At 53.9% G+C, this 69,909-nt stretch overlaps 2 protein-coding genes across 5 annotated transcripts; both read right to left on the bottom strand.

Moving 5' to 3' along the window:
- Window positions 1-512: 512 nt before the first annotated feature.
- Window positions 513-14,175, bottom strand: MYOZ3 (myozenin 3). The gene is made up of 6 exons (XM_058549909.1): window positions 14,115-14,175; window positions 8,398-8,552; window positions 7,412-7,465; window positions 7,176-7,311; window positions 6,600-6,762; window positions 513-3,116 (listed from the first exon to the last, which is right to left on the bottom strand). Exons 1-6 carry the CDS (start codon window positions 14,173-14,175, stop codon window positions 2,948-2,950), a joined length of 738 nt encoding a protein of 245 aa, XP_058405892.1. The 3' UTR covers window positions 513-2,947.
- A 4,284-nt stretch (window positions 14,176-18,459) lies between these two features.
- Window positions 18,460-55,490, bottom strand: SYNPO (synaptopodin). 4 transcript variants are annotated; one of them, XM_058544231.1, is made up of 3 exons: window positions 49,164-49,202; window positions 25,608-27,985; window positions 18,460-20,588 (listed from the first exon to the last, which is right to left on the bottom strand). In XM_058544231.1, the coding sequence occupies exons 2-3, from the start codon at window positions 27,651-27,653 to the stop codon at window positions 19,920-19,922; spliced, it is 2,715 nt and encodes a 904-aa protein (XP_058400214.1). In that variant the 5' UTR covers window positions 27,654-27,985; window positions 49,164-49,202; the 3' UTR covers window positions 18,460-19,919. The 4 variants fall into 4 exon arrangements, with proteins under 4 accessions (XP_058400214.1, XP_058400205.1, XP_058400194.1 ...); XM_058544222.1 differs by lacking the exon at window positions 49,164-49,202 and adding an exon at window positions 34,483-34,563; XM_058544211.1 differs by lacking the exon at window positions 49,164-49,202 and having other exon boundaries at window positions 25,728-27,725.
- Window positions 55,491-69,909: the final 14,419 nt, after the last annotated feature.

Genomic DNA, 69,909 nt, shown 5'->3' with positions numbered 1-69,909 from the left:
TCAAGTTTCCCAATGTCTTAGCTATTCTCAGTCTTCTTCATTTCCATGTCACTGTATTTGATTTATATAAAGAACGAAAACAGGCAAAAGTATAGATTTTTACATGAAGGGCTTGTTAGGCCCCCAAATTACATGAAAGGTTAATGCCCTGCTTTTTCAGGACCCAAATTTTACTTGTTGAATAAAGAAGCAAAATACAGAATAATACATATAGTATGATCCCATTAAAACAAAGACATATCTTTATACCCATGCATCTATACACATGTACATATTTATATATTCAAATAATTCTAGAATTCTAGAAGGACCAAACTGTTACCAGTGGTTACCTCAGGTATGTGGGAATGGGGCAGAATGCAGGAGGGTGGGAAGGTCTATGTATGTGCATGGGAGGAGCTATGTAGGCAGATACTTTCACATTTTGTCTTCCTTTATTTATTTAATTTTTTGTTTATTTATGTATTTTTACAATAAGCAATCTTTTTTTTTTTTTTTTACAACATCAGCAAAAGTCACATTATCAGAAGAAAGGAAGAGGATTTGCTTTGGGGTGCAGCAGGCTCCCCAGCAGGCTCTCTTCATCTGTACCTGGCAGCTGCCATGACCCTCCAGAGCACAGCAGAGCCAACCCAAGGCAGACCGAGTCCTCTCTTCTATGTTTCAGACAGTTTCATGGTTGGTTTTCAGCTCATGAAAGCATGGCTTTAAACAGCAGCTCCCAAATTCAAGACAATACATTGATCGCAAGCAATTTTAAGCTGCTGGCCCCTTGAGGCTGTGTGGGGCACAGTGAAACCCCAGAGCAAAAGGAAAATGCAACTACTATCCCATGCACCCTGGGAACCAGCTAGATTCCTCACCTTCTCATCTTCCCAAGAGAAGGAGTCAGGCAGGAGGCAGAGGGAGGCAGGGGAAGGAGGTAATTCGTATCCAAAGGGAGCCCTCCAGTGATCAGAGGCTTTTCTTCGTGTTTCAGCTTGACTGACCCCCAGTGACATCCTGGCGGCCTGATTCTCAGGCTGCATCCACTGCAAGAACATCTTTTCCAGTCAAGAGTAGCAGTTGCATGAACTCTAACAGTGACTGAGCGCTTACTATGCATGTGTCCGTCCCTGTGCTCACAACTCTATACAGGGCTTCCACTGTTGTTCTCATCTCACAGGTGGAGAAACAGGCCCACCGACAAGAAACAACTTGCTCAAGTTCACACGGCTAGCAGTTAGAACCCATCCCATCCATTCTGACTCCCCAGCCTGCACTCTTAACATCTAAACTCTAAGGCAGGGCACCATGGCAAGGAGATTCCAGAGTGAGTGGGCACCGGTGTGGCCAGTCAGTAAAGTGAAAAGAGACATCCACTGGAATCGGGCAGATTCCCATTTGGCTCTGTCCCTGGACAAGTCACTTTCCCCTTTTGAGCCTGGATATCCACATCTGTAAAATGGGACAACACTTTTTTCTCAGGTTTGCACTGAAAATTAGAAATAGGATATGTAGAGAACCTACTACCAGCCCTAGCACTGAGGCACCCAATAAAAAGCAGCCATCATCACCATCATCGTCATCGTCATCACCATCACCATCACCATCATCACCATCACCATCATCATCATCATCATCATCATCACCATCACCATCACCATCATCATCATCACCATCACCATCACCATCACCATCACTATCACCACCATCACCATCACCACCACCATCACCATCACTTGAACTAAGAGGCATTCCTTTCTCTCCTCTTCCTAGTGAGCCGGAGTAGAGCCCCGAGCTACTCCTGCAGGGACCAGGACAAGATCTACCCTGGGGCCTGCTCAGAATGGTGAGCGGAAGGAGGTGAAAAGAAGGAGTCCTTAGAAGCGCCCCACTTTGCACCTGTCCTGTAAGGTGCCCACAGGGGTGCCCCTTCTTCCCATGCCCATGGCCACCTCCCTAGTCCAGGCCTTGTTCCTTGAAGGCTTCCTGGCTCCTGGCCTTATTCCTTTCCAATCTGTGCCTCACATGGCAACCTCCCTCCCCAGCTGAAGAACCTCCCCCATTTCCTTAGTACAGCCCCGCCCCACTTGTGCCCTCTGAGGAGTCGCTGGCTCCTCTAACATTGCCCTCTCCCTTCTCCAGAACACCCTGCACCTATGACAGTTCTGCACCTTTGCATGGGCTGGTCCGCTCGCCAGCAATGCCCTCCCCATCACACCCTCTTCCCTTGATGGACTCACTCCTCCCCTGAGGTCCCACTCAAGTCCTCTGGGAAGCTTCCCAGAATCCCACCCCACACCCAGGGTGAGAGGCCCCCTCCTCTGCCTCATGGGGCTTTGTTCAATTGTCAGTTAGCATGCTTTAGGGAAAAATTAAGATCTCCTGCTTTACAAATCTGTCTTCTCCTCCTCTAGGCCAGGGCCTGGGCTTATTCACCACACACTCTTCCTGGGGCTGGCACAGCATCTAGCACACAGTAGGTGCTTTGTAAATGTTTACAGCATGAGTAGATAAAGACCAACTGCATCTCAGAAAAACGAAAAACTTTCTCATTATCAGAGTTATTCACAGGCAAATGGGCAGCTAGTGAGCTCGCAGTCACTGGGGATTGTAAGCTGGAGCACAGGAGCAGGGAGGAGTGGAGGCAGGATGTGAATTCAGCAGTGGTTGGGCTTCCTAAAGACACAGACCAGGACACTGGAATCACCTGGGAGTACTGGTGCTCCTCAGAGCCTCCCCAGCTCAGGGCTTTCTGACACTGCATGTCTGGGGCGGGACAGAGATTTGTGTTAAAAATAACATCCCCAGGTAATTTTGAAGCACACCACATTTGGGGACTACTGAACTTTGCGGCCTTTGAGGCCATTTGCAGTGGGTTTTGTATGTGAAGTGCTGTCCGTAAGTCTTGCCTCCAGATGTTACCCGAACTCTGAGACTGGGGAATTGAAGATTCAGGCTGGGGCTACAGCTCCTCGGACTCCGGGAGGTTGCGGACCCAGCCCCGGGCCACTCTGTTGAAGCTGGGTCTCAGGCTGAGGAGTTCCAGGCCACTGGCGAGCTCCGGGATGAAGGGGGTGCCCGCCCTGGGAACGGCCTCCCCCACCAGGGGCCCTCCGAAGGGCACCGGGGTCCTGGGGAAAGAAGAGCAGCAGGAGAGGTGGGCTGTGTGGGAAAGGGGTTACAGAACACTGACATGCAGGTCACCATGCAGGGCCCCCTCCCTGCCTCTCTCTGGGCCTCAGTTTCCCCTTCTATACAGCAAGGTTTTGTACTATCTTGGGCAGTTTTATGCAGTCTGCCCATTCCCAAGTCTGCCCCTAGTTGGGGTGGCGTGTTGCTGGGGAATAGGAGTGAAGTTTTCAGAGTTAGACGTGGCTTGTCATAGGCGAAACTCTAGGCTCCCCTTAAGTAAGCTCCAGAAGGGAGTAGAGCTGGGATAGGGTTTTCATCCCCCTTTTTATCTCCCCTTAGAACAATATGCTCACAAACTGGGGAGAGAAAGGAGGATTAGAAAGAGCACTGAGAATCAGGGAAATGCAGATTACAACAGAGACACACCATTTCTCACCCATAAGACTGGCAAGAAGAAATAATTTGATAATGGGGCAAAGTTGGTGAGGTGGTAGGGGCAAATTTCACTCATATACTGCTGTTTGGAGGGTAAGTTGGTGCTGCTACCTCGGAGGACAATTTGGCAAGATCTTTTCAACTTAAAAATGTGCAAACTCTGTCAACCAGCAACTCCACCTTAAGCATATGGCTTAGGGAAACAAGTGCATGGGTGACGAGGGAGTAGAGAGAAGCAGTGAGTAGTGACAAACCAGAAGCAACCCATCTGCCCATCGGCAGAGGATTGGACAAGACAAACATAGTGTCTTCACATGATGGAATAGTATACAGCAACTTAAAAGGAATGACAGGGTCTATACGTATAAAGTAGGGTAGATTTCAAAAGCATAATGTTGAGTGAAAAGAGAAAACAAGTTACATAATGAAATACAAAGTACTAAAGTGCACACACACACACACTAAACAATGCCACATGTGCTCTAGGTATGTAGCTGCCTGTCGACAATGTTCTGAGAACATACACACCAGCCGGACAACCGTGTCATCTTTGGAAAGGGAACCAGGATTGGAGGATGGTGAACGAAGGAGCCCTACTTTATTTGCAGTTGCCTAGTTTTTTTAAAAAAAGAGACTATAGGGATGTGATTTTTTTTCTTTTTGGTGAGGAAGATTAGCCCCGAGCTAACATTTGTGCCCATCTTCCTCTACTTTATATGTGGGACGCCTGCCACAGCATGGCTTGATAAGTGGTGCATAGGTCTGCACCCAGGATCCAAACCCACAAACCCCGGGCCACCGAAACGGAGCATGTGAACTTAACCACTATGCCACGGGACTGGCCCAGGGATGTGATTTGTAAAGTATTTTTTAATTTTAAAAAAATAAAAAGGGGCCAGCCCCGTGGCATAGCGGTTAAGTGCGTGTGCTCCACTGCTGGCGGCCCAGGTTCAGATCCCCGTCCCGCACCGACGCACCGCTTGGCAGGCCATGCTGTGGCGGCGTCCCATATACAGTAGAGGAAGATGGGCACAGATTTTAGCCCAGGGCCAGTCTTCTTCAGCAAAAAGAGGAGGATTGGCATGGATGTTAGCTCAGGGCTGATCTTCCTCACAAAAAAAAAAAAAAAAGAAAGAAAGAAAAATAAAAAGCATTGCTCCTGTTGTGTTTTCCCCGCAGCCAGGGACCAATGGGAGGAGGGGAGTGCTTGCCCCCGGGGGTGGAAAGGCAGACCTTGGGCCAGGGCCTGGGTTCCAGCCAGAACAGCGTTTCTGCCTGGACCACCCCAGCTGTGGCGGCAACAGCCAGGCCTCACGGGAAGAGGCTGGGCGGTTTCCACGCTGAGGAGGCCTCACAGTCGGGCCTGACTGAGAGCCCGGAGCCCTGGATTCTGAGCAGTTTGGCCACCTCACTGCTGCTCCTCCTCGCTATGCCTCATTTGGCCCTTCTGTCCCGGAAGGGGTCTGGGCTCAGGGCTCCCCAGGACCCTCCTTCTGCTGGTGGGAATGCGCCTCGGCCTGTCCTACCTGCGGCATGACATGGATGGGGCTGCGACCTGAGCTGCCCAGCCTGGAAGCTGGCTGCCAGGACTGAATGTCTGCTGAGGGTTTTAAATAGCTGGGCAGGCAGGGGCTGAGGGCCCCAGGAGGAGAGCGAGGACAGTCCTGCCTGGCGGGAAACCCCAAAACGGCTGCCAACGGCTCGTGGCTCACACAGTGCCTGCTGGGCCCAACCTTCCTGTCCTGGCCCTCCCTGACTGTTCAGCTGTTCGAGGGCAGACACATCCCTCCTGAGCGGTCTCTTCTCAAGGCCGATCACCCCCAGTTCCCTCAGCCCTTCCTCACAGGCCTGGTCTCCAGGCCCTGGTGACCATTCATCTGTCTCTGTCAGACACAGTCTCCACGTGTGGTCTGAGCAGGTGCCAGACGAGCTGGACTGTGGCCTCCTCTCTGCGGACCCTCCTCTCTCTCAGTTAATGAAGCCCAGGCCAGAGGAGCATTCTTCAGAAATAGCATCAGACTGAGGAAGCCAACTGCAGCTGAAACGCATCCCTCAGCCCAAGACTTCCTCCAGTGCCAAGCTCCTGTCTTGACTCCTGTGATTTGTTTTCAGGTTGTGTTTCAGGCCCCCAGGGCAGAATGTTCAATTTATCCCTTTCAACTTCTCCCCTGTTAGCTTTTCCAACCACCATGTCAGCCTGTAAATAATAATAATAACAATCATAATAATAATGTTTATTGAGAGCTTATTACTTGCCAGAAACTTTGCCTACGGCTTCTCAGGCCATCCTCACAATAATCTTATGAAGTAGGTACTGTAATAATCTCATTTGACAGATGGAGACATGGAGGCTCAGCGAGGTTAATTCACCTGCCCAAGGTCACAGAGCCAGGTGTCTGTATTTAAGCCCACATTGAGGCTCTAAACAGTACAAGCCACTCCTCTGTGGCTCTCATCTCCACATCTAACGTTTCACCGCCACTCCCCACTGTGGTAAAGCCTCAAAGCCACTTTCCAGGCCTCTTCCAGACCATCCCTGAAAGCGAGGGAAAGGCTGAGCTGGTCTAGGACTGGTGAGATCTGGGGCCCTCTCCCAGGGAAGAACACGCACCTGGATGTCCATCAAAGAGGTGGCACACAGCAGTGATGGAGAACAAGAAACTGGGCTCCAGAGACAAACCCAGACCTGGACCCCAGACCTGCCGCTGCGTCCTTGCTTTGTGCCTTTGGGCACGTTGTTGATAGTCCTGAGCCAGTCTCTTCACTGGCAGGATAGGAAACATTGTAGCACCTGCCCGACCCAGTTGTGGGGAGGATCCAACAAGATGTGCGACAGGTTCACCCACTCATGCCCTGTACATTTAGTGAGCGCCTACCCCGTGCTGAGGCAGAAGGTCTACTGAGTTCTAGCAAGAGCTCCGTCAATGTACGTGAGGTGTTAGACAGAGCCCGTGTGCAGAAAGTGCTCAGGAAATCAGTTCCCGCTGTGGTTGTGATTGGGTCCCGCGCACCCTCCAGGTCCCTCCCCAAGCTGCCCGCCGCCTTACTTGTTGAAATTCCGATACTCGGCCGGGCTGGGGGTGTGACGTGGGCCGTCGCTCTGGTAGTCCCGGTAGCTGATGAACTCCTGCCACGGGCAGCGGTAGCCCTTGGGGATGGCCGTGCGGTTGAACTTCTCCGGCGGGACGCCCTTCAGTGGCTCCGCGTAGCCTGGGGGTGGAGCAGGGCGCGGGGAAGGCGGGCGGGAGTGGACCTTGGGTTCCTTCCTCCCTCGGCCCCCACTCCCACTCTGCGGATACAGTTAGGGGAGGGAAGACCCGAGCTGGGGAAGGGTTGTGGGGGGATGTGACGCTAAAGTTGCCCCAGAAAAGGGGACCCTTCCCCATCCCTGGAAACAGGACTGGAGCAGGGGAATCTCGAGTTGGGGCGCAGATGCTAGTCTTGGCTCTGACTCTAGCTCGCTGTGTGAACTTGGGCTCTTTGCTGCGCTTCTCTGGGCTTGTGTTGGGTCTGTGGAGGGTGTGTGTGTGTCGGGAAGCAGATGGACTAGACGCTCTTCCTACCCTACGGCGGAGCACGCTCCTGTCTCGCAGCCCTGGTCCCGGGACCCGGGAGCCACTCACCTGGCGCCAGGGCGCTGGGGCTGCGGGCGGTCTCCGCCCGGGAGGCTGCGGGCTGGGCGTCCTCGGGACCCCCGGACGAGGCCGGGAGGATGTGGAGCTCCGAGCGGTAGTTCTGCCCTTCGGGGCCGTTGGCAACCTGGGCACAGGGACGGGCGCTCAGAGGCGGCGAGCCGCGGCGTCCCAGCTGGGCCCCTGCCCGCGAGCCTCCCGTCCTGTGGGGTCCCCTCCACGCTCACCGTCCCGGGCTCTGCCGCTCCAGTCACCTTCCCCTTAGCGCTTCCAGCCACGATCTGTGGGGGCAAATAAAGCCAGGGAGGCTCAGCGGGGCAAGGGGGCCGGGGATCTCCCTCCACCTACAAAAGGGAGGGGGAGGAGGGGCACAATCCAAGTGCCCACCTCCCGGGGACGGTGGGGGGATGGGTTAACAGCGCAGAGCGCTAAACCCAGGGCCTGGGACAGAGAAATGCTCTACATGTTAGTTGCTGTCGTAATACTGACCCTGGACCTCAGTTTCCTTCTCTGTAAAATGGAGATGATGACGATAGTGTCACTCTGTGAGCATTAAATGAGATGACACTGTAAAGGCTGTAGCAAGCACTGTCTTGCTCACATAGAGAAGGTAGGTGTTTTGTCATCTTTATTATTCAGCCACATCACTCCCTCTCACTGGCTTCCTGTCTAGCCCAGAAACTGAGTGGCTGTTGGGGGAATGCCCCTGAGTTTATGAGAAGTACCTGAAACTGCCTGCCGCCTTTTTGAAGGCTGAGGATAAACAGCTCTTGCCTCCTTTCTCGACCAGCAGACTGTTCTGTGGCCTTTTCCTTCTCCCAGCGGGAAGCAGAGAAAAAGGCATTCTGTGTTTTTCATCTTAGATCAAGCTCAAGTCTAATCTAAATTCCGCTCGCTGCAAATTCAGCCCAGAGCATGTGACTATTCTTCAGCACTTTTTGTGGAGCCAGAGTGCCTTCACTCCACAGCTCCTCCTGCTGGATCCACTTCATGCTTTATATCTGGGGAGAGATGCCTAAAGGGGTAACCCTTCTACGATCACACAGCAAGGCGGGGCTCGGTGTGATGGGAACGTCACAGCCTCCCCCAGCTGGAGTGTGAGGGACTCCCCAGAGGCCAGAGGTCCTCACCTGGCCCACTGTTGGGCTTTAGGCTAACCACTGGCCCTCTCTGGGCCTCAGGTTCTGTGTAAACACAAGGGGGGCTTACTCACCGCCCGCTGGCCGGCTGCAAACTCAAAGGTGAACTTCTGCACACGGCGCTGCCTCTTCTGGAAGAGGAGGGACCCTCGGTTGTTGCGGAGCGAGAGCTCCTCCATCATCAGGTCCTGGGGCACGCTCAGCTTCTTGCCCAGGTCCAGCAGAGGGACTGCCGGGAGAGGCCAAAGGGAGCTTACTGCCAAACCCTCAGGGCACCTAGGCTGCCACCTTTAGGGGGCCTCCTCACCACACTGTCCGTTGTGTATGAGAATGCTGGTTTCTCCCCACACTTGCTGACACTGGGTATCATCATTCTGTGGAATCTTTGCCCATCTGATGGGCAGAAATAACACCTCAGAGTTTAATTTGCATGTGTTTGACACTCAGTGAAATTGAGCACCATTTCAGATGTTCTTTAGCCGTTTGTATTTATTCCATGAATTTCCTGTGCAGCTCTTTGCCCGTAGTGGTGGAAGTTGTGAGAAATGATCAGATCCTAGATATCTTTTAAAGGGCAGCCATGGGTATGGGCTAGGAGAGAGAGAGGCGTGGAGGACAACTGAAGGTTTCTGGCCTGAGCCACTGGAAGGATGGAACAGCCACTCCCTGAGATGAGGAAGGCTGGAGAAGGAGGTGTGGGAAAGATCAGGAGTTCAGTTTTAGACTTGTGTTCCTTTCATTTCAAAATAGCCTTTTATTATTATAAAAATAGAACATGTGCATTGAAGAAAGTTAGAAAATACAGATATCAGAGAAAAAGAAAAGAATTGTCTACCACCCAGAGATTGCCACTATTAACACCTTAGTGTATATCCTTTCATATCTTTTTCAATGACCATATATTCATATATGAGTTTTTTTTTAATTTTATTTATTTATTTATTTTTCCCCCAAAGCCCCAGTAGATAGTTGTATGTCATAGCTGCACATCTTTCTAGTTGCTGTATGTGGGATGCGGCCTCAGCATGGCCGGAGAAGCGGTGCATCAGTGCGCGCCCAGGATCCGAACCCGGGTCGCCAGCAGCAGAGCGCGAGCACTTAACCGCTAAGCCACGGGGCCAGCCCCATATATGAGTTTTTAACCAAAATGAAATCATGGTATACATGCTTTGTAACTTGCTTTTATCCATGAAAGATCTCCACTCTTCCAAATGAACAAATTTTTGTTTTATATAATGCCTAGTCCATATTCAACTCCCCTGATTGTCTCCAAAATTGGGCATATAAGCTTTGAAGAGCCTTCAAAAGAGCCTTGTAGACATCCAGGTAGAGAGGCGAGGAGGGAGCTGGACGTGCGAGTCTAGTGTTTGTGGGAGAAAACTGACCTGGGGATAAAAATTGGGGCAGTGTGAGCTTACAAATGGTATTTGTTGTTGCTGTTTTTCAGTAAAGACCATTACGTTTATTTCTTTTCTCATAGTTAGGACTAGTCATCACAGCCATATAGAGGGTTTCCAGGGCTGATGGCTGACCTTCGTAGGTTCGAGGCCCATCCATATCCTTTTTGCTTTCCCCGCTGGCAAAATGCACACATCTGCCCAAAAAGGGAAGCCTTTTGGAGGAAAGGAGTGACAGAATGGTGAGGAGGTTGGTAGGAAAGGGATATGTAGGGACAGCACAACCAGAGTGGTCCATATCTAAAGTCAGATATATGTAGGTTCATGTTCCAGCTCTAAAAATGGTGTTTTGAGCGGGAGGCTGGATGAGATCACCAAGGATACAAGAATGGATAAGGAGATCCGAAGACTGAGTCCTGGGGCCTCTAACATTTAGATGAGGAGCCAGCCCTGGAGCCTGGGGAGGGGCATACAGTGAGTCAGGAGGAAATCTAGAGGCTGGTGTCCTAGAAACCAAATGCTGAAAGCAGTTCAGGGAGGATGGAGTGATGAGCGAGTCAACTGCGCTGATACGTCAAGTAAGATGAGGGCTGAAAATTGGCCATGATATTTAGTAACATGGGGTTACTATCGGTAATCTCACAAAGGCAGTTTCTGTGGAGTATTTGGGTGTGAAAGCCTTGCTGGAAAGGGCTCAAGAGAAATGGACAGAGGAACAGTTTAACCACACCATGAGGAAGCAATGAGCCAAATCCAGGATATGGGACATTCTACAGGCCAACTGACCTGGGTCCTTCAAAGGAGTGAATGACATGGAGAAAAAAGGGGGAGGGGGCATGTTTAGATTAGAGGAGATTTAAGAGACACAGCCACCAAAAAAAGACCAATGGCCCTTTTTTGGATCCTCATTAAAACAAACTAGAAAATTGAAGAAGGTTGACTATGGGACTAGTTATTAGACAGTAATAAATCAATATTGCTAATTTCATTCAGCATGCTAATATCTTTGTGGCATGTAGGACATGTCCTTTTTATTATTTTTGATGCATTCTGAAATATTTGGGGGATGAAATGACATGCTCTTTGGGGTTTGCTTTGGACTCCAAGAATAAAAGGGGGGGCCATGGAGATTTGCACTCTCTACTCTTGTGTGGGTTTGGGAATTGGTTTAATAAAATGTTAAAAAGAAAGAGAGAGAGAGGAAGAAAGTATAGACAACTGCTTTGAGGAGTTATGCTCTAAAGGACCATGGCTGGAGGCAGCTGTGGAATCAAGAGGGGTTTGTTTGTTTTTAAAGAGGGAGAAATAACATGCATGTTTGTTAGCTGATCGGAAAATTTGACAATGCAATAGAGAGCGGGGAGAATTACTGAAGGAATGCCCTTGAGCAGGAAAGAGGGGAGGAGAGGGTGTCCGGCGCCCAGCTAGAAGGGTTGGCTTCAGACAGGCACAAGGGAGTTCATCTACCACGTCAGGAAGGAGACTTGAGGACAAGGACACAGATGCAAGCAGGTGGACAGAGGAGGGAGCTGCTGAAGGTCTCTTTTGGTTATTTCACTTCTCTCGGTGAAATAAGAAGCGAGGTCATTAGCTGAGAACGACAGTGGGGGAGGAGGTAGTGGAGGTGTGAGGAGACAGGTTGCCAAAGTTGTCTAAAGAGCGGGATGGGGGAGTGAATGGGTCAGGGAGGCAGACCTGGCTTCCAGGCAGCACTGAGGGCCATTCAGGGGCTGTGATTCACTCCGTTCAATGGGATCCTAAACAACTTTTTCTAAAAGGAGGTTGATATTTTTTTTCATTCTTTTCATTCTTTCAGCAAATCTAGATCTCGTACCTTTTACATGTTAGGAACACAAAGAAACCCACTGTAGGTTAAGAGGGGGAAAACGTAAGTTTCAGAAGAGTGTGTATTCTAAGATCCGACTCACATATTAAAAAAGATAAGTATGTGTTTATGCATGCACTGAAAAATCTGCAAGGAGACATACCAAGTGTTAGCAGTGACTACTTATGGGACATAGGAAGGAAGAGGGCTGGAAACTGTTTACAGTGTTGTTCTTTTTTAACAAGAAAATGTACTGTATACTTAAAAATATGAAAGACTATTTATACTTAAATACATAATAAAAAGTCCCCTGGCATCATATTCTCGAATACTATCCAGATGAACTGATCTCAATATTTAAAAAAAAAAAGCTATAGATAAAACCTATTTAACAAGGCAATTCTATTTCTAGGCATTCGTTCTCGGGGAGAAAAGTTGAATAAGCATGCCCGAAGATACATGTACAAGGATGTTTCTTGCAGTGAGGTTTCAAACTGTGAAACTGGGGATCGGTCTTGTGGTGGATGCTGCCCTGATGCCCTTTATCAGTAGCTAACTGTTCTCAACTGCCACCTTCTGCAGAGAACTGCCCAGGCCAATGGAAGCCACCACGGTCCCCTTGCTGAAGACGGGATGAATTCTGTGGAGCAATTCACGCTCTGGAGCCCCACACAGGGTCAGACTGAACCTGGGCTATGCAGCTGAGCCCACACCCTTGCTTAGCAATTCTGCCCTATCCTGCTTCATCTCTTCCCTTCTCCTGAGAGCGCAACCTCAGTAAGTCACTTGCTTGGGAATCCTCAAGCTCTACTCCTAAGGGTCCCAGCCCGAGATGAGCCTTCATGACCACCATTAGGGGGTGTGTGCGTGTATATAAATATATATAGTATATTATATGCTGGGGGAGCTGGGGGAGGGGAGGCGGTGAGATAAATCATTCTAGGGTGGAAAGAAGTCTGTGGTATGCTGCGAACAGAAAAAAAACTTAAGCTGAATAACACAGTGTATAGTATTTAGCCCATATGTGTATGTGTTTATATAAATATGTCTATACATGAACAGAAGAAGGATTTACACAAATATGTTAACAGCGGTTATCTTCAGACGGTTCCATTGTGAGGAACTTTCACTTTCAAAGTCATTCATGTCTGTTTTGTCTGAATGTTTTATAAAATGGCTGTATTATTTGTACAGCCATATAGTAAAGAAGCGGCTCTGGAGTCAAATCTCAGCTCTGCCACCTACTGGATGTGTGACTGCCTAACGCCTCTGAGCCTCAGTTTTCTCATCTGCAAAGTGTGGATAATAATCTCTAATGTACGGAGTTGTCGTGAGGGTTATATAACATAAAGCATAAAAGCTCTTAGCGCAGTATCTGACGCATAGTAAGCACACGATAATGGCAGGTGTTTTTATTATTACTTTACAATGGCTGTCTTTTGGTGGTGAGACCACGAGATTTTTTTTCTACTTTTCTTTAGTTTCAAAATTGTCTTTAATTAATACTCTAGCAATAGTCCACTATAAATTTCCAGTCTGGCATAAATGATGTGTGTCAATATTTGGGGGTCTGTAATTAATTAATTACTCAGACAAGAGAAAAGAGAATGCATTGCCTGAGTCTTCTAGTTAGAGCATCAATGCCTCACAAAGCTTGCATATTTCAGCACGGAACATCATGGAATAAGAAAAGAAACCTGACACCAACAAAAGGAGCCAAGAACACACAAAATGCGTTAAAAGGACCAGTCACATCTAAAGTCATACAATGTGATTAAACACTTCTAGAACTGTGAAGGAGGTAAAACTGCAGCAGATCCCTTCGACGAGGGTTTATCAGAGCTGGTTCACCGTCCACCTGCATTGGAATCATCTCTCACACTTCTAAAAGGCTGGGAATCTGGATTTTTAACCAACACCATCAGTCACATGATCAACCCTAAAGTTTGAGAGCCCTGAGTTGGTTGAATTCGTCTTTAAAATACTTGAAATGCTCTAATGTAGGCCAAATAAACAGACTCCAAAATTATGCCAAGAGTTCCGGAAGAGGTCTTACAAAGTTGATAAACATGTTTTTTAGATGATGTATTCATTGGATGAGTCAGCTTTTAAGTGAAATGGTTGGAGACAGATTGGGTAGCCTCCTTTTGCCACCCTGCCCACCCTCCCCCACCCCTGTTTCTAGCCATGGGGCTGGGCTGCCCTGGGCGTCCTGAGGCCTGGGGGAGACCCACAGCTGCAATAAGCGAGGGCAAGTGCATGGGGAGCTGGGGGCCACAGTTAGGGCTGGATCCAGGACCAGAGCCCTGAGAGCTCAATCTGGGGCCCAGGCCCTAATCTAGGGCACTCAACCTCAGCTCCTGGGTGTGCAGACATCAGGGCAAGGCCCCTCCCATTGCTTCAGGAAGCTTCCCAGCCCAGGCAGCAGATTCCACCGGCACTCTCTCAGGGCTGGCCTGAAACTCACACCTGTTTGCCCAGGCCTGGGGCCAGCACGCCTGAGTGGCTGCAGTCTAGGACAGAGAAAGGATGGGGTCTGAGGAACGGACAAGAGCTGGGTCCACCTTACCTGGTCCAGCGAGGTCCCCCATGGCAGCCATCACGGGCCCCTTCTGCTCCTTGGGGATCATCCTGTGGAGGAGAGACTCCTGCAAATGGGCCAGGCTGCCTCCATCCCTCCCCAGACCTCCTTCCAGGCCCTGGTCCACCCAGCCCAGCCCTGAACAGCCTTGGCCCACCCCAAAGTCTCAAGCAAGGGCAGTCTGAGCTGGAAAGGCTGTTGGGGTCTCTTTGTATAGAGGAGGAGACTGAGGTCCAGGGAGGGCGAGGGAGATGCTCAAGGTCACACAGATCTGCTTCCATGTTGATGGGGAAGCACTCTCTCATGAGGGGGTGGTCTCTGGGACATTAGGGGTGGGGGAGGTGGGGGTCTCAGACTACTGTCATTCGCTGACTCAGGTGATCTCTGATCAGAGGCTAAAAGAAGTTGGAGGTTTAAGTCAGGAGGAGAGGGGTATGGGTGGTTAGGCTGGGGCTACACTGGCATCTGCAAGGCTGATCCTCCCCTCTGTCTCCAGTACTTGGCCCTGAGGCTTGAGGGCACAGGCTGGTCCAAGGAAGCTGAGAGAACATCACCCCTCTTCTCTCATCCCTATCCCTTGGCTAACTTGCATGGTGCTCTCTTCTCTCTCACCCCTTCTCTCCCTCCTGCTCCATCCCTGCATTTGCCTCTCATGGCACTCTCCAGGAATCTTGGAGGAGATTTATAAATAAAATGAGGTCCAGAGCCCCGGAGAACCCCAGTAGGTCCCAGGTCCAGATCCCCTAACTTTCCCTCAGGAGAGAAGGCAGAGCCCTTGAGCCCCTGACAGGCTACCCACCCCTGTGCCCCTCTGCTTTGCTTCCAGGCTTCTCTATACACCTTCCTTTAGAAACACAATCAGTCTCCCTCTGTACCCCCCACACCCACACCCGGCCTAGGTCAGTGGGCACTGCGCTGGGTGACGTGGAGTCCAGTGAGTGTCCCTGACTTCCTCTGTAACCGCGGGCAATAGGTCCCCAGCTCTGTGCCTCAATCCCCTCTGTAACATAAGGAGGTTGCGCTGGATTGTGGGGATCCATGGGTGGGCTTCAAGGAAGCCACGAGTCCCCTAAAACTGTACATAAACATGAGCATGCTCGCGTGCATTTGGGTTGAGGAGCAGAGATGACCGAGAGTGCTCCAACCGTGACCACTTAGGATTCCACAGTCCACGGGTCTGTTTCTTGATAAACACTCCCCTTACAGAAATTCACAGGCATTGGGAAGGTCCCCTCATTTTACAAACAGGGACCCTGCTTCCCCCTACTGCCTAAAGATCTGGGAGTCCTGAGCAGGGCCATTCCCTAGCCCCCACCTTGAATCCTAGCCACCCCCTCCCCATTTAACCTAGAGTAACCTGGAGCTTAGAATCCCTCCCTTCCCAGCTCAGGGCCCAGGCTTCCATGAAGCCCCACGCTCCCCACACCCTCTGCAGGGCCTTTCCTCTGCTTGAGGGGGAAGGGGCTTTGGGAATTAGGTCATCTCCTCTGCCCACTCCCCACAGCTCCTTGAGCTCTCCTAGGATCCCGGTACCTGAAAGATAGGACCGCAGTGGGCAGGAGGCGGTATCAGACCCTCAGGATTAACACCTCTGTCGGGAAGCTTAGGGTTGCGTTGTCGGTGTCCCCGCCGGTGGTCGGCGGTCAGTGAGCAGGGTGTGCCCTGCAGCCAGCTCTGGCCTCAGCTGACGAAAATCATTTCTGCCTTGTCGTGGCTCACAGCCTTATTTCAGGCTGCAACAGGATCCAGGGACAGATGCTAAAAGCACCAGGCCCCAGGAAAGACAGGTGCCCCGGCAGCAGGCCCTTTCAGACAGAAGGTCTTGCACACACATGCACACACATGTACACATGCACACACCAAAGTCACCTGGAAATGCTGAGAGTCAGTCACCAGTCACTTGAGCTTGCTAATTGTGTCCTTAATGCCTGGAATGGGACCTGACGGGAACTCGAGAGTTGTTTGTTGAATTAATGAATGGATGGATAGATGAATGAATTGACCTCCAATATCTTTGCTTGACTTATTCATTCCTTCTTTCCTGCCTTCCTTTCTTCCTTCTGCCTCATTCCTTCCTCCTTCTCTCCCTCCCTCCCTCCACCTTCTCGCATTCTCTGAGCCTCTCTCTATGGACTGAAAATAAATAAGACAGGGCTCTGCCCTCAAGGAGCTCAGCCAGGCCGAGTCAGACCTGTAAACAAGCCTTTGCAACGCATCATGGGAAATGTTCTGGGAGCACCCACGGGAGGGTGCCACCAGCTTGGCCTGGGGGGTGTGGGGAAGGCTTCCCAGAGGAGGAGACGTTTGGGCTGGGCCTCGAAGGCTGAGTGAGAGTTCACTGGACATTGCAGGCAGAGGCCGCGTCATGTATAAGGATGTTAGGGGGTTGAAATTAGAGCCAGAACTGGGAGAGTGGGGTGGTGCTGAGAGATGAGGACAGACAGATGGGCAGGGGCCAGATCATAGCAGGCTTTTCAAAAGGAAAGTGTGCTTTATAAAGGACTGTTGAAGAGTTTAAAGCAGGGGAACGGAGTAGTCAGATTGGCATTGTCCAGAGATATCTCTGGCTGCCGCGGGAAAAATGGGCTGAGGGAGCCAGATTGGAGCAGAAGATTTCACTGTGATCAGGTAAGACATGGGTTGGCTGGACTGGGGCAGTGACAGAGGGCATGGAGAGGAGGGAAGGGCCTCGAGAGGTATTGGGCTGTCACCAGGTCCTGGTGAGAGACTGGATGCGGGAAGTGAGGAAAGGGCCGCTCCTGTTTCTGCTTGGGGTAGGTAACAGGGGAGGAGCAGATTGGGGAGAGGGGGCAGATATTGAGTTCAGTTTGGGGTGAACTTGGTTTGAGGTGTCCAGGGACTGGGATCACAGTGGGCCGGGGGACACTGCGCTCAGGAGAGGTTCTGGCTGAAGATAAAGATTGGGTCAGAGGCGCATCAACCGCTCCCAGGGAAAGGTGGGACCCGCAAGGATGTGCTGGGTCCAGGGTGGGGAGCACCTGTACCTGGGTGCCGAGACACACTGTCCAAGGGCGTATTTCTGACACCCTCTTAGGAAGAAGCCTGGACCCTGCTGTGGCCCATCTGAGCTCGGCTTCCTGCCCCTCAGCTTCCTCTGTCCAGCCTCTGCTGGGCCTGAGCTTCTAGAGAGGAAGGTGAGGGATGTTCCCAGGGCAGGCTTGGCCTCACCTGGGAGTGGGGCCACAATCCCCTTCTCTGGGCAAAGGATGCCCCCATCAAGAGAGGAGCATTCCTGATGGTCTGGGTCCTGAGCTCACCAGAGTTGCCTAGACTCAGACGCAACCTCTCGTAGGGGCCCTTCCTCCTGCCTGGAGCCCGGATCTGCCATGAGGAAGCAGCCCCAGAGCACTAGGCCCTGCCCCAGCTTGGCCCTGCCCACTGCCATGACAATGGGCACTACCACCCTGACACATCACCTCGCCCAGCTCACTCATTACACAGATGAGAGGAAAGCTGAGGCCTGGAGGAGTAGGCTTACCCAGGGTCACCCAGCTGGTAGACGACAGGACCAGGACTTCAACCCAGGAACTTCTTCTATGGCCCAGAGTTTTCCCTTTGTTTCCAAGCTTCCATTCCACGTGTATCAAACATTCTCATCCACCCAGAATGGCATGGACTGTTCCACCGTTGGGGAGAAGGAAGGGGCTTTAGACACAGCTGAAAATAACACAGGAGGCAGAAGGATGCAGGAAGCATTTATTGAGGGCCAGAGCTGAATTCTACAGGAGGCAAGAGGCAGGACACAGCATTGGAGAAGAGGATGAGGGGAGAAGGCAGTGACAGGGAGAGAACAGCCAGACAGAACTGCAGATTCCCAAGGCTGCCTCCTGCTGGCTCTTTGGGGAAATGCAGGTATAAATGGATTTTTCTATGCCACTACATCAGCCAATGGCCTGATAGTGTCTCTTCTCTGAAAGAGGCCCTTAGCCCCAGTCTCCTGTGCTACAAAGGATACTGACTCAGATGGGGACTTAGGTAAAGGTGGTCACTCATCATTGACCAAGCAGGAGCACCCTCTCATCTTTTCAACAGGGTCTGTGTTCCCAATCCTTAGGCCCCAGGAACCCTCTGGGATCACTCCTTTATTCCAAAGCACCCCATCCCCACCCTGACTCTCTCCCATCCTGACCCCGGCTTTCCCTAGCCTCACTTAGGGGTTCCAGGTCTAACATCACCCTGATGGGTGGGTAAGTCTATCCCTAACCCCAAATTACACTCCTCACCTTTAGCAACATCCTGGTATCCTTCCCCCTACATACCTTTGATCCTCAGCCAATTCCTTCCCCTCCCCACCCCCTCCCTCATTCCCCTGTAGTGATTATTCTGAAGCTGATATTCTGAACCTCTAGAGGGCACCACCAACCAACTCTGGAAATTATAGAACTCAGCCCCATTCCTCCGGGTGTCCCACCTGGGGATTAGAATCAGAGCCAACGAGGTTTAAGGGACAGGCTAGGGCCTGTAGCCAGGCTCCCCAATGTCACTGGGCACCAGGCACTAGCTAGGCCAGAGCGCGATGGGGAAGCACAGTGCCCACTCATCTGGGCATGATATAGATGCTAGGGCCTGAAACGGAAGAGTGGGGTACTTCCTCAAGAACCAGAGACACAGGCAGACTCTGGTCTAACCCCTCACTCACCCACCCAAGCTCATCTGCCCCTGAATTCTGCCCAGCCATTCCTCCACCACTACTCTCCCTCTCTTTCTAATACCGTGGAATGTATTTCAGGACTGGAAGAGCTCTAAGAAGTCATCTGAGCCAATCCATTCCCTACTAGAATCTCCTCTATGCATCCTGGCCACTGCTGCATACCTCCCATAACAAGGAACTCTGCCTCTCTCTTTCCAAACAGGCGACCTCAAGCTCAGGGCCTCAGGTAAAGCCACAGGATGGCAGATAGCTCCTTATCAACTCTTCTCTCCCCTTCAGATTTGAGCCCGGAACCTGCCATGAAAGGGCCCAGAAGGGATAGGTGGGTTGGAGGCACCTATAGCATTCCTGGAGGTCCAAGTCCCGGGCATGGGAGAAATATCGCTTTACAGCTCTCTTCTCTGGCCGCAGATAAGACACCCCAGGCAGTCCGAGCTGGGGTGCACAAAAGCATGAGAGGGATCTGGGAGGAGGAATCTTCCTGCCTCTCCTCTCCAGAGGGCCCAGTGGGGCACCTTGAGCTGGCCTGGGAGACCTCTCTAAAGGTCACTGTGGTAAAAATAGAGCTTGTCTGGGAAGGGATGGAAAACAGCTGCTCCTGCTTGGGACTTGGTGCCAGGGAGGCAAATGGTCAAGCCGGGGCCTGGACAGGGAACTTAGACCTAGGATCTTCTGAACACACGGCTCATTTGCCAGACTCCTCAGAGAGCAGAGCCAGGGAGGGAGGGAGGAGCATGGTGCCCCGGAACGCAGCAAGTCTAGGGGTCCATATACACAACACCCTCTTCCAAGCCACCTAGTATATTGATGGGAAGAGGAGCTTAGGTATTTGAAGATTGCCTTGGCCACAGCCCCATTAAACAGATGGGAAAGCTGAGGGTTAGACAGAGGAAGGGTCTTGCCCAGGGTCACAAAACGACTGAAGGATAGAGGCTAGAACCCAAGCCTGAATCACCACCCCACCTCCAAGCCCAGAGCTCTCCTCCCCTGACCCCCTGTCTCCGGGGCTGTCCAAAGAGGCCAGACCCCTTGGGGACGTGGCGCTGGGATCTACCAAGCCTGATGACTCTTCTTCGGCCCGGCCCTCCCGGGGTGGAGAGGGGGTAGGGACGGGGGAGGCTTTAGGTGGTGCAGGAGGCCTCGGCGGGGAGGCTGCCACGCTTGAGCCTTAGGCTGCCGTTCCACCCGCGGGGACAGATGTTGTAGCCAAGGATGCCGGGCGACTTAGCCCCGGAGTCCTCGGAGTCTAGGGACACGTCGGAGTCCGTGGGCGAGCGGCGGTAGGGGAAGGGCCTGGGCGGCGCGGGCAGCGGGCTCCGGGGGCTGGCGCAGGGCGAGGGCCCCGCGGGCAGCGGGCTCCGCGGGATCGGGGCGAACGTGGTCCCCGGTGCCGCGGCTGGGCCGGGGCGGGCGGGCTGCGGCGAGCGCATGCGCGGCGGCGGCGGCGGCGGCGGCGCCCTCGGCGGAGAGAAGGGCCGCAGGCTCTCGGCGCCCGCCGGCCGCGGGGAGGCGCTTTTGCGCCGGGCCGCGTTGATGATGTTTCGCGCCAGGAGCGCCTGCAGCTGGCGGCTGGGGGGCCGCACCTCGATCTCGGGTCGCAGCGGGGATACCGAGCGCTCGCTCCACGAGGGGGACATGGGCGGCGGCGGCGGCAGCGGCGGGGGGCTGCTTATGCTGCTCCCACGGCTGGGCTCCCACGGCCCCGGGCTCACCCAGCCGTCCAGGCTGCTGGGGGGCCGGGACGCGCCAGGCGTCCAGGGCGGAGAGGTGGGCAGGCTCTCCTGGCGGTCCTGGGGAGAGAGCAGAAAGGGTGGGGGCAGGCGTTAGTGCTGGGGTCCTCTACACCGGGTTTCGGAAGGGAGCGAGCCTGATTTGCCCATTGTACAGAGTCGGGAAGCCAGCGACCCAAGTCAGATCGTGCCTGTGCCCCAACTCTCAGCCCGGATGCTCAGAAAACCCCGCGCCGCCTGCCCCTGCGCTTAACAGGGAGGCAGATAGGACACCAGTGGTTAAGAACGCTCGCTTTGGACACAGACCCCTTTACTTACTGAACTTGGGCAAGTTGCTTCAGCAACGGAAGCAACTAGAAGTCTCTGGGCTTCAGTTTCCTCTGTAAAATGGGCGGATAATATCAGCACGTGCCCTAGAGGGTTGTTGTGAGGATTAAATGAGATAACTCATGTAAAGGATTGTTACATGTATTAGAAGATTCCCTGGAAGAGAGTAAGTATTCAATAGATGTTAGTTACCATAAAGAAATACTGGAAGGATACACATAAAACTAACCAAAGTGGTTCCCTGTTGGGAAACGGGGTGAACAGGGCAGGGTACACGGCCAGAGAGGTGGGAATAAGGCTTTTAATTTATTTTTATATAAAGTTTTTGAACTGTATGGATGTATTATCTATTCAAAAATTTAAAACTAAAATATTGATCATTATTATTAAGGTTGGACTTAGGGAAAGGCCCTCTCAGCCCCAACCCCCTTGCCATGTTGCCGTGGTCACTTCCTAATTTTTCCTTGGATGCCTTGGGCAGGGAGGAAGTTCCCACTGAGAGATGGAAACACAAAAGGAAGTGGGGTCATACTTCCCTAGGCAGCACACTCGGCTCACTGGACTTCTTGCCAGCATGGGGTGGGGAGTGTGGATTCGGTGAGGCCAAATTGGTGAACCTCTTGGAGGTTATAGAGCACTGTTCTGCTGTATACCATCATACCTGTTTCCTACCTATTTAGGGACTTTCCAGTCTCTCAATCCTTTATCTCTCAAGGGTAGCTGACATTATCACCCCCATTTTACAATGATGAAAATGAAGTTCAGAGGTGTAAATAACTGTCTGGCCTGTGCTGCCCCACCAGGAAATGTGTGTGTGTGACTATGGTGTGACTAAGGCTACACCAGGCTTAAGCAGTTAGAACTGGTTGGAGGGTGCAAGGCTGGCGAACCCCTGCCCAGCATGTATCTGCTAAACCATCCAATCAGATTCCAGCAACAAACCAGTCCACTCAGCCTTCCATCCAATCCAAATTCACCAGCAGTCATCCCTCAGAGTCCACATAGGCAATCCGTTCAGTGTCTCCTACCCAATCAAGATCTAGAACCATTCATAAGATCCATTCTCTCATCCAATCAGTAATCAGGCACAGCCAAGCCAGGCAGCCTCTCACCCAATCAGAATCTAATTTCTCCCAATCAAAAGAAAGCAATAAAGTATATATTTCCTCCAAACAATGCAGCAGCTACTAGATGAGCCTGGACTCTGAAATGGATCCCTTTAACCTAACGAGGACTGTTGTTCAGCAGTCTGAACAGGAGAATTTCCATAGGATGGCAATGCTGGAGTGACCCTTAGGGACCTCCTGGGGACATCCAAGGCCCCTGTTAGGAAATAGGGTGAACCATTTCAAGTAGGAAAGTTAAAGCTCAGCATAGGATCCACCCTTTTACTCCTAGCGTCCGAGTTGTGTGTACAGGAGCCAGAGACACTGGGAGCTGCTCTGTGAGACATCCCAGGAAGCTGTCAGTCAGCCCGGCTACAGGAAGGGGGGCCAAGAGTTCATGATCCAAGCCCATCAACAAGCACTGGGGCAGAGGAACTGGGGCTCTGCAGCCCGGAGAAGAGCGGGCTGGGGCAGGAGGAGCTGATAACCATCTGAAATCTCTAACGGTCACCTCCATCTTTGATGGCCACAGGGGAAGGCTAGGGTCTGCACGTGGAAGGAGTAACAGAATTGACTTCTCAGCCCGGGTTGGAATGCTGAGGTCAGTGGTGAGCAGCTCCTCATCATTTGGAGGAGGGCCAGAGCCTGACCTCACCGGAACTGCCATGTCTGGGTCCTGACTCCGGGTGTGTAGGGCGGGAGGGGGTGTGCACGATACAGAAAGGCTGTGGGAAATTAGATCTGTTCCCTTTCTGACAAAGATCTCAAAGCACCATATACACAAGAACTCCTTGGAAATGCACTTGGGTGAAAATTCAGAAAGCGGCACCCACTGAACCCAGCACCAGCCCCAAAGCAGGGCACGTGTGTGGGGTGAAGGCATGCATAGAGTAGAGTCAGAAAGGAACCATCAGTGACCAAACAGGGCTAGCTCCCGGACGGCCTTCTGCAATCCTTTCATTGCACAGAAGGGGAAACTGAGGCCCAGAGGTGGGAAGGGGTTGTCTAAGGTCGCACAAGGAGTCACGTGCAGATCTGGGACTAGAACCTAGTTCTTCTGACTCTCCATGGCAGTTGGTTCCTCTCCACCAGGGGCAGAAACTCAGTGTTTTCAGGAGTCAGGCGGTAACTGACGAATGTGGGAAATGGCTAGATTTAGATAACAGGGAGGGGAGGAGGGGACCTGAGGGAACTGGAAAGTGTATGCTCTGGCTCAAGGCATTTTGGTTCCATTTTTAAAGAAATCAAGCAAACCTGGACCGTGAGGGGCTGTGGGTTTTCCCCATGCTCTACAGCCTTTTTGGCCAAACTCCGAAAGAAGGAGAAAACAGAAGAATGTGGTTTCCACAGGATTCTGGTTCCGCAAGTGCTGACCCGAGGAAGAGAGAGGGCCACCCTCACTTCCAAGCCAGCACATGTCTGTCGCCACGGCAGACACACAGCAGATGCAGGCGGCACTCAGAGACACACCACACATTCTCACACAGTAACGGGGCAGTCCCACCCGACCTCCCAGGCCAGAATCAGGGAGGAGGGAGAGAGCCCTGACCACCAGCCAGTGAGCGCGGAAGAAAGAAAGAAGCAAGACAGATTTGAGGCAGAGTGTATTGAGAACAGGAGAGGAAACAAAGTTGGGGAAGAGCTTGGCCAGCCTGGCCGCAGGAGCCGCAGGATGGAGGGGGGGGCTCTTCCATTGCTGGCCCTCAGGGGTGGAAGGGAGCAGGGGTCTGGGCAGGGGCTTCCCTCTGTCCTGGGAGGGGCCTGGCATGAAGGAGCTGAGCTCCCTCGCGGCTCCCCCACGCATGCCCCCGCGTTCTGGGCAGGATGAACTCACTGGGAAGGCACCCCCTGTTCCTATGGAGACGAGCCCAGAGCTCATGAAAACGGCAGGCTCAGCCCAGCGCGGGCACCGCCTCCACCACCCCTAGCCCCGCTGGGGAGCCCAGAAATAGGGCTGGGAAAGAAAAGGTGGGTGGTACTCGGCCCCCAGCCTTGGGAAGCTTCCATTGGAATTCTGCCTCTTGCGTCTGTATTCTCTCACCCCCCAACAAAGCCTGGTTTTGGGGGCTGCATCCCATCAAAGGTATCAGAGGTGGTAAGGATCTCAGACTCTGACTCAATGCCCTCCCTGTACAAATGGGGAACTGACCCAAGGATACACATGGAGTCAGTCTGTTAGAAGCCAGATCTCTAAGTCTCAACCTTTTCCTCAAAACCCTAATGTCTCTTCCACCCCATCCCACTGAGCTGCTGTGCTCCTGCCCCAGCCCTTGCCACACTCCCTGATCCCCGGGCAATCCTGAGCCTGGGCCATCCCAGCCTAGGCTTCTGATCCCCGAGCCTCCTGTAGCAGCTCATTCCAGCCACACCCTCCCCAGGACACCCTTGCAGACATCTAACTCCATCTGTCTTATGGCAACTGCCCATGTCCTTCCCCTCTCTTCCCAGGGGACTGTCTTATCACTTACAAGGCCTTTCTCCCAAAGCACTAGCCTATCCTCTCGATCCTCACAGACTGTCACAGCTGCAAGGGCCCTCCTTGTATAAATGAGAAAACTGAGGCCCAGAAAGGGAAAGTGACTTGGCCAAACTCACACAGCAAATGGGAGGCTGAGATGGGACCAGAACTCTCCTCTCCTGCCTCTCTCCCTGTGGCCCCTGCACATAGATGGCTGCTTTTAGTCGGAAAGATCTTGGCTGAGGTTGAAGCCAAAAGAGCCAATGGATACACGGCTAGGGGCCTCTCTCCCAGCTGCACACCCCCATCTACACGTCCTTCTACAGGGCTCTCCTTCTCTCAGGGATAACCTAGGACCTCCACACCCCAGAACAGTGAGGGCAAGCCAGGTGGAACTAGGACTGAGGTCTGGGACGAACTGCTTTAGCTGTCCCTAAAGCGGAGCCAGATGTCTGGAGAGGGCATGGAGGCAGCTGAGCAGGCGGCAGGAAGAAAAGCATCAGGCAGCAGTGGCGGGCGAAGTCCTCATCCAGCAGAGGAACCCAGGAGAGGAGAGAATGTGGAGGCCGAGGCAAAGCTCTCTGAAGCAGCGGAGAGGAAACGGTGTCCAGAAGGCAGAGGTGGAAGAGACAGACCCGTGGAGGTGAGAATCCAGCAACAGGCAGAAATATGCCAGGAGCTGGGGCCACAATGAGGGAGGCCCCACCGGGGCAGCTGAGGAGGCAGACCCTTGGCTGGCTGGTTCCACAGGCAGGCTGTTTGCTCCAGAAGTCCCTGTTAGGGTCCCCTTCTAGGACCATTCCCCAGCAAGACGCTGGTATCCGTACAGCTCACAGAGGCCAGAGGAAGCCGCCCAGCCTCATTAGGGCCTGCCAAGGGAGTTCTCTCTCCATGACCCTCCTCCCCACCCACGGCCGACTTCAGATCCCTCAGACATGCAGTCCATCCACCCTTGTGGTAAGAAAGGGGCAGCTGCAGCTCAAAGAGGGGAGGTGACTTGCCCAACGTCACAAAGCTAGCTGGTGGCAGCGTCAGCCCTTGAGCCCCGAGTCCCCATACTCCTGACTCGCAGCCCTGTGCCACTTCCTGCTACCTCTGCTCTCCATCAGGCCCTCGGAGAGGGGGCCCTGACAGGCAGTGGGATCCCTGTGGGGTCTGTTACTTGAAGCAGAAGGAAGGCTTCCACACCTGAGCCTCGATCCCGGCATTCCGGGTGGAGAAGGAGGGCCTGGGGGCCTGCTTGGCTCGGGGAGACCACGCCCTGGAGGGGGACACCGGGGAGACATCACTGCTGTAGGTAGGGCTCACGGCCGCGGGCTGGAGGCCATCCTGGCCGGGGCAGGCGTACTGGCCCGGTGAGGGGCGGGAGGGCCGAGGCAGGGCGGGAGACGGCGGGAGGGCCCCCTTGGGCAGGCTGGGCGCCAGGTCCAGGGAGCTCGGCTTGGCGGGTGAGGCGGCTCTCGGCGGGGTGGCTCTAGGCGAGGCCTTGGCAGGTTCCTTGATGGGTGAGAGGACGAAGAGCGAGGGCCGCAGTTGGTACGGCGGCTGCTTGCTGGGCTCCGGGCGCAGGACCCCATTCTCAGGCAGGTAGCCATGGTAGAGGGAGGCGGGCGGGGTCCGAGCTGGGCTCCGGGATGCCACTCGGAAGCTGCCGGGGGCATTCGTGGAGTATTTCCAGGATGAAGGCAGGGACATAGTGGGTGAAGGGCAGCGGGCCAGCTCGGCGTGGCCTGGAGACGACGACTCGATGACGTACTTCTCCATGCGGGACTGGCGGCGGGCGTAGAGCTCGGCCCCCTTCCCCGAGGCCTCGGAGAGGTTCTGGTTGGGTTTGGGCTTTGGCTTGGCCTGGATGCGCGGCGACTTGAGGCACGAGGCCCACTCTGGGAGAATCTCCTCGGCCCCCCCAGGGCTGGCCCTATCCCGGGGTGCTGGCTCCTGCTGGAAGTTGGAGGCCTCGGCCCCCAGCGCGAAGGGCTCCTCCTCCACGCCCACCTCCCCCTGGTCCCTCTGCCGCCGCTTCTCATCAGCTGTCTGCACCAGATCCAGCAGGTCTGGATTCGGGGTCACCTTGGGCTTCTCCACGAAGGTGAACATGGATTTCCGGCTGCCCCTGCGGGCCATCGACTCCTCCAAAATGCCCGTCTTGCTGGCGGGAGCTGCTTGGCCCTTCAGATAAGAGGGCTTGGTGTCGGAGCTGGGGTACAGGGCAGAGTAAGAGGGGGGAGACCTAATCCGGGAAGCCAGAGGGGCCGTGGACAAGGTCTCGGCATAGGTGGGGGGCGGGGCGAAGTTCCCCAAGGGGCGTCTCTCCAAGGCGGGGCTTCGCTGTGCCACGGGCCTCCTCTCCACCATGGGGCTGTGGGACATTATATGTCTCTGTGGCCGAGGGCTCCTGTCTGCCATGTTCGGGGGCTGGGGAGCCGGGGCTTTCTCCCCGAGATGTCGTCTCTCTACCATGGGGCTCCGCTCCATCTGGCTGGTGCTCCCTGGCGCCTGGATCCCAAAGGGCCTGGCTGTCCTGTTGACCACTGATGGAGGCTTGGCCAGTGTGAGGTGGACCTCGCTGTACAGCTTGGTGGGTATGATGGCGGCTGCCCGCCCAGTCACCTCTTGTTCTGCTGACACCACTGGGACACTGGGCTGGACATCGATGAGCAAGGAGCTGGACATGAAATCTGGGGCTGGGGGCCCCGAGGTGGAGATGGGAGTAGCTTCTCTGGAGAAGATGCTGGTGGTGGCAGGTGGAGCTGATACCTTATCAATGAGGAGGGTGCTGGATTTCACCTCCACAGTCGGTTCCTGGGGCTGCCCGCCAGCACACGGGGTGCTGGGTTTGGAGTCTGGCACTGTGCCATTCGGTGGGAGCTGTGCCTCCGAAGAATTCTGTTGGACGCTAGAAAGCGGCAGGCTCTGCGGGGTGACAGTTGCCGGGGGGTTCTGATTGACATCTGTGGCTGGCAGGTTGTGGTTGCTGTCAGAAGCTGGTGTGGTCAGTGTGGCACTAGGTGAGGAAAGGTTTTGGTTGACATCTGCGTCTGGGCTGTGGCCCTCATCTGGAGGTGGGGTTGGTGGGGTCTCCTGGGCGTCTCGGTTCTGGGACAGGTGGAGCCCATTGGCCGTCAGCAGGGCTGCATTCTCCTTTAAATAAACCACCAGTGGCACCTCTTCCTCCTCACTGGCCATCCTCTCCAGGTGCCGCAGCAAGCCGGCGTCCTCTGAGCACCCCTCCATGCTGTGACCAGGCACCCCTAGGTCAGGGCTCCGGCAGGCGGGGTTCCTGGGAGGGCTTGGCTCAGGGTGTGAGGGGGGACTCAGGCTGGACCCCGGAACATGGCCTGTGGGGCTGGCAGGGGGCACTCTGAGGCACTCCTGGCTGGTCTTCTGTACCCTCCGGCCGTGGCTCTCCAAGGTGAACTCGTTCACCCTCTGCCGGCGCCTGTTGAAGAGCTGGACGCCGCGGGAGTTGGAGCTGGGAGGGGTGGTCAGCTGGGCTGCAATCTGCTGGCTCCGTGCCTTGGCCTCTTTCAGATCCTTCTCGGTGAAGCTCGTGCTCCGGCCCAATGCTGCAAGGAGGGACAGAGGCCCCGTTAGCAGACGGGAATGCAGAGCCACAGGAGTACACACTCAGACAGTCACCCATGTCCCTCCTATAGATGCTCTTGTCCTCTGGAATTTGATCTTTATTCACTGTTTCCTAGAATCCCCCTCCTCAAAAAGACCCCTGACCCAGCCACCATGGCCAACTCAAATGCCACCACCTGTGTAAAACCTTCCCTGATTACCCTTTCAGGATTAACCGGGCCTTCACTTGGACCCCTGAGGGTTGTTGATGCAGCACTTCACCAAACACAGCAAGAACACCTCACCCTAGAGGTCCAGGCCCCAGTACCTCCCCGACTCATCTCCTACTACCCTTCCCCTCTCTCACTGGGCTCTGCCCTGCTGGCTTTCTTTCTGTTTCTTGAAAATGCCAAGTCTGTTCCTGACCCAGGGCCTTTGCACTTGCTGTTCCCGCTGCTTGGAATGATCTTTTCCCAGATGGCATTCTGTGTTGGTTCTTTCTTGCCACTCAGGACCCACTTGAATGTCACCTCTCTGGATGGGCCTTCCTCCATAATCAGTCTGCCCCTCTCCCATCCCATCTCTTTGCTTTCTTTCTTTCACGGCATTCACCACAATTCAGAATTATCCTCTTTACACGTTTCCTTGTTTATTATTATGCGTCTCCCCACCTAGAACATAAGCTCTAAGGGGGCGAGGACCTTGCTTGACTTGTTCATCACTCTAACCCTGGCCCCCAGATAGTGCCTGGCACAAAGTGGGCACTCTGTCAGCATTACTGAATGCATGAATGAACCCCAGGACATTTTCTATATGCCTCTCTTAGGGCCCTTTACACTTTCAAACTCAGAGTATAGTCATTTGCTAACACTAACACTAATGCTTCTTTTTAGAATGGGTAATAGGGCCGGCCCCGTGGCTTAAGTGGTTAAGTGCGCGCTCCGCTGCTGGCGGCCCAGGTTCGGATCCTGGGCGTGCACTGATGCACCACTTCTCCGACCATGCTGAGGCCGTGTCCCACATACAGCAACTAGAAGGATGTGCAACTATCTACTGGGGCTTTGGGGGGGAAAAAAAAAAAAGACTGGGTAATACATTCACATGGTCTAAAGATACAAAAATTAAAAAAACATAAAAAGGTATACAATGAAAAATGCCCCCCCCTTCCCCGAGCAGCCCACACCACAAAGCAGGTAAAACTGTTATCCATTTCTTCTATGTCCTTGCAGGTTTCTTCCCATTGTTATTTAAATAATCATTTAAAAATTCTCATATTTTGGAGCCAGTCTGGTGGCTCAAGCAGTTAAGTGCGTGTGCTCCACTGCAGCGGCCCGGGGTTCGCCGGTTCGGATCCCGGGTGTGCACCGACACACCGCTTGTCAAGCCATGCTGTGGCGGCGTCCCATATAAAGTGGAGGAAGATGGGCACGGATGTTAGCCCAGGGCCAGTCTTCCTCAGCAAAAAACAAAGAGGAGGATTGGCAGATGTCAGCTCAGGGCTGATCTTCCTCACAAAAAAAAAAAAATCTCATATTTTACTATTATATAAGTAATAAACTGGGCTAGTTTCAGCAGCAACTATACTAGAACATGGCATTATTTCATTTTATCCTCACAAGAACACAAGGAGACAGGCATTAGTTGCCCCTGTTTTACAGAAGTGGAAAAGGAGGTCCAGAGACCTGTAAGTAACTCACACAAGGTCACACAGCAAAGGGTGGCAAAGCCGGAATCAGAACCAATTCCCTCTGGGTCCACAGCCCATGCTCGAGCTGCCTGCTTGTCCCAAGAGGTCCCTTTGGGACGTACAGGGGATAGTCAGCGGGGGTTGGGGTTCATTCTAGGGCTGGAATCTGGGCCTGAGGTCCGGTATCGGGCTGGGGTCAGGCCCCTATTAATCTGTAAGTTCACTGTAGGCAACCATCTCTCTTTATATCCCCAGTGCCCAGCTGGCACACAGTCGGTACTCAATTTATGCTTATTGAACAACAAATGAACAAATGGACGCATGGACTGATGGACAGATGGATGGGACAGCCTGCGCCCAGGGTTAGCAGCTCAGTCAGTGGCTGGGAAAATTCCTCCCTCCATCACCCTCCTCTCCACTGCGGGAAGCTAATTAGTTCTTGAGGAATCTGACCCTGCCCTCCCTCCTACTTTGCCCTCATTAGCACCGGCCATGACATGCTCAGTGGATCTCTAAGGACAGTCTTTCTAGGCATCCTGCCAGCAAGGCTCAGAATTCACGGACTCTCAGAGCTGGGAGGGCCCTTACAGAGGAGCTATTTCACCACCACCCCTCTTTTCTAGATGAGGAAACTGAGGTCCAGAGTGGCACAGGGTAGAGCTCATGCCAGGGTCAGCAGGGCAGCGCACCCAGAGCAGAGTAGCTGCAGACAGCAGCTTCACTGGGACCAGGCTCAGCAGCCACAGGGGCCTGGCCCCAACTTCCTTCCTCCCTCCTCCCATCAGGACCTGGCTCCGCCTCACACACACCTGTGCCCGCCCGTCCAGAACAGTGAGCGCACACAGCCTGCTCCACGTGCCTCGGACACCTGCTCCCTCCTGGGAGGGATCCTCTCCTGCCTGGATCCCCCCACCTATAAAAGATGAAGGGCTTGGGGGTTTGGGCAGGCTGCTCCCCCCGGGGTGAGCTTAGGTGGAGGAAGCCAGCCACACAGGAAGGACCTGAGAGGTGGCTCAGCTCCTGCAACGTCCATCTCCTCCGCTCTGCTTAGAAACCAGGCGTCCTGGCCCAAATCCGGGCTCTGCCGTGAACCAGCTGTGTGACCTTGGCAAGTGGCTGCACCTCTCAGAGCCAGTCTTCTTGACTGAGAAGAAGGTGCTAAAAGCACTGATGTTAGGGTTGGGAGGCTACAGTGAGGTCATGAATGCCAGGACAGCTTATTGTCATCAAGCCCTGGCGGAGGGGGCGGAAGGCTCATGCCACCTGGGATGAGCTGGTAGCTGGTGACCCCACCTACTTCCTCTGGAAGAGGTCAGAGCTTCTTCTAGCAAAGGAGATTCACTCCACAGATCGGGGTCCCCAGAGAGATGTGACTCTCTTAAAGTCACACAGCAGGGGATTCCAGAGTTATGGGGAGGCAGGGATTATTGCCCCAAATCACAAAACCTCAGAATTTCAGAGCTAGCTATCACTGGGTCCAATTCCTCACACAATTCCTACATCCCTAAAACCATGCCCCTGAGTGTACAAGCCTCTGTTTACACACTCAACAGACAGGGAGCTCACTACCCTGAAGAGGTGCCTTCCACTAATGAACGTTCCTCCTCTATCAAGTTGCTCCTTACGTTAACTTCCACCTCTTGTCATGGTTCTGCCTCCTCCTGCCACACAGATAAAAAGCTTTCTCTTCCATACCTGCCAGCCCTGCAGAGACTCACAGACACAAATCACATCCCCACAGGGCATGGTCAGGATACACATCCCGAGTCCCACCAATGTTGCTCATGACACAACTGCAGCATCATAGTTAACATTGATTGGATTCTTACTGTGGGCCTAGATGTGCACTTTACATATATTATCTTATTAAATTCCCACAACAACCCTATGAAGCACAAACTATTATTATCCACTTTTTAGTGATGAGAAAACCAAGGCTCAGAGAGGTCAAGTGAGCTGCCCAAGGTCACAGAGCCAGAAAGCAGTGGAGATGGCTCACCCCTGGCTCTACGTGACTCTAGAGGGCACCGAGCTTTCTGGCTAGCAGGTTCCCACAGGGCGAGGCTCATAGAAAATGCTTCAGTGTTTGAATAATCTAGACCTCCCAATGTCACTGTGTCACCAGCTAACTGGCCCGAGTTGCTTAAACAGTTGCTTGTTGCTTAAAAAGAAAAGTCCCATCAGCAGTTAAGAGTTCCTCAAAGTAGTTGCAAAGTGCTCAAAATACTTTTTGTTGTGCTTGCTTGAGACAGAACATTGTCCAATAGCCAAATCGCAGAACCGGCCCAAACTAGAAAGATCCAAGATGGTGGGGGGGTGCTGCACACAGAAGGAGACTGCACAGAAGGTGCCACGAGCTGGAAGGGAGATCTGCGCATGCCCCAAGATAAAGCTTCCTCTATGCATATTCATCCCCTACCCCAAATAAAAGCTGCCCACTCCCCATGCTCGGGGAGCCACAGCTTTGTGAAATTACTCCCTATGGTCTCCATTTTCTTCGCTGCATGGCACAAATAAAATTTTTGCTTTGTGTGTCACAACTACTTCTGGTGTAGTTTGATTTAACTCTCTAGGAAGGGGACTCACATTTGGTCCAGGGACACCTGTACTCTTTTCTCCTCACTTCTCTGCTTCAGTCGTATCGCCAGGCTGGTTCTAAAGGCCATGGGTTTAGAAAATGCTCAAATGTCAGAGCATGAAGGGCCTTCAGGGATAAGCTGGCCTGGGAGGCATAGAGAGGGAAAGGGTTGCAGAGGAGGCTGTGGGCCAGGACCTGGTCTGCTGACCCCAGCCAGCCTTGGCACCTCCCCCACAGTGCTGTTCTGGGACCAGAGGAACTCGGCAGAAAAGGGCAGGGGGTGAGAAAGCCTCGCCTCTGAGGAAGCTCCCGCGCCCCCGGCCCCAGCCCGCAGTGACTCCACGGAAAAGGAATTCAGCAGGAGGCTTGGACCAGGCCCAGCCAGCAATCCAGACGATTTTTGCCACCCTGCACAAACAAAGCTGAGAGAATAGGGGCTGGGCCATCTGCGGGCACCCCAGAGTCCTCCACTGCGGGGCACTGGGGGAGGCAGCTCCATCCGAAATTCCCCAGACTGAAGAACTGCCACCCCGGGCAATGCCCCAGCCAGCCGAGTCCAAGGTTGTGCTCCCTAGTGTCGGAGAGGCAGGGGTGGCCAAGGGCCCTAGGGGACAGGCACCTTGCTGAGCCCCGATCTGCCTGGCTGCAGCCTGAGCTGTGTAAGTCACAACACCTCCTCTTCTCTAAGCCTGTGCAGGGCCAGGTGGGGGGCTGGCCCTTGAAAGACCCACTCTGGACGATGGATCAGGAGCTCTGTAGACAGGCCTTCAGGAGAGGAAGGGGTGGGGGCAGACACAAGGAAGGGCTGCCCGAGGTCAGGAGACCTGGGTCCAATGGGGTTAAATCCCCGAGTGAGGCAGGGGACAAGGAGCCCTGAGTACAGGTTAGAATGAGGATTGCAATGCTGCTGCAATTACTGAGCCCTTGCTACAGCCGGGTGCTGTGCTGTGCACTTTATACTCATCACCTTGTTCAATCCTCCCAACAACCCGGAGAGACAAGCACTATTATTCCTCCCAGTCTGCAGATGAAGCCGGAGCTCAGAGAGACCTGCCCAGGGGTCATACAACTTGTAAGTAGCAGAGCTGGGATTCAAAACTCAAAGTCTGGTTGCTCACATTTCTTAACCACTCTGCCTTCCAGACCCTGACTCTAGGGGAGGGACACCAGTAGAGGCTCCAGTGTTCCTGGGCGATGGTCTGCAGAACCCTCTGTTTCCTCATCTCCTGATTAATGCCCCAGCAGTGCCCTCTCCCCTGCACATTCAGCTGCCTAGAACAACTCATGCTTTCTCTCCTTTCTTCCTCTCAGGAGAAGAGCTGATAAACTCGTTCTTACTAAAGTAGAAATGACCGCTAGGACATGAAAGACTAGTGGTGTGGAAAGAGCACAGCGTTGGGAGTCAGGAGACCTGAGTTCTAGTTATGCTCAGGCAGGGATAAGCCCTTTCTCCCACCCCCATCACTTTTGCAGGCAGCTGCCTGTTCTTCCCACCATCAGGCCTGTCTGGACTGAGGATCTGAAGGACGGAGGTGGGGCAGGGGAAGGGAGGCCAGAGCAGAAGGTCAGGACAGTGAGAGAATTCAAGGAAATGCTTCTTCACACGGCTGCCGTCAGTGGGAGTGTCCAGGCCCCGGGCAGGGTGGAGTGGGACAGGGAGCCAGAGGTAGGAATAGAGACTGGCTGGAGGCAGCCCATTGTGGCTGCCTGGGAGTCTTGGCAACAGGACAGGTAAAGAGGCTGAGTAAACTGCCCCCCTGGTGGGGTCAGGAAGGAACCAATGGCTGGCCGCTGCACAACTTCTGGCTCAGCTGGGGGCAGGAAGATGAACCGGGCCTGAGTAATGGCCTGGCTACCTTGCCAGCCCCTGCCCCATATTCTCTCCGCTGAAAGGAGGAAATGACACAGCCTCCATTCCCTGGGGAATTCTCCATCCATGCCAAAGTCCTGGTGAGTGCAACTTGACTGAGTCCCGGCAGACTGCCAGACCTCATCTCAGGAGGAGAATAATTCATACTAAGGTGGGAAGGACTGCCAGGATATGGGAGACACATAGGAATGGGAGTGGGGAGCCCCAGGCCTAGCTCGAGGCTTGCCACTAACAGGCTAGCAGAAATCACCATATGCCTCTCCCTTGATGCCCAGAGGGGAACAGAGACCAGAGAGGGATACCGTATGCCCTAAGTCACACACCCCAAACCACAAAGGCACCTCTGAGTGCTCATCTTACTCACTCTGGCTGGGTCCTCCCTGCAGCCCAGTCTCTCCCTGGATGCTGAGCCGGCCTTGGTTCTCAAAGCCTCTCGGAAAGGCAGCCAATCACCTCGCTGACAAAGAGGAAAATCCCACATAGACGGCAACGCAGAGGAGCTGGCTGTGACTTCTCTCCTCCACAGATGACTCAGCTCAGCTCTTTATCAGGAAAACCGATTTTGCAACAGCCTTTTAAATGGCCTCTCCACCCCCAGTCTCTCCCCCGCCAATCTACCCGCCCCACACTGCCAGATTCATCTTCCTCCCGCCTGGCTCCACTCGTGTCTCTCTCCTGCCTCCCCAGGATGTGGGAGATGGAGCAGCGAGTCCTCGTCCTGGCATTCAGGGCCCCTGACGTCAGGGCCCGCCCGAGAGCTTGCTAACCCACTCTCTGTGCCCTCAGCAATGGCCAGAGAAGTCCAAAGCCTCGCGGTTCCCACACCTGCCCTGCGAGTTCCTGTCTCTGCTGTGGGGTGTGCACAGACCCCTCCATCCGGAACTCTTCTCTGTCTCACATCCTTTCCACGCGCCCAATCTCCCAACCCTTCCACCTAACTTGAAGGCCACCCCCTTACAAAAAGCCTCCCCCAATCCACCAATGTTTCATCTGCACCACTTAGGTTAATAACCTCGTCACTTTGCATATTATTCATTTCAGTGAGAGCTACCCTTCCGGGCATGCTCACCACATGCCAGGCCCTGGCTTCATGGACAGCAACCCGTGAGGTCAGTACTACCCTCATCTCCACGTTAGAGAAGAAGCGGGCTCAGAGGGGTAAAGCTGGTCAGCACAGCTAGGCAGAGGCAGAGTTGGGATTCGAACCCAGGGTGGCCCAGCGCCCAGTCCAGGGCCCATCAGGTGGGCCACGCTGCCTCCTCCCTGTGTCTCGCTCTGCAGCAGTCAGGGTCTGGGTCTTATTTTCCCTCGCAGACTGCAAGAGCCTCGGGGACAGGGCCTCACCCACTGCTATCTGTATCTCCGTTGTCCCCCACACTTCCAGGGGCGCTTGAGGATAATGAGGAAGTCGATGAGAACGACAACAGCCAACGTGTGAGGAGCACCCGACGCTGCCAAGCTCAGGGTTTAGCATGTATTTTCTCACTGAATCCTCACAGCAACGCGTAAGGGAGCTGCCTTACCCCCGTTTTACAGATGAGGAGAACGAGGCCTGGAGAACTAGCAACCTCACCCCAGGTCTCCCAGCCAGCAAGGGGCAGGCAGAGCGGAGCTGGAGCCGGGATGCTGACTGATCCCCAGCCTGGGCCCCTCCTTCTGAAGAGCTCCGCCTACCAAGCACGCTTACTTTCCCCATCCACTCTCCCAGGCCCAGCCCCACTGCCACTTCCTCCAGGAAGTCCTCATCGATCCATCCAGACTCCTAGATCAGTGCTCCTCCTCTGCTCAACCTGGCCCAGGGGCCTCAGAGCAGGAGGAGGGCTCGGAGAAAACAGGTTGAGAAAGCTCTAGAACCAAGGCCCGAGGGGAAGGATGCCGGGTTGGCCAACTCCTGGTATCTCCCTGCTGGCAGTGGGCTGGGACTAGGCAGGGCAGGATGGGTGGGCTGGAGGGAACGTAAGATGAGGGTTCCTGACATGGGCCTTGGCTGGCAGCTATCCCTACAGGCCACAAGCACTGCTCATTGTATCTGCGCAGGGCCCTGCTGTGGAGTCCTCCTCTCCTGCCTTCTCTGCCGGCCTAAACACTACTCTACAATTAGATTTTCAGGGACTGGGAAATGGTGACCCAGAGAGAGGCAGGCTCAGCCCCAGCTGCACAGCAAACTGGAAAGGGCTGGTTCACAGAGAGCCAGGCTCAGACCCAGGCTCCCACCTCCCAGTCCAGCCCTGGTGAGGCAGGCCTGCCCCCTGCCCTCTCCTGCTGCATCAGCCTCCCTCATCCCAGCCCTGGGGGCTTCTGGAGTGCAGAGAGGACTGCCACAGCCCGCCTTTCCAGGGAAACACTTAATCCAGGAAACAAACAGGTGGTGAGCCAGGGCGGGAAGAGACGGTTACCCCCAAACTGTGCCTGTGCCAGGTGCAGGGCTGGGCCTCGTCCTTCTCTGGGTCCCCAGGCCCAGCCCAGCTGGCACATTCTGGGCCCTCTATAAAGATGCAGCCCTTCCTGCTGGCCCTGTGGCAGCCTGGGGCCAGAGCCGGTCTCCATCCTCTCTAAGTGCCCCAGACTCAGCACAGGCCATCACCCAGCAGGGGCTCAGTAAGTGTTGACTAAACAAATGACTAAATAAATAAGTGAAGGATGAGCACTCCCACAATCCAAACCCACCTTCTCATTTTGCTCCACCATTCCTCCCCGGAGACGAATTCTAGATTCGTCTAGATCCCAGATTCATCTAGATTCCAGATCAAGATCTAGAGGGTGGTTCCTGGGGACAGGGGGGAGAAGGCAGGAGGAGGGAGCAACAAATCGCTGGGTGAATAGGGAGATGAAACCTTAAATTGCAGTGTTAGACCTAAGAGGCAGAATATTCCATTAAGTTCCAGGAAAATATAGAGGCTAGGAGAGAGATGAATTAGGATGAAGCAATCCAGGAAGGCTTCCCAATGGGGGTGGCATACGCCCTAGGTCTTGACAGATGGAGATGTGAAGGCATTCTAAGCAATGGGGCAGACCAGCAGAGGCTAGAAGCCTCAAGGCAATTCCTGCCCCACTCTCCTGCCCCTGCCCCACCCATACCCCAAATCAAGCTCAGCTGGAGAGGAAGTCACCTTTGACAGAGGAACACACGTGGTGGGCTTGCCCAGAGGCTGAAGGTGAATGGGGTGGTCCAGGGAAAGTTCCATGGGAGCTACAGACATTACAAGGCTCAGGCCCAGAGACCAGAAGCACGGTGGTATCTGCCCTGGGCCTCTGGGTGGGTTACATAACCACCCAGCGGCCCAGGCCACAAAGCCAGCCGGGACCCTCCTCCGCCTCCGCCCGCTCAGCCATCTGTCTGGCTGCTTCCCTCTTATAGAAGAGGCCGCCGCACAGCGAAGGCGAAGGCCAGCGCCCTGTGGTAAATTCTCCACATTCCTTCCTTACAGAAAAATAAATAACCGGGGAGGAAAAACGCAGGAGGAATGATAATGACGGCCGAGCAGGCTGGAGGCACAGCGCGGGGTCAGCAGCGGAGGGAGCTGGAGCGCCCCGCAGAACCGTCCTGGGCAGGGGCTGCAATGCGCTGCTGCTCTCCAGGAGGAGTCGTCCTCACTGGCGGGGGCTCTGGGGCGGACGAGCCCACCAGCAGCCCCTCATGGCTCCCCCGGGCTGTGCCAACCCTCTCGGGGTCTCAGGCTCTCTCACATCTGCCAAAGAAGGCAGCTGGGCATCCCTCGGTCATGGCAGGTGGTCACTGTGGGCAAACCTGTCAGGGGCAGGGTGTACTTCACTTTTATTACTCAGGTTGCTGTTTACTGAGTGCTTCAGATGTTCCAGGCATTCGGTTTAAGTATTATCATTATTTTATTATGTTGTTTCATTTTATCGTCACAAGCTGTGAACTGGGAGTACCATTATACCCATTTTACAGATGAGGAAACTGAGGCTCACAAAGGTTTTTATGATTCACGAATGTTATTTGGCCAGTGAGCGGTCTGCAGCCTCCACTCCGGCCTCTCACTCCCACATCCATTCAGCCTGCCCTCCCCCGGAGAGCCCTCCTTGACCAAATCCAACCAGAGGTGCAGCCTGTTCCCCTCCCGCGTGCTACTCAACAAGGCATCCTGGGCACTTTTAGTAAATCACTTCACCTCTCTGAGTCTCAGCGTCCTTGTCAGTAAAGCACAGATGACAATCTCTGCTTTGCAGAGTCGCTGCTGAGCAAGTGAGATGCAGGAATGATTTCTACAGGATAAACCGCTGTGCACGCCTGAGGGGGATTTCACTCCAGCCTTTTGTACAAACCCACCTCCACATCATTCTACCAAGCTAGGGCTCTGTCCCTCTCCATCCCTCCCGTCTGCAGTCCTCTCTGGGTCTGGTCTCGCTCTTCTGCTCACAATCAGGCACAGCCCAACTTCCCCCTCACCCTCGCATCCCCTCACCCGCAGCATCCCCTCTGCAAGGAGATCCTGGCATCAGACTCTAGCCAATGTGCTGTAGCAGAGGGTTCGAATCCCAGGCCTGCCTCTTGCCCCCTTGGAGCGGTCCCGGGGTCCAAGACTCTTGGGAGGGAAGGTGCAGTGGAGGCTGGCTCCCACCACTCTGTACACAGCCCTGAGCCAGGAGGGCACTGTGGCCCTGAGTGTGCTGGAGACGCTGACCCTGCCTCGCCGTGCCATTCACCAATTACCAGGCCTGTCTGGTTCCCCTCCAGTGGGAGGAGTCTCCTGCCAGAGGAGAGGCATCCAGCCCCGCCCTCCCCTTGTCCCTCAAACTGCAAAGGAAAAGAAGACTGGAGGTCAGGAGATTTGCTTCCAGGGTCTGTCCTGTCACCATTTGTGTGAGACATTGGACTAGTTCCTGACCCTCCTCAGGCTTCAGTTTGTGCATGTGTTCAAACGGACTGGACCAGACCAGTGACTCCTAGAGTATGGTGCCCCCACACCTCTGGTGGAAGCAAAAGGATTTAGGTGGTACCCTGATGGTTAAAATCTTAATAGTTATGTAAATTTCACATGCACACTGGAAAAGGAGTATAATAAACACACCAAACCTGTGAAACGTATGTTACTGCTTAGGGAGAGGTCAAAGTGGATATTTCAGTAACAAAAGTTAGCCAATTTAAAGAAAATAAGTACAGGTGGTGCGTGGACTCATTCATTCAGCTGATATTTATTGCAGACCAACTGAGGCCGAGGCACGCAGCCGTGAAGAGAAACAGACAGAAATCCCTGCCTGCGTTCTAGTAGGGGAGCAAGTTGATAAATGTCTGAGTAACGATACAAGTCAGGTGGTCAATGCTGTGGAGAACAATAAAGCAGGGACTGGAGATGTGCGGGCTGCATGGGGTGGGGAGTGGTTTGCAAAGGTAACTATGGGAATCAAAGTAGGTGTCGCTGAGAAGTGACATCTGAGTAAAAACTGAAGAAGGCGAAGGAGTGAGGCATGTGCATGTCTAGGGAAAGAGATGAGGCAGAGGGAGCAGCTGGTGCTAAGGTCCTGAGGCAGGCTTGCACTTGGTAGGTTTGAGGACGGTGCATAATGTGGAGGTGGGACACGAATGAGGAAAACAGGATCTTTAACGGCCCTTCTACCTCTGCCCTTTGGGATCTCAGGGATCTCCCGGCACTGCAACCATTTGTGTGCACATACATGCACACGTACACTCAGCCCACAACACACACGCATTCTCAGTAGCTTCTGAGTGCTGGTGAGAGCCTAGCCAGCAGCAGCACATCCTCTTGGCACACAGGCCCACGCACAGAGGTGCTGCTTGCTGCACACCTGCACTCACGAGGTAGAGTGTCCATGGGCACCCACAGAGGGGGCAGAACCTACACATGACTGTCGCACACTGAGCACCCACAGGTATGCACGTGGAGACACACGGGTACTCGAGGGGCAGGCTGACACAGACGCACATGCAGCAGGTGCACACCTTGTGGGAGGGCACGTGTGTCTCCCTCCTGCCACCCTGCCCTGTCTCCAGGTAACCTGTTACCAGACAGCCCTTGCCTGGAGGGCACATGCTTCTGAAGAACGGTAAGTGCACTGATGGTGTGGTTTCAAATTCACTTCTCCCGCATCTCTGCAGCTCAGTCATGGTTTCCCTTTTCCAGGGGCACATTAAAACCTGCCACCTGATGCTCAAATGTCCTAGGGATTGTATTGCTGTGGAGAATGTCCCCTTTTCTACCCCTACTGCAATTAAACGGATAAGCCATGTACAATGCCCAGCCCAGCACAGTAAAGGTTACCAGCATCGTTGCATGTCACTCATCCTCACCCCTGGCTTTATCCCTTTAGGTTGCTTGAGGGGGGTGGGGGGGGCAGCTGAAGAGTAGGAGGAAAGGGCCAGACTGGGAGCTGGAGGCCTGGGTTTTAGTCTCAATCTGGTCTCCAACTCCTGGTGAGGCCTCCAGCAAGTCCCCCGCCCCCCCTCCCCCGCTCTGGCCCAGATCAGAAACCTGCAGGGATGCACACATCCCTTGGGAATGTGTCCAAAATGCAGCTTGTGCCCAGACCCGGGACCACAGACTACGCACATTAACAGTCTCCCTGAGGGGCTCTGAAGCACAGCCAGGTTGGGGACCCACTGGGCTTTAGAGCCCACGATTTTATAAATGTGTTTATAAGTAAATTAACATACAGAAAATTGCTTGGAATCAAGTCTAGCACATAGTAAGACCCCATAAGGTTAACAGAAAATACATTTAAGAAAATATACTTGTATACACAATGATATATAGTAATTATATACTATCCCTTGAGTATGCACAGCACTCATAGTTTTCCTAGCACCTTCACTTCTGTCAGAGACAGAAGCAGAGCAGGGATTGTTACACTATTTTACAGACTAGAAAAGTGAGGCAGAGACAGGCCAGGACCTCACAGAATGCAGGTCTATGGCTCCCAGCCAGAGCCCTCGGCTCAGCCTCACGAAAGGTGCCCCTTGGGGCCTTATCACCTCATCCCATACAGTTCTGACTCCCAGCCCACAGTGTACCCATCCTTCCACTCCAGGTTTACAAAACTCCGGACACACGACCTCTCCAGTAACTCGGGGTTCACTGAGAACGGGACAACCTCAACCCGTTAATCTCCTTCCAGCCATAACGTCCCTTTCACTGGGCAGTGCGCGGGGTTCCCAGAGCCGTCATGCGACATGATACCATTTGATCTGGAATGGTCCTTCTGTTCTAGCCAACCTGAGTTCAAGTCCCAGCTGAGCAGATCACTACTCTTAGCAAGCCTTGTCTATGCTAAGCCTCAGTTTCCTCCTCTGTAAGGGGTCTCCTGATTCCTGCCCTTCGGGGTGATTGTCTCCTGTGTGCAAAGTCCCCAGCATCACGTCGGGTGCAGATGCTCTTGTGATGACGGAGCACCATTAACTTGCAGGCTAAAGCCCGAGTTTCAGGAAGGCAGGAGTCCTATCTCATTCATCAGTGTACCCCCACCTCCCGCATGTAATATGTACTCAATAAATATGCGCTGAATGAATGTAGGAATGAAATGACATCGCCAAAGCAACTCTCCCTTAGTCCTAGCTCACCGTTGTATTTCATGACCCATTTCTCAGTGTGGGGGCTGCAGGCACGGAGCAGGGATGGTCACGGCCAGAAGGGGTGGGTTATGGGCCCTGGGAAGTCCTCCCAGCTGCCATGGCAGTGATGAAGGCCGTCCCAGGAGGGCCGTGTTCCGGGAGCCCTGGATGTAATCCTGTTGACTCAGAGGCATAAATAATGCACTAGCATGTTCTCTCCTCATCACCCTGTCACGCTAAGAATAGCACCGGCTACTCTTTCAGGGATTCCACAGGGAAAAGAGCAGGACACTAAGATGGGGACAAGCAGGGAAAGACATCACTAGGCTGTGGACTGCCAAGCACCCTCCCTCCGAGGCCACTTCTCCGAACCCATAAGACAGAGGACCTTGGGGGTCAGAGCTGAAAGGGCTCTTAGAGGAACCAGGTCAGGAGCCCTCAGGGATATGGGAGAGGCCTGAGAAGATGCCCCCCGACCCTCTTCCACCAGACTGTTTCATCTCTCCCTCCTCCCTTCTGATGCCCATCCTTATAAAGCCCGTGCCTCGAGCGTACCCCTCCACACTCCTCCCCATCCCTATTCGTGTGATGAATACATATAGGGTGGGTGGTCCCCTCTAATGTGTTTCATATGCAAAACTTTGGAGAGAGAGGAAGATTCTACAGCTTTTAATTAAAAACTTTTCTAAGTTTAAAAATGAGTGACCTAGAACAGTACTTCTCATACTTTCATGCACATTTAATGTGATTACTCAGGGAATGTTGCTAAAATGCAGATTCTGACTCAGGATGTCTGGGGTGGGGCCTGAGAGTCTGCATTTCTAAGAAGCTTCTGGGTGATGCTGATACTGCATCCATGGGCCATACACTGAGTATAGAAAAACTAGAGTATTTCCCTATAACACAGATGAAGAAACTGAGGCCCAGAGAGGAGAAGGGATGTGCCCAAGAGCATACAGCAGAGCTGGGCTCAGAACCCAGGCCTCCCGCCTCCCCCTAGGGCTTGGCCCGGGGCTTTGGAGTTTAATGGAGGTGGCTGGAGTGGAGTAGGGGACAGGCAGCAATTACAGGCAGTGGGAGACGCAGTGGGGCAAGGGGGTCCAGGGGCAGGCCTTCATTCAGCCAAAAGCTGAACCTCCCGGGTTCCACAGGCTCCCACAAGGAATACAAGGAAATAGAATTCACCTGCACGGAGGCACTCAGCTTGAGGGACTGCAGCCTCCCGGTGAGCACACGCCCTTACCAGCTTGCAGCTGAGGCCTGATGGACCCCTAGAACGCTCCTGGAGGGCAGGACGCATCAAGCGACCATTAAACTGCAAACGAGATCCAGGGAGAGGAAGAGATAGCCTGCCACCGTGCATTCAGTCATTGGGCACAGTGCCTGGGGGAGTGCGAAGGACGCTTATCAGGGTGGGCATCCGAGGAAGGGAAAGAAGAAAAGACAGGAGGCAAGACCAGCCTCCCAGATCAGCACTAGGACCCGCTCCCCCTTCCTAGGATCAGTCTTAAACCCCTTCGCAGACTCCAGGCCCTGCATGACTAACCCCACTGCCCCTCCACCCCACACTGCAGCTCCCTCATGGTGCTTGGCCGTCCCTACACTCCAGCCCCACTGGCCCTCCTTCAAGTGCTCAAACAGGGCCCAAGCACTTCCTCACCTCAGGGCCTTTGCACTGGCTGCTGCTTTTGCCTCTCTCCTCTTCGGTTGTCTCTTTCTGACCACACTTCTCATCCTTCAGGTCTGTTGACAGGTCTAAGGGAGGGCTTGTTGACAGGTCTAAGGAAGGGGCTTGCCTGCCCTCAGAGGCCACATTCCTCTGCCTCTCCTCCAAACTCTCATCAGATTTGTAATTCCATCATATTTGTCTTAGCATCAGTGTGCCCTGCTCGATGGTAAGCAGCCCCCGTAGGGCAGGGACCTTGGCTGTCGTTTCTCCTCTGCGTCCCTGCCTCCATGCCTATGTCAATAAACACTGGAGGTCAATAAACCTTTGCTGACTGAATGAATAAAAACACTGCTCACAGCACTATTGCAAGGCCTTCCACCTCTGTGGTTCCAAGCAGCCTCACTCGCCCTGGAGAAGTCGTACAGGACTGGGATTTGCAAGATTATCTGGGTATAGTCCTCTGCTCTGCTACTCTCCAGCTGAGTGGCCTTCACAGGTCACATCCCCTCTCTGAGGGGGGTCTCCAGCACTGGTTGTTGCATCTAAATGAGAGACGGAATCTAGGAAAGGCTTTGAAAGCTGTAAAGAGCTTTAATTGGTAGCACCACTCTGTCCATGTTTGAGGCCCAGAGAGGGAAAGGGCCCCATTCAAGGCCACACAGCCAGTGTGTGGGGACGCCAGACCCCCTGGCACAGCTTAAAGCCAGCAGCTGAGCTTCAGGCCTACCCAGGCTCAGTGAGGGCACCATCTGCCTGGAGGCTGGGCAGGGGTGGAGGAGGGAAAGGAGAGGGTGGCGGAGCATTCAGCCTCAGGCCCAGAGCCAGAGTGGGGTGGGCGGGGCCCCCAGCAGGAGCCCTGAGTGGGGCCTGGCAGCTGGGCATGGGGGAGCCAACTGGCGCGGGCTGGGTGGTGGCATGCTTGTTCCCCATGCGCGTAACAGTCTATTTTTTAATCAGCACCCTCCACATCCCCCAACTCCGTGTGCCCTCCCAAAGGGCCCATAACAGGAATCGTGTCCTGGCTGAGACCAGGGCCACCTTGGGGATCGGTGGGAGGGTCCCCAAGTCCCATCACCTCGTGGAGCCCACAGGACTAAGTAGCCCACAAGGCAGGACAGGAGACCCAGGAGGAAGGGTGCTTCCTGCCTGTGTGAACTTGGGCCTGCTCTGGGCTCTATGAACTCCGTTTCCCCCATCTGCACAGTGACGGGAGGCATGCCAGACTCCAAGGGAGTTCAACACAACCCAGGCTCTTGGGATCCACTCAAACTCCATGACACTAATGACGCCCACTTGTCAGGCCCTGGCAGAGCCTCCACACCCACAGCACTCCCAGGGTACACTTGATCCTCCCTGACCTACTCCCAGGGGTGGGGGTGGGGGGGCAGAAAAGAGGCTGAGCTGGCTCAAGGGCCAACTTCAGAACCCCAGACCCAGTGAGGCTCCTCCGTCCAGGACCTGAGGGACAGAGATGATGAGAATCAAAGAGGAATGTTGTGTGCTCTTAAGCAGGTGGCTTGGTGCCTCTGAGCCTCCGGCACTCTATCTAAAGCAGAAGAGACCGTGTTGTGCAGTAGTTAAGCACACGGGCTTTGGGGCCAGACTGCCTGGGTTTGAGTCTGGCCACTTACAGCTGTATGACCTTGGAAAGCTCACTTAATCTCTGTCTCAGTTCCCATCTGTAAAATGTTGGTAATAACAGTACTTACTTCGTGGAGTTGCTGACACGTAAAGAACTTAGAACACCCCTGGCACATAGTAAGTAACCATAAACCTTAACTATTTTTCAAGAACCTTGGCTTTTATCTACCGAATGCTCTTAGTCTCCAAGAGATTTTATTCCAGAGGATTAGATGCAGGAGTCTCAGGCCAGCTCACTCTCCTGTCTGGGGGGCTCACCCAGCCTGCCCCTTTCCCGCCCATCACGGCGATAGCTCCTCCTGCTGGCCCCACGTTTTTAGTGTCTTTTGAGCTCTGTCACATCCAGGATCCCCTCATGTCCCTCCCAGCCCATTTCATAACAGCCCAGAACTGAAGCCTGAGCCCCAGAGGAAGCGAATGATTTGTCCGAGACCACCAGCCAGTTAGCTAAGACTAAGAGGTTCCAGTATCCGTTCCTGAAGCTTGGTCCAGGCCCTTTTCCACGGTGCTGTGCCCATCCTCCCACCACAAAACCTGTTCCTGGCCAAACACCCAAAAGTAATTCATACTGAGATATGAGTCTTGAGTGAGAGTCCATCTCCTCAAGGGCTTGCTATTTTAACAGATCAAAACATGATAATACTATTTCATAAGCAATAGTTATTTTTTTTAGCATTTATCATCTCATTTAATTTCAGAACAACAGCACAAGATAGGGTTTATTATTGTTTCTATTTTGTAGATGAGGAAACAAAAGTCTAGAAAGGTTGTATAACATGCTCAAGGTCTCCCAGCTGGCCAGGAGGAGAGCCAGGGGTCCAACCCCAGCGTCTGTGTGTTAGCCACCCAGGAAGCAGCAGGCAGCACAGGAGGAGACTGAATTCTGCTTCACCTGCAGCAGGCCGGGAGGCCAGGCAGGGGAGGGTAAGGTCAAAACAGTGCTATACTATACTGCCTCACCAAGTGGAAAAGGTGAAGCTAGGGTGGTGGAATTTCAGGCAGTGGCCAGTGGGTAAAGATTTCATTCTGGAGAGAGAGGGCTTTTGTAAGCCTCTGGAATTACAGGGCTTGGAGGCTGGCCCCACACTGACTCCTCCTCTGGCCACAATGGGTAGCGATTGAGCCCCAGTGTCCAGGGACAGTTCACAAAGGACTCTGAGCTCATACAGACACAGGCCTAACTCAGCAGAGCCCAGCCACCTCTCTGGCCAGATCATAGGCCCCGGGTTCCTGTGGGTCTGCAGCCTGAAGCCCCAAGGGATGAAGGCGTTTTCATAACCTATAGCCAACGGCCACCCCACCTGCCACCCCCAGCTCCTAGTGTAGACCATTTACCAACCTTTAAAACACCCTTCCTCCCAACCAAATCCCTCCCATTCTTCTAGGTCCAAGTTCTGAACATGCCTCTCCCATGAAGCCAGCCGTGACCACTCCTTCAAATAACACTCAGGTGTCCACTCCAATGTCACCTCCAGAGAGAGGCCTTCCCTAACAACCTACACCAAGTAGCCCCTCCAATGGTTCTCCACCTTAGCAGCGTGGCTTTTTTTTTGTCTTATATATACCACTTTTATCTATCTGAAAATATCTTGTGGATTTCTTTGCTTCCCTTTTTCTTCTCTATCTCCCCAATTAAAATGCAAGCTCCTTGAGGGCATGGACCTGTCTGTCTTGCTCATTACTGTAACCCTAGTGTCTAAGGACCCACCCCATCCTGTTGCTAGCCAGAGACAGTGAAGTCCATAGAGAGCAAGGGATTCACCCAAGGTCACACAGCAAGCAAGTGACCTTGGGTGAATCCCTTAGCAGAGGTCGGCTTAGCCCCTAGGTTTCTGCCCTGCAGCCCAGGGCACCTGGCCTGTCCCCACCCCTACTCCAGTCGACCCTCTGCTGACTTCTCTCGTCCCTACCTCCACACTACCATGGGGGCCAGAGCCTGCAAATCCTCAACAACAGCGCCCTTCCACTTCCCCAGGGGCTCGCAGTGCCCCGATCTGGGCAGCCCTGCCTGCTTCCCCCTCAGTCCCTCCCTTCCTGGCATCAGCAGCTCTGATGAGCTCATGTCTGGAAGCCTGGGAGCTGCCCTGAAGGAAGAGGTGCCTCTCAGGCCAGGCCCCTAAGGCCTGGAGGTGTGTTCAGCCTTGTGGGAGGGCAGCCCTGGCAGGTGGAGGGAATGTGCTGAGCCCTCCCCAGGCCACCTCCCAGAGTTGAGAAGTGGGCTCAGGGAAGACACCATTCACCGTGGAAACAGGGCATGACCAGGGTGGAGAGGAGATGGAGAGACGTTCTTCCTGGGCTCCTCCCATCTCTCCAGATGCTCCTCTGCCACTCAGCCCCTTACTCCTTATCAAGGAGCTGCTCTGTCCCAAGGAAGGGGGCTCTGCTGCCTTCTACTCACAGACTCACCCTGGGCACACCTCTTTCCTTCTCAGCCTCCGTCTCCCCAGCTCTGAAATGGAGAGATTAGATAAAATGCTGCCTGAAGAGGCCAGGGATCAGCTGGGAACCAGGGCCCTGAATGCCACAGGGTTTTTTCTCTCTTTTCACCTTAGGGGAAGAGCAACAGCTAACCAGAGAGGGAAGGAGTTGAAGGCCTTATTTTAACATGTAAATGCTGATTCCCACGGCAGCTTAATTTAGTGCTAGTTTGGAAGGTGAGGAGGAGTCAGCCTGCAAAGTGGGGACGGGCCTGAAAAGTGGCTGCTGGGAACCAGGGTGGCACAGCGGCAAACAATCTGCCTTTGGGAAGTTCTCTGAATATCAAACTAGAGTGATCCCAGTCCATTCCCCTTGTTGTACAGATGGGGAAACTGAGGACCAGAGAGGAGGCAGAACCAAACCAAGATCTCATACGGAGACAGAGGAGGGGACCCCCTCCTCCAAACAGGGCATTTTCAACTCCCTTGAGGGGCCCCATCCCACTGCCTGGGGTAATAGGGTAAGTAGTGGGGGGAGGAGGTCTTCCGTTTGTTTGTGGCTCTGCCCCCAACATGGGAGGGGGGCCAGGCCTGGGGTTGGTGACAGGCAGGCTGACACCCATGAGGTTTCCAGTCCCTTACCCCCATGTGCCCTAGTCCCTCTGAGCAGCATTCTGTCTCATCACTACCCCTACAGCCACCACCAGCACTGCTATCTCCAATGCAGTTGTACCCTCATGCCAGAGAGGGCAGGGGCTTGCCCCAATGTCACACAGCAAGTTGGTTTATTCCAGTGCCACCTGCCACTCGGGATAGGGTGGGGAGTGGGGCCGGGTCTTCCCTGCTCACTGTGGTCCCTTGTAGACAACCCAGACTTGGAACACAGGGGGGTCCCTGTTCTGATCCAGAATAAGCCCATAACTTGGGGTGGGGGTGGGGAGGAAAGGAGACCTTTTCCCCAGAGTCTTCAGAGGTCTTGTCAGGGCCCTGGATGTAGCCCCCGGATTCCACAGCGTAGCGGTCAGAAAGGAGCCCCACTCTCCACTCCACCTCCAGGGCCTCCGTGCTCACCTTGGTAAATGGGGCAGTAAGGTGGTGTTGTGACAATATGATGTGGAGCCCTTAGGACAGTTCCCCCCCGCCCCTGCCTCCCGCAGGCGCTCAAGAAAGGCCTCGGTTTCCCCAGGTGGGGCTTGGGCCGGTGGTCCGGCGCTCCGCAGGTTCAGCGTCCTGCCTGCCTCGCCCGCACAGCCAGGCTCCGGCGCCGGCCGCCGCGCCCGCGGGGAGGGGGGGGCGCGGGCCCAGCACACGCCGTTCCCGCTGCCCCACAGGCGCCCATGTTGGCCAGCCCCGGGCAGAGCCCAACCCGCCGCTTTCCTGAGCCAAGCGGTTCCCACCTTTCCCAGAGCGGGCTGGGGGCGCAGACCTCCTCCGGCCGTTGCCCACCCGGGAGCCCGGGGCCACCTCGGTCCCGATCTGCTTGCGGGTTGGGTCTCGAGGGCTGGAGCCTCCGCAGCCCCGGGGAGTAGCTTCCCCGCATCGGGGCGTCATCCCGCTCCTGAGCTGCTCCAGAGCCTTGAGATTTCTCCAGCGTCCCCCGCCCCCACCCTACAGATGGGGAAACTGAGGCCCGGAGTGTGGCAGCGACTTGGCCAAGGTCACTCTGCGTGCCGGGACTGGAACCCAGGTGTTGCCACCTCCACCTGGGCGGCGCCAGGAACAGCACAGGTGGGAAGGGGCGAGGCTAGCTCGGCGCCCGCACCCCCGCCTGGCCAGCGCCCCTCACTCACCTCCAGCCGCCGCGCGCGGTCCCCGAGCTCTCGGGCTCCGCCACCTCCGCGCACCTGGCCGCGTCCGTCAGTGCGCCCCGCCCCGAGACCCCCGCCACCCCCGCCCCGCGCCGGACGCCCCCTCCGCGCCGCCGCCACCGCCACCGCCACCTCCCCTGCCTAGCGGGCTGCTCGGGGACCCGGAGCCGCGAGGGCTGAGCGGGCGGGCGAGCGCGCTCCTGCCGCCCGCTCCCCGGGGCCCTAGCGCCGCCCCGCCCGCCCGCCCCGCCCAGTCCCGGAGGTGCGACTCCCTCCCCCACGGGCTCGGGCTCGGCTCGGCCTCTGTCTCCCGGCCGCCCCCCTCTCTCCCCCTTTCCTCTCCCTGTGCCTCACTCTCTGCTGCCCAGTTGTCTATCTCTGTTTCCCCCTCATTTTTTGTATCTCTAGGTCGGTCCCTAAAGCCTCTGCTTTCTATTTCACTCAATTTCTTCATGTCTCCCCATCTATCTCATCTCCCTCTCTTTTCTCGATCCCTCCCACTACCCCCCTTTTAAATCTGTCTTTGTGATTCTGTGCCCATAACTGACACCACCTCCCACCCCCCATCCCGTTTCCTTTCAGTCCCAGATCCAGGACCCTCTGAGGCCCATCTACCCCCGGTCTTCTGGGCCCCAGTGACTAGAATAACTGTTATGTGGTAGGACTTTGGGAAATGGGGACGGAAGAAGGTTGCCACCTCCCTGCCAGCCTGAGGCCACCCCCTGACTTAACTGCTGGGCTAGCAACAAGGGCAGAGGTGCCGGGTGTCTCTGGGGCTTCAGTTCCCCGTCTTTTCATGGAACTAAATGCCATTCAGATTGCACTCAGCAGAGCCCCAAGGCAGCAGTCAGCGTGCATAAGAATCACGTGGGGACACTGTTAAAAGTCGAGAGTCCCACATTCCAGCACACCCTCCCAGTGTGTGGGGGGCGGTGGGTTTGGGAACAGGACTGATAAAAAGCACCCTTCACACCCCCAACAATTTTGAAACAAAACCACACTGGCCTGGGTTTTCACCGAAGTTTCCCTGGGTTTCAAGTACCTCACCCCTTCAACCAGGGTGTTTCCACTTGCATCTGCCTTTTACATCAAGGTTCTGTGTTTAGATTTCTGCTAAAGGAAGTTAGAAATGTGCTGATGTAAGCCCACCCCACTCGAGGTTCTGTGAAACGCAGAGCTGCAGGTATCCTGGGTATAGGATATCCCCTGTCCCCAGTGGGCAGGCTCCGAGTGCAGGAGGACAGGTGACAAGACAGAAGGGACAAGCCCTCCTGGCCACTCTCATCCCTCTGCTTGGCCTCATGGGCTGCAGAGAAATCTTGTGGCCTTGTGGCTGCTCTTGTGCTGGGGCTATCACCGGTGGAGGTGGGGGGCATGAAGAGGGTCCTGGGGAACTGCATCGGGCACGGAACTGCCTGCCCTGCGAGTGCATGTGCTAGGAAAGTGGCTACAGCCCAGGAAACAGGCTGTGTGGGTGAGAGAGCGGGAGAGAGAGAAAGGCTAAGATTACTGTGTGGGTGGGTATGAAACAGCAAGAGATGGGAAAAGGAAGGAAGACAGAAAGTGGTTCGGTCCGTACGTAGGCGTGTGCCAGTGGGTGTGCAAGGGTGGATATACCTGTAGGAGAGAATGTGTGCATGCAAGAGAGATTTTAAAGTGTAGGTGTGCGAGCAAAAGAAAATGAAGAAAAGAACATGCTTTTAACCTGTATCTAAGAGAGGGAATATGTGTGCTTGTATGTTTCCAGGTGGGACTGTATCTCCGTATACAAATCTGATACGCATGTCCATATGTGAAAGTTAGGTGTGCATGGGTGAGAGGGGTCTGTGGGAGAACGTGTGCCCGTGTATACCCCATGCATGGATGTGTGGGTATCTGAGGGCATGCACATGTGTGCACGTGTGCAGATGTGTGAGTATATACACGTGAGTATTTGCATAACAACACGGTGTATACATGTGTGTGGGGGGGTGTGAGTGCATCTGTAGGGAGTGTGAGAGTGTGCGTGAGTGCACATGTGAGGTATACGTGAACCTGTGAGCCCTGCTTCTACACCATTGCCCTCCTATTACAGTCACTGTGGCGTGGGCAAGTGAGTGGACGGCACCCTGCCCAGCCTCCTTCTCTGTCTGCCCTCCCTCCCACAGCCTGAAGAGCAAGGGCCTTGTGCTTGGTCCAGTGACCACTGTCAGCTCTTATCATGGACGTGGGTTCCTCTGCCTCAACAAGATAAACATGGCCAGGGACAAGGCTCATCTGACAACCCAGATCCACACCCCTATCCCCACCCCAGAGGCTCCAAATCCTCTAGATACTCTGGACCCCCAATAATAAGTGGCCAGAGAGGAGGGAAGGTAGCTTTCCCAAAGCCCGGGGAGAAGGAGGGGTGGATTAGCACTGGATCCCAGGTCTCCTGAGTGGATCCAACGGGGAGGGATTATGGCTGGGTAGAATCCTCCACCATCCCCCAGAGCCTGAACAACCTTTTTCCAGCCCTGGGTGGGAGGAAGCACACAGCCTGCTGCCTTGTCTCCATGGAGACAAGTCAGCACAGGGGTGCGTTGAAAGCATGGGCCAGACCTCCCAAGGTTCCAGTCTCTGCTCCTCCACTCACAGGCCTGAGCCTTTGACAAGTCCCCTAAACTCATTGTGCCTCAGTTTCCTCATCTGTGAAACAGAGATAAGTGTGAACTATATAGGGTTGTTTAGAGGATGAAATGAAGTAACCCATACAAAGCATTTAGCACAGTGCCTGACAGCTGAACTGGGAGGCAGAAGCCCCGGGTTCCAGCTCTAGCTTTGCCACCAACTTACTGTGTGACCTTGGACACGTCGCTTGCCATCTCTGGGCTTCAGAGTCTCCACAAGATTATCTACACAATAATCTCAATGAGCCCTGCCAGTTATGACCAATTATGACCAGTGAGAGTTTGTGGAAAGGACAGCTGTAGCATGGGGCTCTCTTGGTGAGCTGAGGACTAACTAGTGCCGGCTAAGGCCTGATCGTGAGCCCTACAGGACACTCTCCTTCCACATATATTCTCCCAAATTGGCAGCAGCTGATGGCAGGAAATGAGCTGCAGGCTGCTGCCCACCTCATCTCTCTGCACCCTTGACCCTCCAGCCTGCCAAGGACCCCATTCTGCCCTGCTCAGCTGGTACTCAGGCCTTAGAGAAATGGCATTGGTACCCACCCACTCCAAGTAGTGGGTGCCCAAGGCTGAAGATGCAGTGCCCCATACTTAAAACTGCCAGGGAACCCTCAAGAGAGGCAGGTATAACTGCGAGAGGATGGGTGTAGTTGTCTGAAGATGTTTATAATCCTCTGGAGGTAATGAGAGGAAGCTTTAAAAGAAAGCCCTAATCCATTAATAACCTGACAGCTCCTCAGACCTCTTCCCTCTGGATCTCCCAGCAGCGAGAAGGGACTCTGGCCATTCCCTTTCCCAAAGGAGCGGAAAGGCCAGTGTGGGCTCTGACCCAAGACCATCCGGATTTCTACTCTCCTGCAAGACCCAGCTTCCTTCTGCCTCCACCTCCAAGAGGTCTTCCCTGCCCATTCCATCCTCCTAAGGTCACTCCTGACTTTCTGTCCCTAGAAATGTTCAGGACAGAACTGGATAACCATCTGGCTGGACGTTATAGGGAGGAATGAACCAGGCTGTGAGGCAAGATGAACACGATCAGTGTCTCAGCTCCAACACTGACTGTGTGACCTCAGGCAAGGGACTTAAGTTTCTGAGCTTCAGTTGCCTCACCTGTACAATGGGGAGAATAATATCTGTCTTGAAAGGCTATGTAAGATCAATGACAATGCGATACTATGAAATGACCTAGCTCCGGTGAGAAACCAACGGGATTCATTAAACGTAGTCCCTTCTTCTTTTTCTCCATCCTTTGCCTCTTTCACTCCGGGGTGTCAACAGACAACATTCTCCCTTATAAATCCAGAATACAATGGTGGCTAAGAGCAAAGCCCCATATTCACAACACTGTGATTGAATCAAGGCTTAACAGCTTGTTGGCCATGAGTCTTGGACAAGTCACTCATAGTCTCTGAGCCTCAATCTTCCCATCTGTATAATGGAGATAATGACAGTGTGTTCCTAATGGGATTGTGATGAGATGAAATAAAAAGATATGTGTAAAGCTGTAGTACAGTGGGCTTGGCACATAAGGGCTTAAGAAATAATAGCTGTGATATCGTTGAGCTGATGAGGATCATTTTAATTATTATCAGCATCCCTCACATGCTTACCTAGATTACTCTAAAATTTCCAAAATGCTGCCCCATCTAAGATCCCTGCAACCTCACAACAGCTCTATGAGGTAGGTAGGGCTCATATTTTTATTTTACTTTCACAGATGAAGAAACTGAAGCTCACCAGGGGGAAGGCATTTGCTGGGGTGTGGCTGGTTGGCATCGTGTCCAGAATCAACACCATGTCTCCCCACCCCCAGCCACAGTCCATGAGAGGGAAGGGAGCAGGTCCTGGGGCTTCAGGCTCTAGGCGACCTGGATTTGGGCTGACTCTGGTATGAGGGCCCACCTCCAAGTTCAAGGCTGCTAGACCCTCTTGGGGTCCTCCTTCTTCCTGCCCCAGACGCACTGAAGGCCCCCCCACCCTTGCTCCTTCCCAGCTCCCTCTGTGTCCCAAGCATGGTGGGGGAATGGTGGTCCCGGCGGGTGGTCAGAGCCTGGAGAGGATTATTTGAGAAAAGAGAGTGGGCGGGATGGCTGGTGAGATGCCAGCCGGGCGTCAGCGACGCCCGCAGAGAAATGAAGTGTTCCTTTAGTTTCCTGACGCATGAGCCCTCCCAGGCCTGTGTCCCCCGCACACCCTGCACCCCCGGGGATCTGCTGGCAGCGGCTCCCGCCTGAGCGAGCATGGCCCGGCTCACGTCCTGCCCATCTGGACCCACTTCAGCGTTTCCATGGGCCCCGTGGTGGAGGTGATTCAGTGTGATTTCCCAGTCCCGCCCTGTGCTGCCAACCCCTGCCTCCTGTGGGAACTTCATCATCAGTCTTCCTTCCTTCCTTCCGTGCAGCGCACAGCGAGCTCTCCCACACACACTGTTGTCGGGTCCTCACTGCAGCCTGGGGGGCCTGGGTCCTGCCTCTCTCATCTCTGACAGGTGGGAAACCAAGGCCCAGGTGAGGAATGTGGGCTCAGCTCGGCCACCAACAGGCTGAGAGACCTGGAGCAGCCTCTTCCTCACTCTGGGCCTCGGTTTTCCCACCTGTAAAATTAGGAGGTCGGATCAGATCAAAGTCTTCAGTCTGTACCTCATAAGCTCCACAACGGCAGCGACCACATCTGTGTGCCCAGTGCTGCGTCCCTAGCTCCCAAGGAGCTGACACTCAGTGCGTTCAGTGAGGCTGTTCTGCCCCATCAGTTGCTCAGACTCCATGGTCATTTGTTACCGCGGATGATTGAAGGGCAGAGAAGAGTGAGAGATGGATTTTTTTTCACCAAGCTTGATAATATGGCTTTCTCTCACTGCCTCCTCACGTGCCCTCTTTGGCAGAGAAAAGAGTGGGCTCAGAAGTGGTACAGCTAGAACTGCACGTAACTCACAGCCTCCCCCATCTCTCCACAGCTGTTAATCTGGGCATGCCCGTGGGACTCTGATGGACTGTTATGTGTCATGGGAGACAGGGTCAGGAGCCTCTGTGTCAAGGACCTGTGGGGTCCCCTGTGACTCTGGCAGTCCAGGGCTGGAGGGACATGAGCTTACCTGGTTTCTGGGCAATGCTGAGCCCGCGGCTGGAGCTGAGGCTGGCTGTCATCACCTGCCGAGCCTTCGCCATGGCCCAGTCCTGGCCGGCCCTGTTGTCCTGCTGGGAACCCCCTCGTGCCTCCCTGGAGCAGCTGGGGGGCTGGATGCCCAGGGCTCTGGGCAGCTGTGGGGCCCCTTGGGTGGCTCTGCAGGCATTGTCCTCACTCCTGCTGGCCACCCCGTCTTCCTCCAAGTCTGTGAGCCCCGCCTCTCCTTGCAGGCCCTCCTCGCCGCCGCTCTCCTCAGCCTCCAAGGCCAGACACCTGTAGCTCCCGTCAGGGATCTCAAAGGCGCAGGGGGTAGACCTGCCTTCGCTGGGTCCGAGGGGTGGGGATGGGAGGTGGGGGCCCAGCATGGTGCTGCCTCTCCTCAGGGATGCAGAGAAGCTGGCACCTGGGCTGGGGCCGGAGCCACCTGTGTGAGCTCTGGTCTCTGCTCCTCTGGAGGCCTCCTCTGGTTCTCTGCAGCCCTGCCTTCCTCAGCCGACTCCGAGCTGGGGTGAGGTCCAGTTGCGAGGCTTTCCTGGGCTGGGTGGGGTGGTGGACCTCCAAGCCCTCCTTCTTAACCCGTCTCTGGTCTGCGAGGCCCCCTTCAAGACAATCTATCTGCACAGGGAGAAAAGAAACAGCACATGAGACAGTTGGCTGGGTGTTCCAGGCTGAATTTCTGAGAGCTGTCCACTTTAGGGTGGCCCTGAGAACTGGCTGGGGTTTGGGGTACAAGTCCCACACATCCATGGGACAGACCCACGCTTCAGTCATTTGACATCCCAAATTTTCGCCATACCCTTATGCCACCTGACACTTTATTTGCTTAATATTTTTCCATAAATCAACTTTAAATAACTTCTATTACTTTAGACTTATCTTAAGCAATAATTGCAGAAAAACCACAAGTATGTTGTGCTAAGTCATTTTTCTCCCTTATACACATTAAATAAATATCTAGTTATTTAAAAATACTTATCTGGGCACTGCCTACAAAGAATGCTCTCACGTGCCACCAAAGGTACACATGCCACAGGAATCAGGGGAACGGTGGGGCAGAGGGCGCAAGACTGGGGCCAGGGACCCCCTGAGGAGGTTGTGCACCCAGGGATACAATGCAGTGATGTGCCTGCATTCCCATGCTTTGAGCTAGACCACCACCTGTGTGGTGGGCAGCAAGTCACATGACCTCTCTGAACCTCAGCTTCCTCATCTGTGAAATGGAAACTGTAATATCTCCAACATAGTGTTACAATGAGGATCAAGTGAGAAAATGCATGCAGAGAGCTTAGCATAGTTTCTGAGACATAACTTCACACATGTTAGCTATTCTTTCACTCCACAAAAATTTACTGAGCTCCGATTACATTTTAGATGTCATAAAAGGTACTGGGGATGCAGTGGGGATAAAGAAGATATGGTACTCTGGCTCATGAAGCCTTAAGATCTGGTGGGGGGAGCTGTAAACAATAACAGGAATATGATTATTTAGAAATGTTAACAGTGATGATAATCCAAGAGACAGGGGATGGAGGCTTCCTATAGGGATGTGAGGAGGGGATGGATGGAAGAGAAATGGGCGGAAGACTTGGCTGGGCTGGGAGGCAGATGGAGAGTGGGTGTGGAGGAAGAGGGAGGAGTCTAGCATGCAGCCCCGTTCGTCACTCTGGTGACAGCGTGATTTCGTTAATAGAGACCAGGAATAAATGGGAAGGAGCAGGTGTTCAGGGGAGCAGGGAGATGAGTTCAGTTTGGGATTTCTGGGGGAGATGAGCATGGTCAGCTCCACATGTGAGCCGGGAGAGCAGAGGAGACTTCCAGGCCAGAGACAAGGGTTTGAAAGTCATTTGTGAGGACTCCCACCCAGCTGGGGGCACAGCGCGGAGGTAAACAAGATGGCCCCAGGATGGGCAGGTAGAGCTTAAGACAGGGCTGATGGCCAATTACACTTGGGAGGAAACTCTGGAATTTATAGACCTTGGTTAACAGATGTTGGATTCCACCACTACTTAGCTGTGTGAATCTGGTGAGTGTGAACTCTCTGAATCTCACTTATCCTATTGCACAATGGGAAGAAAGGAACACACACACACACACACACACACACACGCACACACCCATGGGCAGTGAGAATCCTGAGAGTTGTGAAAGTCTGTGGGCACTGGTGACCTCAGGGCCTGGACTGACCTCAGCTGCTGTGGTACTTGACCTGGAGGCCAGGCCTCCGCCCCCAGCAGTCTAGGTCAAGGCCTTGGCTTCTGGTTGGAGCTGTGCTGGGAGAGTCTGGTAGGCAAGAGGGAACTCAGCGCATTACCAGGCCCTGGGGCAAATCAGTGCCAACTGGGGAAGGCAAACAAGAGCCAGATCACAAAGACGATGGGCACCTGTTACAGAGCCTCGGCGGCAGAGAAATCAGCACAATGAAGCCGACCTGCCCGAAGAAGGGGAGCTCACAATATTGAACACCTATTCCCTGCTGGGTTATTCACTTAGGTTATCTGAATAAATGCTCACAGCAACCCATCGAGAGAGGTACTGTTGTTATTATTCCAGTTCAGAGTGAGGAAACTGAGGCTCAGTTAGGCCAAGTGACTCCGGGCCTAAGTCACACAGCTAGTGACAGGAAGGGCCGGGATCCGGACCCAGCTCGGACACCCTGACCGTGATGGTGGACACAGAGACACAGAAGGGATGCCTCCAGGGCCTCATTCCTCTCCCAAGTCCTTCTCACTCACCAGCTGCTGCCAGATTTCTGCCATTAGAGTTTCAAAGACTCTAGAATCTCACAAAGGGCCGGTAGAATGGTCCCTTCTGAAGAGATCTAACTGGCTGTGTGACCTTGGGCACGTGCCCTCTACACTCTGGGATCAGTTTGCCCAAAGGCTCATGGCAGGTTAAGCCCGATGATGCTAGAGGGTCCCTCCACCATGCCGTTGCAGGATAACGTGATTCCAGGCACTTGGAGGCCCCCATCGCCGCCACCGCACCCATATAGCCAGATGGCAGGAGGCAGGAGTGGGCGTGGGGGGGCAGGGCTCCCTCTGACGCCCGCAGGGGCCTCGCCTCACTCTATCTCTGCTTCTGTTTTGCTGTATTTGACGGTGGCCACGGTTTCCAGGAAAGAAGAGAGAGGCGGAAAAGTTAACTTTCCGCCACCCACACAAATATTTTTGGCCGGCGTTGTCTTCACGCTGCCAAGCCAGGAGGGAGGGGTTGGCAGGAGTGCTCCAATTCAAGTCTCCCTCCCAAGGAGAGAGGACTCCCACCCAGGTGGGGGGCCTGGGGCCTGGAACACCCACCCTGTTCAGGGGCCTGGGGCAGGGGCTGGGGGGTCAGGACCCATAACAATAATGGCTGCTGCCACTCACTGAGCATCTGCTGGTGCTCGGCCAAGCCTTTTACCTAACACTGCTGTGGGGCAGGTGTGAGAGCCATCTACAGATGAGGAAACTGAGGCACAGAGAAGGAAATTCCGCATCCAGAGTGCACAGTGGTGAGTGGGAGAGCAGGGGGTGAATCAAGCTGCTGGGCCCTGTGCTCCTAGCCACTGCTCTCAGTGCTTGCAGACTCTGACTCTGGGGACCCCCACAGCCCCTGAGGCTGCAAGCTCAGACACAGCACACTCCTCTGTGTGGGTGTATCTCCACTGTGGGCAGGAGAGAGCCCACTCCAGCCTCAGCGGAAATGGGACGGGGGGTCCTCTAACGCCAGCTCCCCCAAATCCACACCCCTCATCCGGCCACAGGCCCTAGGACACGGAGCCTCCACAGGCAGGGCTGAGAGAGTCCAGCAAACCCACTGTCCTCATCTCATAGCGGGGAGCTCTGAGCCCAGAACAGGGTGGGCTCACCCAGGTTGTACAGCAAGTCAGACACAGGCCTGGCACTAGAACCCAGCCGCCCGGACACCAGCTCCTCACATATGCCCTGCTCCCCCCTGAGTGGTCAGCCTTCCCTCCTCCCTTCCCTGACCGCCCATGAGTCCACGCAGGGCCCCAGGACCGAAGGCGGAGCGTCAGAAGCTCTACAGTCTGTGTCCTTGCAGTTCTGAGGGCCTGCTGAGATCTCCTGAGGCGCCTTCTGTTGTCGGCTTCTGTAGTGGGTGGGCCCAGGGAACATGGCCTTGGGAGCCTCGTGTTCCTTCTGCTGTTCCCTACGCGGCAGGGGAAAGGCACTGGCTTTACAGTCAGATCTGGGTTCGAATTCTGACTCTACCCTGCGTCGGCTGCCCGACGCTGGGCAAGTCTCTTCAGCCTTCTGAGCTTCGGTTTCTCTGTCTATAGAATGGGTTAAAACAGAGCCTACTTCACAGGCTTATGGTGGAGATTAACTGAAAAATACAGGCTCACGCCTTCACTCGGCAGGGAATGAGGGAGCACTGCCGCGCGCTGCTCACCTGCTGGCCTCTGGGGGTGCTTGGCACACAGGCCAGGTGAGTGTAAAGCGCAGCCTGGCCTCCCCCTTATTCCCCATCATCTGCAGTGCCCCCAGCCTACTCTGTGGCTACAGAGGAAGGTGAAGGGAGTGAGGGGTGCTGAGGATCAGGGCTTAAGTAGGCTCATTGCAGGGCTCAGGGTATGGGATCCTAGTTTAGACTCTCCCACTGACTTATTGAGTCATGCCAGGGAAATCACAGGATCTGATTCTATAGGGGAGAGACTAAAGTAGGCAGACAGGAGAGAAGCAGCCCAGGAAGACTAGATCCTCATTCCTCTGAAGGCCTTTTTGCCCCAGAAGTCTCCATACCTGGCCTCCCCAATGCAGTCTCTCCCTATCTCCATCCTCTATGGGATCTAGTCCAGTTTTCTAAAGTGCAGCTCTCAATGTGTTGCTCACGTGCTCAAGAACCCTCCATGGCTCCCCATTACTCACGGAATAAAGAAAAGTTGCAAACAAAAGGAAGTGCAGATTCAAAGGCAGATCTCATCATCCTTGGCTGAAGGGAAGGAAGGAGGGCTTCCTGGGGATGATGATGCTTCAGTTGGATTTGAAGGACTTTGACAGGAAGTTCTCGGCATTCTGATGGACGGAAGGTACCCCATTCTTCAAGGCCCAGTGAAGGCAAGAAGGATCGTTTGGGGATGAATCTGAAGAACAACGTGGGCCTGGATAGGCTGAGGCTAGGGCGCATCTGGCAGGGCACAGGGAGGTGAGGCTGGGAGAGAAGGTGGCCAAATTGTGACGGGCTTCAGCTGCCTTGACTCTCTCCTGCTGGCTCAAGGGATGATGTAGAGGGCAGCCCTACAGGACTGGGGGAGCCCCTGCAACACCCAGCTCTGGGGGTGGGACTGGAGGCAGCGAGGCCAGAGTTGAAGGTGGGAGGCTGAAACAAGGGCTGGCGTGCAGAGATCCCTTCAAGAGGAGCATTTGGGGGCAACTTCCTCAGCACCTGGCACAATGCCAGGCACATCATAACAATCACAGTGATAATAGCTGATGTTTCTGGAGTGTTTACTATGTCAGGTGCTATTCCAGACACAGTGGGCATTAACTCATTTGATCCTCATCGTGACCCTATAAGGAAGGTGCTATTATTATCCCCATTTTACGATAGGAAATGGGGCTTACGTGACTTGCCAAGCTCACCCGGCTGGTAAGTGGCTGAGTCAGGGCTCATATCCTGATAGTCTAGCTCCAAACATCACTCTTACCCATAAAGCTGTACTGCCCCAATAGTTTAAGTAGTTACTGAATGAGTGAATCAATGAATGAATGAAGGAGAAGGAAGGATGGGAGGATGGAAGGGAAAGAGGGAGGAGATTATCTCTAGTGCCTGGTACATAATACTCACTCAATAAATAGTTATCAAGTAGAATAACAAATGTGGGGCGACTGAGGCATTAATTGGATATACAACCTAGGGGCAAAAATGGAGTTGCCCTGGGGGAAGGGGTAACTCAGAACTGGTCCAGATGGCTCAGGGTGCACCTACCTACCCGACCTGTGTCTGGCAGCACCTTGCCTCAGGAGTGGGGTGGGGTTGTATCTGGCCTGTCCAGAGCTGAGTTCTCCCTGCCACTAGGAAGAGAGTTTCCATTGTCCTCAAGGATCTGAGCTGAGAGAATGTTCCTGCCTTAGTGCTTCTCTCTCTATCCCAAGGAGGGAATGGGAGCCAAGGTGGGGGGGTGGGTCTCTTCCCCACAGCTCCACAAGAGAGTCCCAAGCTCCTCCATCGTCCAGGACTGGGGAGCGTGGGGAAGCCTGGCATTCGTGATTACCTTGCTATGTGTTCTTGGAGGAGTCACTTCCTTTCAATGGGCCTCAGTTTCCCCAGCTGAAAAAGGCTTTGGGCAGAGTGGCTGGTGGGTGGGGTAGCAGCAAGGTTGAAGCTATCCCTGAATGCTCCCTGGACATGCTCTTTCCTGGCATTTTCCAGTGGGCAGAGTCAGTCCCAGAGGGATGTGCAAATGTGACCCCGGTTACCGACCCCTCCCTCCAGTCCTGCAGGACAAACTGAGCAGTCCTGGCCTCCTTCCTTCCTGTCTCGGCCTCAAGCCATCACCGCCCTGCGGCCCAGCCTGCTCTGACCTCTCTTTCGTCCTCCCTACTTCTCTCCTCCCTCCGTTCCCATCCACCTCCTGGGGCGAAGGGGCCGGTGTTGGACGGGCATCATGTGAAGCTGGGGGAGCTCTGGAAGCCTCAGGAAATCATCCCTGAGCAAAAGGTAGCTGTGAGGGGCTGGGAAGGACTCCCAAGCTGCGCACGCTGGATGGTCTCAGGAGAAATGAATGTCAGGCAGGCCTCAGCTCAGCCTTACCACAGCTGGGTAACTTTGGACCAGTCACTCCTCTCACTGAAATTCAGTTGCCTTCTTGGTAGACTGGAGACTCAGTCCTTCACTTGTTCATTCATTAGACACGTATTCACTGAATGCCTGCTATGTGCCATCTGCTATTTTAAGTGCTGGCGGTACAGAGGGAACAAAAGAGAAAGAACCCTGCCCACGTGAAGCTCACATGGTAGTTGGGGTGGGCAGAGAATAAATAAATAAGAAAGTGTGTCAGATGGTGATAAGTGCGACGGAAAAATAATTAAGCAGGAGAGGGAACGGGAGAGCTGTGTGTCATTAGGACAGAGAAAACAGTGGTATTGATATGAAAAACCTTGACAGATGCCACCCTGTGTTGTGTATGCCTTATGTATTTCAAGTTCACTATTATGTTCAATTCTCATATGCAATTATAAATACATCAAATCAACATTAGGTGGCAAACTTAGAAACGCAAGCCCTGCAAACTCCTGGGAGATCTACTTCTTATGCTCATAGTCTGATAATGCAATTGTTCACCATTTTAGAACCTCGTGTTCCACTATGAACATGTCTGCCATTTACAATTGAGTATTTTTTTATGATCCGGTGTATAAAAATCTGATTTCACATATTAGCATTATTTCTTTGAGAACATTCTTTTTGAAATTCATTGAATTGATAGAGTGTCTCCTCGGTGTACAACACACGCTAGACAATGAGTTTGAGAATAATGATAATGATACGTATAGTTGTGAGGATTAAGTAAGTTAACGTGTATAAGTGCTGGATAAGATGCAGCTGTTGTCATGATAATTGTTAGGAGTGACCGAGGATATAATCAAACAAATCTACCATGTATTGAACTGACCCTGTGCTGGGCACTGCACTGGTACCTTCTATCAAGTATATCTTGTTTATTCCCCACAATAACCTTACGAGGCAGGCACCTACTACTATCCCCATTTAACAGATGGGGAAATGGAGGCTTAGGGAAGATAATCTCTGCCCAAGGTACCAGAGCAGGAGAACAACCAAGGCTCACCTCTGAGGGTCCAGGGAGAGGCCATTTTGCCCAGCACAAAGAACCCTTCCTTCTGGCCCTGGCTCTGCCATGCCCTCTGTGACCTTGCCCACATCCCTCCACTCCTGGGCCTCGGTGACCCCCAACCACACAATTACAGAGCTGGGCTTGGGGTCTCCATGTGCCCTTCCAGCTCTGGATTGCCCATGAATCCCGGCACCCAGGATGCTGGGGAACTCGAGGCTGATCCAAACGGACACACCGAACCCAGCCTGTTCACAGAATCAGCCAAGTCCCCTGCACGTCACATCTATTTCTGCCCTGCTGGGTTTATAAATATATGGGCCGGAGAGCCAGCTTCAGCAGAACTGGAGGGACTGAAGTCACGGCTATAAATACAGGGCCAAGGCTGGTGCTGGGGTCAGGCAGAAGGTGCAGCAGGGCCAACACCAGCCCGGAAAACCACACCCCAGGGGTCCTGCATGCAGTCTAGTCTCCTCCTGGACACACAAGAAAACAGGGGCCCAGAGGGGCAGGGACTCATCCAAGGCCACACGGGCAGTGAGGGTCAGAGGTGAGGCTGGCTCTGAGTCAGGCTGCTCTTCACGCCATCTACTGCCCATGCTCGGTATGGGCCCCCCAAACCCCGCCCTGAGGAGTCACACTGAGTGAGCCAGTTGGAACAAGAGCAAGGTATTGTGATTTAAGTTTATAAAATAAACCTATACTGATAACATACCGCTTTTTTTTTTCTTTTTTTTTTAATTTTTTTTGTGAGGAAGATCAGCCCTGAGCTAACATCCGTGCTAATCCTCCTCTTTCTGCTGAGGAAGACTGGCCCTGAGCTAACATCTATCGCCAATCCTCCTCCTTTTTTCCCCCAAAGCCCCAGTAGATAGTTGTATGTCATAGCTGCACATCCTTCTAGTTGCTGTATGTGGGATGCGGCCTCAGCATGGCCAGAGAAGCGGTGCGTCGGTGCGCGCCTGGGATCCGGCCCGGGCTGCCAGTAACGGAGCACGCGCACTTAACCGCTAAGCCACGGGGCCGGCCCAACATACCGCTTTTTATCTGTTGGATATATTGGAGTTCTCAAAATTTTGGTTTGTGAAAGGGTTCTATAACTAAAAATTCAGAAAATTACTAAGCATATCTATCTCCCGCTCAGCAGGACCCCACTTCACCATGCAGAGTGGCCCAGCCGTGCTGGAGCCCCCCATACAAACCCAACAGCCAACTGTGTGGATCACTTCCCAACTCTGCACTCAGTGACATCACTTTGGCAGTTTGAAATTGGCTGTGGTGGGAGTCATTACACCATGGACATGGGCAAATGCTACAAACCAGGGTTCCCCACCTCTACCCCACCCACCCAGAGAGCCAGTTGTTAAACATTTACCAGCACACCACTGATTAAGACCACGTCTAGTGAAGCCCGACCATGCCTATGTCCTGGCTGTCTGAACTTGGGCTAGTTATTTTACCTCTAGGAGCCTCCATTTTTCCATCTGTAAAGTGGGAACAATAACCACACCTGCGCCATAGCTACTGTGAGGGCTAAATGAGCTTTGCCCCTAAGGGTTAGCCCAGCAGCTCCCAAACTTGTCTGCAGATTCGATCACCCGAGGTTCTTTACACTTTCCAAAGCCCCAGCCTCACCCCAGACCAATTCAATCACATCCTCTGGGGGCACCAGTATATTTTGAAATTTCCCAGGTGATTCCAATGTGCAGGCAGGTTTGGGAACCCCTGGCTCACACTGCCTGCCTCTTTGCAAGCATTCAGCAGCTGTCCAGGAACCAGAGGGATGGGGGCAGTGTGGATCCCTCATCCTTGCTCCATTTAACTCGTGGGTCTCGTGAAAAAAGTTTGCATTAAAAGAGTGGTGGGGATTTGTGTGTTTGTTTGTTCTGTTTAAAGGCCTGATCTGCCTAAAGCGTGCAGGAGGTGCTGCTTCCAAGGACCGCAGGAGGAGGGCCTTCGCCTTCTCCCTTCCTGATGTGTGCCCGGGCGCCCACACACTCTGGAGCAGATGGGCCACAGGCTTATAAACCCCACGGAGGCCTCACTTCGTGTGGTATTCAGCTGAGGAGATGGAGAGACCTCAGCCTGGTGTCTCCCTCCCCTCCTAGAGAGAGTTAGGCTCTTCTCAACCCACAGGCCAAGGGCTCACAAAGCTTGGCTCAGCCTGGGAGACATCGAGCTGCTGGCTTTGAGGACTCAGATTAAGAATACAACTATCAGTGCTTATGCCAAGGGCTTGGGGCCTCAGCCTAGCTTCTCCCTGGAACACCGCCAACAACAACCAGTGATAAAAACAATCATAATAGTGGCTGACATTTATCGGATTCTTCCTATGCGCTAGGACACAGCGCAGTAAGCACCTTGAAAGGCAGTCTGGGATACGACTGCGCTGTCCAATATGGTAACCACTAGCCACACATGCTACTGAGCACTTGAAATGTGGCGAGTTCAAATCGAGAGGTGCTATAAATAAAGAATATGCACCAGATTTCGAAAACTTAATACGCAAAGAAGAATGTAAAATGTCTCATTAATAACTTTTTTTAGACATTAAAGTCACGTTAAAATGATGCTATTTTGGATTTAAATAAATGTTATTAAAATAAATTTCACAGGTTCCCTATTTTCACCTGTTTCTTCTTACTTTTTTAGTGTGGCTGCTAGAAAATTTAAAATTATGTATGTGCTTGCATTTATTTCGATGGACAGCACTGGCGTAGAGGTCAGGAGGTCATGCTTTCTAGAAGTGCACTCCTGGGCTTTGAATTGTATCTGTATTCTGCCACTCACCAGCTGTGAGGTCTCAGGTGAGCCTCGGTTTCCTCATCTGTCAAACTAGGACAATAATGGCACGTCCCTCTGTGGCTTTTGTGTGGATTTAACGTGCCTGGCACAGAGAAAGCACTCAGTGAAGATCAGCTATGAGGAGACCATTGGGCACTGGGCTAAGTGATTTCCCTGGATTATCTCATGCCTCAGTAGGTACTGAGCTCCCCGTCACTGACAGTGAACAAGCAGAGCCTGGGAAACTCCTTGGCAGGCTGCTCTAGAGGGAATCCAAAAATTGAATGCAGGGCAGTGGAGAGGCGTTGGACGAAATGGTCTCTGAAGAGGGCTCCCAGCGCTGACACTGCATGATGCTGCTGTCTGCCCCGGCTTGGTTTGTCCACTAATTCTCTCTTCCTCACCACGTCCTCCTCTCCTTTCCCAAATTTTCATTCAACCCAACTGAATGTGATAGACACTTACAGGTGCCACTGGGGGCCGGCGTTGTGCAGGACACTGTGAGGAGACCAGAAGGAAAGCAGATGTGGTTCCCATCTTCAAGGAGTCTAGCGTGAGCAGAAGGCATGAGACAGGGGCTTGAATAGCTATAATACAAGGTGGGAGGTGACAAGGGCCACAGGAAGCTACTTAACCTCTCCGAGCCTCAGTTTCCCCATCTGTAAAATGGGCCAGTGATAGCACTGCCTTCTAGGAATTGTCGTGAGGATTAAATGAGATGATGCAGGAGAAGCGCTCAGCCCCGTGCCATGCACATGGACCGGCTCAGGAACTGTTGGTCTTTAAGCCAGTTCCACGAGGGCTGGCTTCACGTCAGTTTTGCTCACCATTCGTTCATTCAGCAAGCAGTTTTTGAACATATGCTGTGAGCCAGGACCGCTGTGGGAGCTGGAAGTACAGCAGAGATAAGATGCTCTCCTGGATGTGGAAATGTTGAGAGCAGGGCAGGGTGGGACAGGGAAGGTAGACAATAAGCCATTAGATGAAGAAATAAGCCAGGTAATTTCAGAAAATGAAAAGTGCTCTGAAGATGACAGACGGAGGATGCTCACCCCCTACTCTGTGGCAGCTATCCCGTCCCTAAGACCTAGCGTAATGTCTGGCACCCAGTAGGTGCTCAATAAATGTAGGTTGAGCAGATCTCAAATGAGAGACACTATGGGGTGTGGAAGAGTGGGACTGGTTCTGCCTGGAAGCTTCCCTGATTAGGGGAGTCAGATGTCTGTCCATCAGTGACCTGGCAGGTTGGGGAGGCAGGAGCTCAGAGTTGGAGACCTGGGTTCAAGCTAGAGTTATGACCTGCCACGTCCCACGAGCCAGTGACTTCAGGCAAACTCTTTCTCCTCACTTGCCTCAGTTTACCCTCCATAAAGTGAGGGGGCTGGACAAGATGTTCGCCAAGGGTTCCTCTGACTATGGTAAATCTGCCAGTTACACTGTCTAAGACTCTGTCCTGGTCCTGGTGGGCAGTGGGGTAGGGGTGGGAGATGAGGCCGTACAGCCTGGAGAGAGCAGGGCCAGGGGAGCATGCTCAGGCCTCCCTGGGGACCCCTCACCTTCAGTACCACCTGTGGGAAGAGCCAGAGTCAGGAGACACTGACTCAGAGTGGCCAAATGCTGGGACTGGAAGAGAACTAAAGCCCCCACGTCATTCTTGAATCCCCTTTCACTCAGGGCCCCCAACCTCAGCTGGCACATCTCTGGTATCAGGGGCCACACTTTCCCCAGAGGCAGCTCATTCATTCCATCGTTAGCATCACTTTTCTACAGAGGTGAAATCTTCCCCCAGGCCCCCCACAGTGATCTTAATCCCATCCTCTGAATATCTACAGAACAAGTTCAGCCCTCTTTTTTGTTCCTTCCCTCAAGCTAAACCTCAGTCCCTTCAACTATTCCATACAGGAAAGAATTTTCTGACCCCCTCCCATCCTCTTCGCCTTCCTCTACTGTCAGCCCAGTCTGCCAGATTCTCAAAAGGGAACTGACCACACTATCCCGGGAAAACCAAACCAGCACAGACCATGGCAAGACCATCACCTACCTCATTCTGGACACTCTATCTTTATTAATGCAGCTTAATACCAGATTAGCTCTTTTTTTTCCCTTTCAACAGCTACATTTCTGCTGGATTGTATTGTCCTCAGGATTCACAAAGACATCACTGTACAACTGCTACTTTAATGCCACACCTTCCACATCCTGTTACCTGTGCAGTTGACATTTTGAGCCCAATGGAGGACTCTGATATCTTTTTAGTTAGTTTGGCCTTCTGCTGGAAAGGATTCTTGGTGAGTGGTAGAACCAAGATGAAAGAAAATAATAACTACCACCACCCCCTACACGCATACACAGGATGAAATAAAATAATGGAAGGGAAACATGTTTTGTCAACAGTTATCCAAAGCTATTATTAAGGAAGCTCAGGACACACTTGTTGAGGCAATGGCTGGCTGTGAACAAGCGTGAGGGAGTGAGAGCCTGGACGGTAAGGTCCAGGGGCCAGAGGTACAGTCTCAGGGGTAGGAGCAGGTGAGGAAAGGGGGCTAGGGCAGTCGATGCTGAAAAGGGTGCTGGAGAGCACTGAGCCGACGGCAGACGTGACAGCTTGTACCCCGACCCCCGCCTCTCCTTGACGCTGAAGCCTTGGCTCAGCTCACAAGAGGACATCCAGCCCGCCCCTCCCACTCTCCGTGACCATGGCAGGTCACTTCCCCACCCTAGGCCTGAGAAAAAGGCAGAATCATGCTGCTTCAAATGGCATGACAGTGGAGGGAAAGTGCTGACCCCAGGGCCTGGCACAGAGCCAGAGCCCAGCCCTCAGAGACGGCATGGGGCAGCGGTCAGCCAACAGGCTCTGCGCTCCGGGACCTGCTTTGGAGTGGCCGCTGAACCAACTGCGTGACCTTGGGCAAGTTACTTTGCCTCTCTGAGCCTGTTTTTCCATCTGCAAACCAGGGCTAATTACAGAGCCCGCCTCATAGGGTTGTTGTCAGAATTAAACAAGTTCCTGTAAGAAAAGAGCTTAGAGCTCAACAGTGAGTGCCTGGAAGGTGCTGAGGTGCTGCAGGGAGGGGTTGAGCTGGTGTACGTTGTGCGGGGCAGGGCAGTGAGGAGGCTGAGCTAGCAGGAGCTCCAGAAACCCTCCATCCGAGTTTCCACGTGTCTGTGCATGCGTGTGTGTGTGTTTACGTGTGTGTGTCTTGTGTGTATATGTGCATGTCTGTGTGTGACTGTGTCTGTGTGTATATCTGTGTCTGTGTGTGTCTGTATGCCTGTGTGTAGCTGTGCGTGTGTCTGCACACACGTGTGCACACATGCACGTGGCGGGGTTTGGGAGTCCGCAGAGCTGCTGGGAGTGGCCCAGGAGGTGGCTCGGCCAGACCAAACAACCCAGCACTCCGAGCTCCAGGCTTTTCTGACTGTTTGCTTTCTTTCTCTCCTTTCCGGTTCCCCATTAACTGGTTCCTGCCTCCAGTGAGCGAGCGAGCGAACGGGGAGGGAGGCCCTGGCAGGGTAGGCACAGGCCCTGCCTCCCCCTCTCCTTCTCGCCTCCACCCCCCAGTTCCTGCCTCATTGCCATGACCTCACACAGGCCCCTTCCCTCTCTGAGCCTCCGTGTTCCCGGGTCCTCCACTAGGAAACCATCCCATTCCTGCTGGCAGTGGTCACAAAGAACACTGTTGCTGCCCACCCTCCCTGGGGCCTGGGGCTCAGCACTCCTCCAGGAGGTGTTTTTGGTCATGTTTGTGGTAATACCCAGTTCCTGGGGAGACACCCACTTGGGCTCCCTGAGCCTCTGGCCCTCTGGCCTTACTACCTGCAAAGGCTGTGGCCTCGACTGGGGACTAGAGGGACTATTTAAGGGGAGCATTTTGAGTGGCAAGGGTCCCTGAGGTCAGCCCAGGGCCAGGCCTCAGGCCTCCAGGCTCCCATTCAGCTAGACGGTGTTCACTGAGCCACTGCTAAGCCGCCCCAGGAGGTAGGTGCTGCCCCTGCCCCAATTTTACAAGTAAGGAGACTGGGACTCAGAGGGGTTAAGTAACCTGCTTGAAGTCACACAGCCAGTGGGGGCAGGGCTGGCAGTGGAACCCAGGCCTGGGAAAGAAGAGGCACTCTTCCCTCATCTCAGGGCGCAGCCCTCGGTGTCTCCTTCCCCCCCTACGTAAAGTGGCAATGACGCTCTCCTGACGTCAGCAGCGTTATTGACAGGCCGGATACCTTTGAGCTGCTGTTTGCCGAGTGCCAGCTGCAGGGTGTGCCAGGCCTTCTGTGCCATCAACTCACGAATCTTTATGACAGCCCTTTTTACCAGATCAGGAAAGCAGAGCCGAGAGAGACGCAGTGACCCGGCAAAGTCCACAGCGGCAGCAGGAGCAGAGTG

Source organism: Diceros bicornis, chromosome 1 (genome assembly GCF_020826845.1).
Source record: "Diceros bicornis minor isolate mBicDic1 chromosome 1, mDicBic1.mat.cur, whole genome shotgun sequence".
Classification (NCBI taxonomy): Eukaryota; Metazoa; Chordata; class Mammalia; order Perissodactyla; family Rhinocerotidae; genus Diceros; species Diceros bicornis.
This window is presented reverse-complemented; position numbering and strand designations above follow the sequence as displayed.

What these genes read in the sequence shown, in the direction of transcription:
- MYOZ3 (XM_058549909.1), bottom strand. Translation starts at nt 14,175, where the DNA reads ATGATCCCCAAGGAGCAGAAGGGGCCCGTGATGGCTGCCATGGGGGAC. An exon ending in TTGCAGCCGGCCAGCGGGCG is followed by an intron (nt 7,466 to 8,397) that starts GTGAGTAAGCCC and finishes TTGCCCCCACAG; the next exon opens with ATCGTGGCTGGAAGCGCTAA. An exon ending in CCCCAGCGCCCTGGCGCCAG is followed by an intron (nt 6,763 to 7,175) that starts GTGAGTGGCTCC and finishes CTCCACCCCCAG; the next exon opens with GCTACGCGGAGCCACTGAAG.
- SYNPO (XM_058544240.1), bottom strand. Translation starts at nt 55,317, where the DNA reads ATGCTGGGCCCCCACCTCCCATCCCCACCCCTCGGACCCAGCGAAGGC. An exon ending in CAGCATTGCCCAGAAACCAG is followed by an intron (nt 27,986 to 54,920) that starts GTAAGCTCATGT and finishes CCCTCCTTGCAG; the next exon opens with CATTGGGCCGGAGCACGAGC.